General features: G+C 45.7%; 1 protein-coding gene across 1 annotated transcript; it reads right to left on the bottom strand.

Annotated features, from left to right (window-relative positions):
* Nucleotides 1–13,532: 13,532 nt before the first annotated feature.
* On the bottom strand, nt 13,533–59,302 carry DSTN (destrin, actin depolymerizing factor). Its single transcript, XM_068279578.1, has 4 exons — nt 59,085–59,302; nt 32,256–32,527; nt 27,270–27,346; nt 13,533–13,866 (listed from the first exon to the last, which is right to left on the bottom strand). The coding sequence occupies exons 1-4, from the start codon at nt 59,085–59,087 to the stop codon at nt 13,757–13,759; spliced, it is 462 nt and encodes a 153-aa protein (XP_068135679.1). The 5' UTR covers nt 59,088–59,302; the 3' UTR covers nt 13,533–13,756.
* Between the last annotated feature and the right edge of the window lie 12,787 nt (nt 59,303–72,089).

Here is a 72,089-nt window from a genome sequence, read left to right as displayed (position 1 = left end):
GGAGGAGGACAGCGAAGAGCATGTAGCAGGAGGAGAGGAGGTGGCAGGAGGCCTGCCTGCAAGCCGTGGAGGTGTCACAATTTGGTCCGCTGCGCCCTGCTTGCCATCGTTCACCACCAGGTTGACCCAATGGGCTGTGTACGTAATGTAGCGGCCCTGCCCGTGCTTGGCAGACCAGGCATCCGTGGTCAGGTGTACCCTTGACCCAACGCTCTTCGCAAGAGATGACACCACTTGCCTCTCAACTTCACGGTGCAGTTGGGGTATGGCCTTTCTCGAAAAATAAGTGCGGCCTGGCATCTTCCACTGCGGTTTTCCGATGGCCACAAATTTACGGAAGGCCTCAGAGTCCACCAGCCGGTATGGTAACAGCTGGCGAGCTAACAGTTCCGCCACGCCAGCTGTCAGACGCCGGGCAAGGGGGTGACTGGCCGAAATTGGCTTCTTCCGCTCAAACATTTCCTTCACGGACACCTGACTGCTGCTGTGGGCAGAGGAGCAGGAAGCGCTCAAGGGCAGAGGCGGAGTGGAGGAGGGTGCCTGTGAAGGTGGAAGGGAGAAAGCGGCAGAAGCAGATGATGCACCTGAAGGAGGAAGAGGAGAAGGAGGGTGACTTTTCTTTTGTGTGCTGCTGCTGCTTTTGCTCAGGTGGCCATCCCATTGCTGTTTGTGCCTTTTCTCCAGGTGCCTTCGTAAGGCACTTGTCCCTACGTGAGTGTTGGCCTTTCCACGGCTCAATTTTTGTTGGCAGAGCGAACAGATGGCTTTGCTCCGATCTGAGGCACACACATTAAAAAATTTCCACACCGCTGAGCCACCCTGGGATGTGGGCACTATGGGGACCTCAGCAGCTGATGCTGAAGGGCAAGTTGGCTGGCTGTACATAGGTGGCGATACATGGTGCCGGACACTGCCACCAGCTGTTTCTGACGAAGAGCTGCCCCAGCTTCTTTCAGCAACTTCTCTCCTCCTACTACTCTCTGACTCCCCCTCTGAACTGTCCCCCTCTTCATCTCCTCTATTGGGAACATACAGAGGATCCCTATCATCGTCATCATCGTAATCATCCTGCCCAGCTTCGCTTGCCTCAGACAAATCCAAACATGCACCATCAGTAGGTCCTTCATCCTCCTTACACGTTACATCCATAGTGTTGCCGCGTAACGCAGACATATGAGCTGGTGAAAATTCATCTGGCTGTAACAACAATGGCTGTGCATCAGTGATTTCAACACTAAATAATTCTTACGAAGTGTCAAATGCAGCGGAAGTGGTGCTAGTAGTAGCGCTGGTGGCTGAGCAAGATGAGGTGTTCTGTGTCGCTAAATACTCAACCACGTCCTGACAATCTTGGGAGGTGATGGGACGTGCCTTCTTCCGAGCACTGTACTGTGGGCCAGGTCCACACGAAATTACATTTACACGACCTCTCGCAGACCTGCCGGGTGGCCTTCCTCTGGCTCTGGCACTACCTCTTCCTCTACCTGTTTTGTCCATATCGGGTATGCACGGAGTGGTATATCACACTGCGTGCACTCACATAGGTAGGTGGGTTCACTTAACTGCACAGGTATGCGCACTGATGCGGTGGGTTCACTGAACAGAACAGGTATACAGTGGCGGGTTCACAGAACAGGTATGCAGTGGCAGGTTCACTGAACAGAACAGGTATGCAGTGGCGGGTTCACTGAACAGTACAGGTATACAGTGGCGGGTTCACTGAACACAACAGGTATGCAGTGGCGGGTTCACTGAACACAACAGGTATGCAGTGGCGGGTTCACTGAACACAACAGGTATACAGTGGCGGGTTCACTGAACACAACAGGTATACAGTGGCGGGTTCACTGAACAGGTATGCAGTGGTGGGTTCACTGAACAGGTATGCAGTGGTGGGTTCACTGAACAGTACAGGTATACAGTGGCAGGTTCACTGAACAGAACAGGTATGCAGTGGCGGGTTCACTGAACAGAACAGGTATGCAGTGGCGGGTTCACTGAACACAACAGGTATGCAGTGGCGGGTTCACTGAACAGGTATGCAGTGGCGGGTTCACTGAACAGTACAGGTATACAGTGGCGGGTTCACAGAACAGGTATGCAGTGGCAGGTTCACTGAACACAACAGGTATGCAGTGGCGGGTTCACTAAACAGGTATACAGTGGCGGGTCCACTGAACAGAACAGGTATGCAGTGGCGGGTTCACTGAACACAACAGGTATGCAGTGGCGGGTTCACTGAACAGTACAGGTATACAGTGGCAGGTTCACTGAACAGAACAGGTATGCAGTGGCGGGTTCACTGAACAGAACAGGTATGCAGTGGCGGGTTCACTGAACACAACAGGTATGCAGTGGCGGGTTCACTGAACAGGTATGCAGTGGCGGGTTCACTGAACAGTACAGGTATACAGTGGCGGGTTCACAGAACAGGTATGCAGTGGTGGGTTCACTGAACACAACAGGTATGCAGTGGCGGGTTCACTAAACAGGTATACAGTGGCGGGTCCACTGAACAGAACAGGTATGCAGTGGCGGGTTCACTGAACACAACAGGTATGCAGTGGCGGGTTCACTGAACAGTACAGGTATACAGTGGCGGGTTCACTGAACACAACAGGTATGCAGTGGCGGGTTCACTGAACACAACAGGTATGCAGTGGCGGGTTCACTGAACACAACAGGTATACAGTGGCGGGTTCACTGAACACAACAGGTATGCAGTGGCGGGTTCACTGAACACAACAGGTATGCAGTGACGGGTTCACTGAACACAACAGGTATACAGTGGCGGGTTCACTGAACAGAACAGGTATGCAGTGGCGGGTTCACTGAACAGGTATGCAGTGGTGGGTTCACTGAACAGGTATGCAGTGGTGGGTTCACTGAACAGTACAGGTATACAGTGGCGGGTTCACAGAACAGGTATGCAGTGGCAGGTTCACTGAACACAACAGGTATGCAGTGGCGGGTTCACTAAACAGGTATACAGTGGCGGGTCCACTGAACAGAACAGGTATGCAGTGGCAGGTTCACTGAACACAACAGGTATGCAGTGGTGGGTTCGCTAAACAGGTATACAGTGGCGGGTCCACTGAACAGAACAGGTATGCAGTGGCGGGTTCACTGAACACAACAGGTATGCAGTGGCGGGTTCACTGAACACAACAGGTATTCAGTGGCGGGTTCACTGAACACAACAGCTATGCAGTGGAGGGTTCACTGAACACAACAGGTATGCAGTGGCGGGTTCACTGAACAGAACAGGTATGCAGTGGCGGGTTCACTGAACAGGTATGCAGTGGTGGGTTCACTGAACAGGTATGCAGTGGTGGGTTCACTGAACAGGTATGCAGTGGTGGGTTCACAAAACAGTACAGGTATACAGTGGCAGGTTCACTGAACAGAACAGGTATGCAGTGGCGGGTTCACTGAACAGAACAGGTATGCAGTGGCGGGTTCACTGAACAGTACAGGTATACAGTGGCGGGTTCACTGAACACAACAGGTATGCAGTGGCAGGTTCACTGAACACAACAGGTATGCAGTGGCGGGTTCACTGAACACAACAGGTATGCAGTGGCGGGTTCACTGAACAGGTATGCAGTGGTGGGTTCACTGAACAGGTATGCAGTGGTGGGTTCACAACACAGGTATGCAGTGGCAGGTTCACAGAACAGGTATGCAGTGATGGGTTCACAGCACAGGTATGCAGTGGCAGGTTCACTGAACAGGTATGCAGTGATGGGTTCACAGCACAGGTATGCAGTGGTGGGTTCACAGAACAGGTATGCAGTGGTGGGTTCACAGCACAGGTATGCAGTGGCAGGTTCACTGAACAGGTATGCAGTGATGGGTTCACAGAACAGGTATGCAGTGATGGGTTCATAGCACAGGTATGCAGTGGCAGGTTCACTGAACAGGTATGCAGTGATGGGTTCACAGAACAGGTATGCAGTGGTGGGTTCACAGCACAGGTATGCAGTGGCAGGTTCACTGAACAGGTATGCAGTGATGGGTTCACAGAACAGGTATGCAGTGGTGGGTTCACAGTACAGGTATGCAGTGGTGGGTTCACAGAACAGGTATGCAGTGGTGGGTTCACTGAACAGGTATGCAGTGGTGGGTTCACAGCACAGGTATGCAGTGGTGGGTTCACAGAACAGGTATGCAGCCAGCCAGGAACAAGTTAAGCCTAACTAATCTTTCCCTGAGAGACAGTCTGCAGCAGCTCGCCCTACTCTCACTAACGCAGGCAGCACACGAGTGACCGTAATGGCCGCCGCTGCCTGCCTTATATAAGGGGGGGTGGGGCTCCAGGGGCTAGTGTAGCCTAATTGGCTACACTGTGCCAGCTGACTGTGATGTAGAGGGTCAAAGTTGACCCTCAAGGTGCATTATGGGGCGAACCGAACTTCCGCAAAGGTTCGCCAGCGGGACGCGAACGCGAACCACCGAAGTTCGCGTGGAACCGTTCGCCGGCGAACCGTTCGGCCCATCTCTACTTATACTTCACTTTTATATGGTAAGTGCATAAATGTTCTCATTGTGTATTATAATATGATTTGTCACAAACTTTCAATGGTGTCTCATGCATGACTCCAATAAACCTTGCATGACACTCTATGGATGAGAAGGCTCACCATGGCCTCGATTCATCAAGACTTATCGAATCAATTACCGACAGCTCTGTAAAATACCGAACTCGATAAGTTGATTTCAGGATTCATCAAAGTTATCTACAGCTGTTAGCGAACATTCGGTATTCATTCGGTAATGATGCGATAAAACGGTGCAATTCATGTAAATGAAAGTGGGCGTGGTTTAGCGTTACATTTAGGATTAGTTATCTCCTTCACTGCTGTGTCTTTATTCCTATCAGATCATTGCTGACAGAGATGATGGAGCCATTTGAAGTGGTTATGTATCAGCTGAAAGTGATTCAAAGGTGCAGAAGGGCAAGAATAAGGTCTAGAACTACATCAATTTGCAAGAGAATAGATTTATTTGCTATAACAGGACATCTGCATTTCTCTTGAATCATCTTGTAAGAGAACACAGGCAGTGCCAGGGTTAACTAATTTGCTAGCTGCACTATATTTTTTTTTTAGAAAAGGCTCCTATCAAGCTGAAGCTGGCGAAATTGTGGGATTGTTGCAAGCCACTTCCAGAATCCTGGTCCAGGTGTTAAGCCCTATTCAGAATGTTGCTAGTAGTGTTCAAAGGACTGCCTTTTACCCACAATTCCATGGGAATCTTAAGGCCTTGTGTTAAATTACCGCTGTAAAATAGAAATATCGACATGTTACTGAATGGTTACCGAATTGTTATCGATATTTTATCGAATTCACACCGAATGCAGAAAAACCTTGATTAATACAGCTAGAAATCGATAAACTTCGGATTCGGTAATTCAACAAACTGGAAAAAGTTATCTCAAAGACAATGATGGAACAAGGCCCATGCCAGCAGTAAAGGCTGTGTTTGCCACACCCCTCCTTCTCATTGCCACACCCATGCCAGTTTTGCCTCCTCCACACCTTCCACATCAGCCACACCCTTTTCCAAACTCATGTGATCTAAAGCTCCTTACACAAGGTAGATGAAACTATTCAGAGGCTGACAATAATCACCACCTCTGCCGAGAATTTATTGTGTGAGTGTACGGAAGCCACCCACCCCTCTAGACTGCTTAGCCAGCGATCAAGGAGTGGAGCAAGAGGCAAAGGCATTGTTCTCCGAACCCCATGTACTTGTGTCCAGGGCTTTCTGCTCTCTACCCTGCCCAATTACTGAGGCCTGGCAGCTGTTATGTGAGGAGTGGAAGAGGTATAGAGTAATTGAGCTATAGTAAGATTCTTATCTGTTTTTGGGCACTGACAGCAGATGAAAGCCCCGTACAGACGGTAGATGAAACTCAGATGAAGTAGTCTATAATGCTCGACTCTGCTGAGAACTAAGCAGTAGCCCCCAACCCCTCTGTCCGCTCAGCCAGCAATTCTCCTGGCAGATTGCTTTGGCTGACTAATGGCCAAGAGCATTGTTCTCTCTGCCGCCCATACTGCCCCCCCCCCCCCCCTTCGCATAGGTACAGAACATGTTGTTATCCTGTAGGCAAGAGACGCATCTGTCAGCCTTGGCCCATCCTTGTTGCCTGAGGGATCAGGTGCCGATCCCCGATGGGCGACATGCCTTGTACGTGTGTATAAGGCTTAACTTTTAGGCCCGGTTCACATTAGCGGTTGTTTGCCAAACGGACCGGATCCGGATCGGAACCGTACGGTTCTGATCCGGATCCGATCCGGATCCGGTCAGGTTGCATCAGGTGGCAATCAGGATGCGATCCGGATCCGTTTGGCAAAATATACGTAAAAAAAAAAAAAAATGTTGGGGTCTGGGAGGTCAGCAGAAGGGGGACCTGTGGAATCAGGCCCTCTGCTGTTTAGCACTCACCTCCACCTCCGACATGCTGCCAACATCCTGCCAACACCTCCAGCTCGTGCTGCTCCACTCCAAAATGCTTGCCCATGTGTCCCCAGCCAATATCGCCGCAAAAATCCGCATAGGAAGTGGGGTAGAAGATCCGGATTTCTCAGCCAGTGTGTTGTGCGGCCTCCGGTTCCCATTTGTTTGTATTGGCCGGATGGTGCAGTCCGGCTCCGCCCCGGATACGGCTGCCGGAGGGGCCGGATGAAAAAATAGCGCATGTTGGAACGGAGGCCGGAGTCCGGATCCGGCCCGGATCCGGTCCGGCTCCGGTTCTGCAGAACGGACCCATGTGAACGGACGCATAGGCTTTAATTGCTATGCCGTGCGTCCGTTCCGTCCGTTCTGCAGGCGGTGCGGCTCCGGCACGGCGATTCCGGAGGGCCACCGCAAGTGTGAACCGGGCCTAAGACTTGTAAGAAGCAGATGCTAATTGATATTACTGAGCTAAGAAGATGTGCTTGTGAGGGCAAAATAAGCATTGTTTAACTTTAATTACACACATGTATAAATATAAAGAGCATATACAGTATATGAACGCTGTGAGGCCCCTGCAGCTTGGAGTCTCAAGCAAGTGGAAAAAGCACCTATCCAGTATGAGGCGATCCCCACCTGCACCAGATAACAGAGACTCTAATATGCTTTGAAGGTTTATTGAAAACAAGATTTCTGCTCCTGAATGCACCGTGTAATCTTGAAGTGAGATAAAGTGACTTGTTTAATATTTTCCCAGGTTTAGATAAGCAGCTTCTTCCCTTTGATATTGTTTGACGAGATATTGTTTGATGGTATTAAAGTTCATCCACCTCCATCTGACAAATATGATAAACTAAAAGATAAATACACTCAAAAACAAGTTCCCTGATAACATTGTCTCAGACTGCCTGGAAAAAACTTAAGGTGGCCATTACAGGGCGATTTTTAGCGAACAAGCACATTTTCTATAAGATCATTTGGCTCAAAAGAAAAGATTGAATGTAATCGACCCACAGCGTTAAAGAAGTCAACCTGTATCCTCAACATTCCACAACAATTGAAACCTCCGTCTCTACATGTGCTTGCAAAAGTTTACTTTATTAGTGGCATACAAAAATATCCCCAGCAATTGCAATATATCAACCTTGCCCTCTAAAACCATAAAAACACTGGTCAAGGACAGAGTGAGCACATAATTTCTTCCCACTGTCACTGCGAGGGTAACATCCACCACCGATCACCCGGCGCACGCCTATGCAAATCGGGTTGGACAATCAATCGCAATCTGACATGTATGTGGGCCCACCACCGGCGCACACCGCAAGGCCTCCACACACACACTTGACTTAATATATGGCCATATGCTACTGTTAGTGCAGTTCAAAACTGCTTCGTTCTTAGATCACAGACCACTGATACACACTGCAGTGATGGATCTTCATGCACAACTTCCCGCAGACTGCATGGGACATGTGTGACTAATCCAGTGTCCCTTGGACGTTATATTGGGTGATACATCAACAATTTTTAGGCGTATTAGTCCACCTTATTTGGCCCATTCGCTATAGTACTGTAACCATAATCAACAGTCACCCAGCTGAAATTCACCAAACAGTAGTATATGATAGTCTCACCAACCACCTGATTTATTTTGGTAGCTGTATTCTGAACAGTTGTGATCACTCAGATTCACCAATTTCTCTTTTTGTACAATAAGACCAGATTAATCCCATGGAAAGTATGATCATTTACTAAATATTGTACTATAAATGGATACCTTTAGTTATAGCCCCGAGCACCAAGCAGCATTTTCTCCAGATCCACACTGAGGAATCCTTCACCTGGCAGTTGACAGAAATGTGTCCACTGACTATCAACTGCTCCACTGGATTTGTTGGGCATTCAGCATGGCTGGTGTGTTGGCATCTCTTCCCTGCCTGAACATCTGAATATGAAGTATTTGGCCACTAGATGTCAGATGGTGATTGTTTTCAGGTAGATCTGTGCCTGAATTATGTGGCAAAGTCAAGTTGCTCCTTTTATTGCCTGATGAAGTGGGTGAAAGCCTACAAAACGCATTGCCTGTTTGGAGCTTTTTTGGATAAAATTCTGATTTATGCTGAATCTTAAGTTTCGGAGTCTATATTGTGGGAGGTAAGACCACCGCTACTTCCTATTTTTAGACAGTTTTTAGCATATTTCATATTATTTTGGCGCCATTGTTTCCAACTTAAGGGAATTAGCCCTTAAAGAGACACTGAAGCGAAAAAAAAATTATGATATAATGCATTGGTTGTGTAGTACGGATAATTACTAGAACATTAGTAGCAATGAAAATATTCTCATACTTTTATTTTCAGTTACATAGTATATATTACATATAATATATATATATATATATATATATATATATATATATATATATATATATATATATATATATTATAACATTGCATCATTCTCTAATATTTGCAGTTTACACACTACTCAGCATTCTAAATAATCTTGCAGAGCAGCAGTGAACTTTTGAACTCCTTCTCAGCAAAAAAAAATTAAATACTTTGACAGACAGTTGAGATAACAAGCCTTAAAATACAGGGATCTCTGCAACTTTCAAAGTGGTGGAGCTCAATTGGTTTTCTGCATAGATAACAACTGAAGTCTCTTAACTCTTCCTGTACTGGAAACAACATTAGACTTATGTCTTTGCTCCTAATGTTTTATTTCTTAGCTGTACTACACATACAAATCATTATATCATAATTTTTTTTTCCGCTTCAGTGTCTCTTTAAGTATCTACAGCACATCACAGCTCCTATCACATCGTGATCTCAGAAATTGGTGCATAGGAATGTACTATGTACACATGATGGTGGGGTGTTTGTTGTGATCATTCACAGGAAATGGTTTAACCCGACAAGCCTTTCAATTTTTCTGATATGCTGCCACTGCACAGCTTCCTCTGCACTAATCCCTTGGCAGACTTTATAAGTGAACTGGAGAAATGAGGAAGTCTAAAGTAGGAGACTTATTAGGCTAAATGTTTTATAATGACAGTGTGAGTGTAGTGTTAAGTAAATTTAGAGAATTGTCATTGTGAGAAGGATATGGAGGTCTACATATCAATGTCAGCTTCTGGCTGTCCTGCTGATCCTCTGCCTCTAATACTTTTAGCCATAGACCCTGAACAAGCATTCTGATCAGATGTTTCTGACAAAAATCTGACAACGTAAGCTACATGCTTTTTTTCAGGTGTTTGATTCAGACTCTACTGAGGCTTCAAACTGGTACGGTTTAAAAGGAAAAAAATATGGCAGCCTCCATATACCTCTCACTTTAAGTTCACTTTAAATCCAAAATGGAAATGGTTACATCTGTTGTTCAGTGCAAATACAGGTGATGCGTGTTACTTTTGATAGATTTACTTAGAAGATTGACGGGACTTCCAGCACCTGGAACTCAGAGGAGGTGAGTGTCTGACTTTCACAATGCTGCTGGGGGGTGGGGTGTTGTTAGGGGCACATCTGACTACTATTAGGGATGACCCGAACAGTTCGACGGTGAGCAGCATTCTGCGAGCATCGGCTGTTCACACTCACGGCGAACAGCAAACATTTAGCGTGTTCGATTCGCCCCCCATACATCATTATTGAGCTAAACTTTGACCCCTTACCTCACAGTCAGCAGACACATGGCAGCCAATCAGCTAGCACACCCTCCTGGACCCCCACCCCCCTATTAAAAAGCAGTTGCGGTGGCCATATTTGATCAATTCTCTGCTGGCTGCTGGCTGTTAGTGAGAGCAGGGTCAGATTTGCTGCAGATACAGGTAAGGAAAGTATTAACTAGGCCTGTGTTCTTGTTCCTTACTTGCTGTGAAAGCACTCCAAGCAGCCCTTTTGAGGGCTAGCACATCTGTCTCCTGTGTTTTTTTCTGTGTGCTACACTCCACAGCCCATTGAAACCCAGAGCTGTGTGCACACTACTGCTGTTGCCTCATTAAGTTGCAGGCACAGAACCACTCCAATGCATTATTATTTCACTGTACTCTGACAGTACTATTGTAATTCTCTGTGTGAGACACTCCACTACCCACTGACACCCAGAGCTGTGCATAATGTGATTTCTGACGATTAGGGTTAAACCCAACTTTGCATCAACTCCATAATATTTGGTGAGACTTTTGGCATGGATACCCCTCTGGCATGCCCCTATCCAGGTGTTAGACCCCTTGAAACAACTTTTTCATCAGTTTTGTGGCCAGAAACAGTCTTTGTAATTTTTAAAATCGCCTGCCCATTGAAGTCTATGGCAGTTTGCCAGATTTGCCCGATCGCGAACATTTTGTGGAAGTTTCCGTTTGCCTTTTGCGAACAGAAAATTTGTGACATCTCTAACTACTATACTAGGGGGGTGGTGGATGAGCAGCACGGTAGCTCAGGTTACATTTGCCCCAGGGCCCCATTGTAGCTCGAACCGGCCCTGATCTAGTGCCCAGAATCTATTCCAGGAATCTTCATGATCAAATGCACAAGCCACCAGTGAGTATGTAACCTTGCAGGATGATTACAGCAGCCCCTTCAGCATAATCAGTATTTGTTATAAAGGAGAGACGACACTTTGAGGTTTTTTTCAGGCCCAATATTTATAAATAAATGATAACTAGCACATTTTTTTTCAAAGCTTCACATCTACACAGAGACTTTGAGAGCCGATGTCCGATTTCCAAGTCTATTCCCTGTAACGTGGTCACATGGTTATGTCGCTACATCACAAATAAGCGTTTGCATCATTTACTGCACATTACGATAAGCATTACATTTTAAAATATTGTTTAATACATATCACTAAGTGTTGCAATATATATAAAAACCTGTATTGTAGTAAAATATTTGAAGCCAGTGGAACTCAACCTCCAAAAATAAACCATATTGTAAGTCCCAGTGAAAAAGACGTGTACTAAAATAAGCCAGTGGTACAGAAATTTCATGTATTTAAAAATATTACTACTCTCTTTTCTTTCCCAGGGTTCTCGAATCTTGTAAACTAACAGTACTGCTTAAAGTGGACCTGAACTCTTGCACAGGACACAAGGAAAACAGAGAGAAATGCACCCTGTGTGTATTTAGAGAGAAGAGCCTCTCTAATTCCCCCTAATCTGTAAGTAATCATAAGTGTAATTTGATCTCTCAGCTTTGTCAGCACAGAAACTCGTCAGTCCTTGGCAGACACAGCTTCTTACATGACAGCAGGAAGTAACTACACTGCAGATGTATTGAAGGAGTTATGTTAGCTGTAACAAAGGAATGTTTTTCTTTAAAGTTTGACATGCTGTTGCTTATCTTTCAGAGCAGAGAGAAAGTTCTGAGATTGCAGCATGCACTAGATATACAGGTAAGCCTTACTGAAATTACTGTAGAGTACATGCACTTCAGCAGCATTGGCTGATTTTCAAACACAGAGCCATAACAGGTTTTCTGAACCCAGGAAAAATGGTTGCCAGTCCAGTGTCACAGCACCTCCCGCCACATCGTCAGGCGGTATCTTTGCTTGCTGGTCAATGTAGTTCAGGCACAGATCACATGCTGGTGTTGCTAAAAGATCAGCAGGACTTTACGTTGGCATCATAATTTTAATGTACAACCAAAACTCAAGGCATGATGGGTGCCCCAGCAGGGAGATGGCAAGTGGCATACAATGCCGTATTTAAGCTGGAGAACATTAGGGATGAAGCATATCTGTGTTGGATTTTATAGCACTCTGCGCTCATTCAGTCACACAATCACTTCACTCAATCAGGTGGTGAATTTGCAACCATCATCTGGGTCATATTGGATCAATCAGATTTCTCTGGTAAAAAACCCTGGAAAGAATTTAACCCTGTTTGGCTACCTTAAAGGATACCCGTAGTGACATGCGACATAATGAGATAGACATGTGTATGTACAGTGCCTAGCTCACAAATAACTATGCTGTTCCTTTTTTTCTTTCTCTGTCTGAAAGAGTTAAATATCAGGTATGTAAGTGGCTGACTCAGACAGGAAGTGACTACAGTGTGACCCTCACTGATAAAAAAATTCCCCTTTTTATCTCTTTCTTGCTCTCAGAAGCCATTCTCTGCTAGGAAAGTGTTCTATAGTTGGAATTTCTTATCAGTGAGGGTCACACTGTATTCACTTCCTGTCTGAGTCAGGACTGAGTCAGCTACTTACATACCTGATATTTAACTCTTTCAGACACAGGAAGAAAAAAGGAACACAACATAGTTATTTGTGTGCTAGGCACTGTACATGCACATGTCTATCTCATCATGTCACATGTCAGTTCAGGTATCCTTTAAGAGAGAAGTTCTCACTGCCAGTGGTGTACGTGACGTCAAGCAGAGAGCCAATACTTTAACGTCCTTAGCAGTAATCCCGAGTCATGCTCGAGATGGAAATCTGCAGCTCAGCTTTTAGGGCCTAAAAGCTTGTGTGGCTTTTTGACCCTAAATCTTGAAGTAATCATAACGCCAGGGAGGTTAATAATCTTTCACCAACCCCATAAAGGATTATTTTAATAATTTTAACATAACTTATATGACTAGGAGTAGGCGGGATAGGTTAATTTTAAAGCAAATGCTTATTTGTTCTAATAGAAGAACTTTACTCTTATGGTGGCCATACATGGTACAATTTTTCAATTAGATAATTTAGTTCGATTATTCCGTTAGATCGAATATAAAGATTTTTCCAGCATGTCCGATAATTTTTCCAGAAAAAACGGGATAATCGTTCGAATTTCTTGATCGAAAAAAAAATTATTTTCAACTTGTATTCAATTCGATCATTTAGATCGAATAAACGGGAAAATCGAACGTTTTTATTGTACCGTTTATGGCCAAGTGGCCATACACGGTACAATAAAAACGTTCGATTTTCCCGTTTATTCGATCTAAATGATCGAATTGAATGAAAGTAGAAAATATTTTTTTTTCGATCAAGAAATTCGAACGATTATCCCGTTTTTTCGGGAAAAATTATCGGACATGCTGGAAAAATCTTTATATTCAATCTAACGGAATAATCGAACTAAATTATCTAATTGAAAAATTGTACCATGTATGGCCACCTTTAGGGGGATGAATTTGTACAATCGTTAAATGGTTTGATAACTGCTAATATGATGTGGAAGGTCGTACAAATGTAGCCTCCTTCATATTATCACAATATTGTTCATTTTGGGGGTTCAGCTCCACCTGAAATAGCGCTGCTTAGCTTGCAAGCCATCTATGTAACTGGCACTTAATGACTGTCTACAACATATGTCCTTCCAAGGATCGAATTTTGCCACTTGAGAGCTTTTGTGCCAGCTGATCAACAGTGAGGTCATCTTGACTGTGAAGTTCCCACTGTTTCATGACTCCTAGATAGAGAGAGAAGTTGTTATTAGGATGGGCATTAATAGAGTCTGCTAATTTACAACAGAGCAGTGAATTCATCTATCCCAACCATCCAAAGACAAAATCTACACAGGGGTTTCCCAGCCCAATAGTGACTTGAATCACTAAGTCCATAAGCACCCGTGGGTAGTGTGTGGATTCACACAACAGAAACCAGATCCTTAAACAATGTTCCCTAGATTTTATGCCATGCTATAAATGACATGTAAAAAAACACCCTGGGGACATCAAGTAAACGAAACCGGTTGGTAGGGGGAGCAGACAACATATACGATGCATAATTATAGGAACAATTTTCTATTAAGATCCTTTGGATGGATCCATTGATGTAATTGTCTATACTAATTTCTGAATTGTATTGTGGTTCTTGAACATATAATTTGTTTCAATATTTTTATTGATTTCATATACAAACAAGGAACTATTCAAACAATTGTACATAGTTAGGATAACTATGAGTGCGACCCACACAGGGGGGCACTCAGATAAACTGAACCATGGTTGAGGGACGACCCGGCAGCACGCGGCATCATATACCGGGAGGTCCCAACCAGGATAGTGAGCATGTACATATTAAACATAAAAACCAAAAACACAAATGTTTAACCCTGGGAAGTTTCTCGACGACCAGAGCCGAGAACCAATGATTTACAGAGAGGCTATCAAGGAGAGAGAAGGAAATTCTTTCCATCCTCTCCCTATAAGCCCCCACCTCTTACCTGTAGGAGGGATAGACTGGAGAAAGCAGAGAGGAGCAAAGAAAGCAGAGTGAAGGAGAGATAAGTCAGAGGGGAAAGGGGGGGAAGGAGAGAGAGAAGGGGAGGAGTCCTATGGGGTACACATGAGATCAACAGGTAGTGTACAGATCAGGATCTAAACGCGGGAATTCGGTGTCAATCCAAGGTTGCCATATGCAGAGTATTTCGGAGAACACCCTGATCATATAATTTATGGATAGGAATCATGAGGATCTTTTAAGGAGTAGGAATTTGTAGTTGATATGCATAGGTGTAGGATGGAATGAAGGCCCCCCAGAAGATCTTGGCATCTATTTTATATATCTCTGTAGTCAGTGGCGGACAAAGCCAATGGTGGGCCCCTGTGCAGAAAAAACGTAGGGGGCCCCATGCAAGTGGGTGTGGTCATAACAGATCATGGGTTAATCCATAAATTGTAAATACTGTACCATAAAAGTATATGAACCTAGGTTGTATTCTGTAGGCACTGTATTAGCCGGTTCAAACTGACAATAAAAATGGTCCGTTTAGCGGAACAAATGGTGCCCATACATGGTACACTAAAACATTCAATTTTACCGTTTATTTGACCAAAATGAATTTTTTTTTAGGCCAATTTTTTAATTCCGTTTTTATTTTCCGACGTGTTGTAAACCAACTTTTTCTTCATATTCGATCGTTTTTCTCAGATTTATGTAAGGTACCTTGAAAATAATAATAATAATAAAAAGATTCAACCAAACCGAATAATTGATCGAATTTCTCTGATCAAACAAAAAATGAAAAGATTGTACCGTGTATGGTCACTATTACAGAGGTGAACGGATTCTATGTTAATCCATTGGATTTGTTCACATTGCTCCGCTAGAATGGCCCTAAGAAAAATATGAAAACTAAACTAAAAACTCTACCATATATTATTTTTATTATTCATTATCTACAGTATATTGAACTGATTTCTTCCATAGTGCTTATTACAGAGTACAGTCATGTTACTGACTGTCCTCACAGGAATTTGCAATCTAATCCATAGTCTAAAGTCTCTCTTCCTTATTGCCATCTTCTGCAACACTTCACAAAGTAATGAATCGAATGAAAGACAGACAGATGGGGGAAAATTACATAGAGCCAAACTCTGGCCCGCGAGCCAAATCTGGGCCTCATAGCCATTTGGCCTCCAAGTGGTTTCCCTATGCATTATGTTTGGGTCATTCTGGACCATCAGGGAAGCTATATTGGAGGTGAAGCCCTAACCTAGAACACAAGGAAAGCCATGTGGGGGAGGGGAAAAGCACTACACATTAGGGAACTGTACAGGGGAGGGTGGGGGCCACTAGAGACCAGGGAACTGTACAGGGGAGGGAGGACCACTTGACACCAGGAAACTGTATAGGAGAGGGAGGGGAGCCATTAGACACCAGACAACTTTATTAAGCAGAAAGGTGGCCAGTAGACATTAAGGTTGGCCCCCGACTAAGTTCCAGTGTTCAATTTCGGCCCACTTTGTGTTTGAGTTTGACACCCCTGACATAGAGGGAAAGACAACTACATGGGAGGGAGTGACACAGGGCAGGAGAGTAAGCTTCTGCCAACACATACATGAATCTAGAGCAGTGATGGCTAACTTTGGCACTCCAGCTGTGGTGGAACTACAAGTCCCATGAGGCATTGCAATACTCTGACAGCTCTAAGCATAACTCAGGGAGGAAGAGGCATGATGGGATTTGTAGTTTTGTCACAGCTGGAGTGCCAAGGTTAGCCATCACTGGTCTAGAGGATAATCTGGCCCTTACTGTGGTGCAGCTATATGGGCCCCAGAGGACATGGGGCCCATGTGCAGTTGTACAGCCTGCACAGGCCCATGTCTGCCACTGTGTGTAGTCACTGGGACTTCACAGCACTGATTGGCCAGAACAAATAGTGAAACAGAAGCAAACTCAAAGAGTAACAGCATCCAGCCAAGGCCACATTTACACTTTTCCCGCCCCAGGCCAACTTTCTTGCAACTTTCCTTTTCATGTGCAGCACCCCCTCCTGTTCCTTGTGCAGCACCTTCTTTCATGTCTAACATTCATGTACAGCAGCCTCCTTCAGTTCTATACAGGCCCCTTGGGCAGCAGCTCCCAGGGCCGTGCAGAGGATTCTCAAGGAAGTGGTGCTCAGATTTGAAAAAGGGTCCCTAATCAATCAATCAGTCGTGCTAAATTGTGTATGTAATACCCCCTCTCCAGAAAGTAGTATTAGGCAGTCTTAGCCCCCCCCCCCCCCTTCCTTTACAGCAGTATCAGGCAAACTTTGAGGCTCCTTTCAACTAAGTATTTTGGCTCCACCACCCTCAAATCAGTAGTGATAGTTGCCCAATTTTAAATTGGGCACAGTAGAACCTTATGCAGGCATGGACTCACCTATCATTACTGGGACCTCTGTCTCTCTTGATCAGCACCCAAGCTCTTTGTAGGCAAAGAAGAAGTGGTTGCCAATATACAGTGGTTGCTAAACATTAGTAGGTGCAAGACTGCAGTAAGTGCCAAGGTGCAGTGGGTGCCCAGATGCAGTGGGTGGTAAGATGCAAAGGTCCAGTTTGGACTAACTTGCAGTGGGTTCTGAGGTGCCGAAGTACAGTCTGTGACAAGCTTCAGTAGGTATCAAGGTCCAGTTTGTATTGGGTGTTTATTTGCATTGGGTGCAAAGCAGTATTGGGTGCTGAATATGTAGCAGATGGTGATAAACAATAGTGGGTGCCATGTGAGTGCTGGGTACAGGCCAAGAGTGGGTACTGGGTGCATGTAGGTGCAGTGGACAGCACATGTGGGGTCTGGATGTGATGGTCATGGGAGAGTATTGGATGTCATATGGGTTCAGATCATGGGTGGGTACTGGGTGCTATTTGGGTGCCGGCCATGAAAGCGTACTAAGTGCATATAATGACTTGTTAACTTGGTGCCGTGTGGATGTTGATTATGGGGGGTATAGGGTGTCATGTGGGTCCTAGGTGCAAGTACTGGGTGCCAAATGGGTACTGGGAGTGAATACATGGTTCCATATGACTTATGGGTGCTGGCTAGTGGGGTATTGGTTGTCATGATGGTACTGGGTGTCATGTAAATTATGAGTACTAGAACAGGGTGTCATGTGGGTTCTGGCTATGGGTCGGTATTAAGCAACATGTGGGTGTTGATTGCAAGTACTCAGAGCCTTGTGAGTTCTGGGTGCGTGTACTAGATGTCATCTGAATGCTTGGTTTGGGTACTGGGTGCCAAGTTGGGGCTTGGTGCAGCTGAAACATGTAGGTGTAGGTACTGGATGTCACATGGGTGCAAATACTTGGTGCCATGCCTGCACTGGTTGCTGGCCATGGGTAGACATTGTATGTCGTGTGGGTTCTGAGTGCAGGTACTTCGGGTGCAGGCTGGTTATATGGATCCAAATAGTGGTGCCATGTGGAGGCTGTGTGCAGGTGTGAGTACTGGGTGCCATGTCAGGGCTGGGTGCAGGTACTGTACCATGAGGGTGTAAGTACTGGGTGCCAGCTATAGGGGAAAATAGGTGCAGATGCAGGGTTAAATGTGGCTATTTGATGTGAGTACTAAGCAGGAATGCTCGGATGTGCCTCATCCACGAATTCGGAAATCCGCGTGGTTGCAAAAAAAAATCCGCATTCGGCCCCGCCGCATGCGGATTTTCGTCCGCGTCCACGCAACCACGCGGATTTTTTCCCGTGAATGGCGTAATCACGCGCGGATTCACGCCCGGAGGCGGATTTTCTTTTAACGTTAATAACAAAGCCCCCATACATGCTACAGTCCCCCAAATAGCATGGATTATCGAGGTGATAAGGGGCAACATAACTTCAACATAAAAAATTCCCCCCAAAAATTTTTTTCTAGAGAAAATGGATTTTAAAGTGAAATCAACACTTTAAATGGGGCTATTAATTGGTAATAAGTGGTTTTAAAAAGGGATATACGCGTTAAGCATTTAAAGAGGTGAAGGCGAGTTCCAATGGCACTTGGCGGCGAAGGTACCGCTGGAGGAGGATGAGTGGCTGACGGCAAAAAGGCTCCAGAGAGGTTTTTGTAATTTTTTTTTTTTTTTTGCAGCAATTAGCAATGACATCGCAGCAGAGTTGTCAGTGGACACGGGCAGTGTGAACGCAGAGTGCAGTGGTGGTAGCGACTGAGTCAGGAGAAGGACTATGCGGGCGGTCAGTTCAACAGCACAGAAGGACCACGGCAACATACTGGTGGTAGTAGTAGCAGCACAGCGTCATAGTGCTGGCCAAAAAATTAAATGCACCCGGTGACCCGGGCAGTGTGAACGCAGAGTGTAGTAGCGACTGAGTCAGGAGGACAAAGCGGGCGGTCAGTTCAGCAGCAGCAGCACAGTAGTAGTAGCACAGCGTCATAGTGCTGGCCAAAAAATTAAATGCACCCGGCGACCCGGGCAGTGTGAACGCAGAGTGTAGTAGCGACTGAGTCAGGAGGACAAAGCGGGCGGTCAGTTCAGCAGCAGCAGCACAGTAGTAGTAGCACAGCGTCATAGTGCTGGCCAAAAAATTAAATGCACCCGGCGACCCGGGCAGTGTGAACGCAGAGTGTAGTAGCGACTGAGTCAGGAGGACAAAGCGGGCGGTCAGTTCAGCAGCAGCAGCACAGTAGTAGTAGCACAGCGTCATAGTGCTGGCCAAAAAATTAAATGCACCCGGCGACCCGGGCAGTGTGAACGCAGAGTGTAGTAGCGACTGAGTCAGGAGGACAAAGCGGGCGGTCAGTTCAGCAGCAGCAGCACAGTAGTAGTAGCACAGCGTCATAGTGCTGGCCAAAAAATTAAATGCACCCGGTGACCCGGGCAGTGTGAACGCAGAGTGTAGTAGCGACTGAGTCAGGAGGACAAAGCGGGCGGTCAGTTCAGCAGCTCAGAAGGAGGACCATGGCAACTTACTGGTAGTAGTACCATAACACCAAAAAATTAACCAAGGTAGGCACTAGGCAGGTAGTAAATGTCTTTATAAAGGCAGGCATAGTTAACAACAGCACATGCAGCAGCCACTTCATGTCCCCCTGTGTCCGACAATAGGGGCCAGGAACTCACCTTTCACCCAAGCCTGGTTGATTTTCAGGAAGGTGAGTTTGTCCACAGAGGCGTGGGAGAGCCGAGAGCGCTTCTCTGTGACCACGCCACCGGCCGCACTAAAGCATCTCTCTGAGAGGACACTGGAAGGAGGGCAGGATAGGAGTTCCAGGGCGTACTGGGAAAGCTCGCTCCAGATGTCCAGTCTCTTGACCCAGTACTCCAAGGGGTCCACGGGGCTGTCGGTGTCATTGAGCCCGCTGGATGACCCCATATAGTCAGACACCATGGTGGTCAGTCGTTGCTTGTGCTGGTTGGTGGTGGATGCTGTGGCGGGCACCTCTGTTCTGAGCTGCTGCACTGCATACAGGCTCTTGCTTAGGCTCTTCAGGTCCCTGGGGCGCCAGTTGCTGCTGCTGCTGCTGGTGGTTGTTGTTGTGCTGCTAGTGGCAATGGCAGGCACCTCTTGCTGGCTTGGCAGAGCAGTTACAGTGGGGGTGGAATGCTGGGGGAATGCTTCCAGTAGTCTGCGCACAAGGGCCTCCTTCAACTCCCTTGTGCGTTGCTCGGTGGTGGATGGCGTCATTAAGTCTCCCAGCTTCCCCTTCAGACGGGGATCAAGCATCAAGGTAATCCAGATGTCCTCCCTTGAACGCATCTGGATCACCCGGGGGTCCCTGCGAAGGCAGCGCAACATGTGCACAGCCATGGGAAACAAGTGGGCCCTGCCAGCAAGATCTTCCTCGTCCTCGCCATTGTCCCATAACGCATGCCTGTCCTCTTCCTGTGCCATGTCGTTGTCCTCCTTAGGCTGCTTACACACCAAGACGTTACAGGCGCACGTTAGTGCGCCTGTAACGCTCCTCCAACGCACAGCAATGTAACACAAGTGGGATGTTCACACAGCCCACGTTGCGTTACATGTAATGCTGCACGTTTGGTGCAAAGTGCAGCATGCTACGGCGTTGGAGCGGCTATAGCCGCGTTAGACTGTTTGCACATGCGCAGTGGGGGGCGGAGAGGAGGCGGGGAGAGCCAGCTACAGTAGCCGCGCACATGGCTACTTAATATTCACTGCACTGGCGGCAGCTGATTGGCCGGCGGGACCACGTGATGCGGAGTGTCTCGCTCCGCATCACGTGGTCCCGCTGGCCAATCAGCACCACTCTGGGAGACATTATAGGAATCGAGCCGCCGAACGCGGCTCACTCTACCGTCGGCTTTTGCAGCACCATACGTTGTGTTAGGTGCACGTTATGCGACCTTAACGTGGCACCTAACACAACGTCTTGGTGTGCAAGAAGCCTCAAACCGCCATCCACGTACAACGCCTGCTGCACTCTGCTCCTCCTCCTCCTCCTCATTCAGGTTAGGGACCTCCAACTCTTCCACTACCTGCTGTGAGCCCTCCTCTGAGCTGGACTGTGCTGCCATCTGCTCCTGTTCTTCCAACTGCCTCAGGGCTTCATCCCCACGCTCAATTAAATTGTCCATTGCCTGCTCCAGTAGACAAACCAAGGGCACCCACTGGCACACAGAGGCCCGCTCCTCACTGACCATCTTGGTTGCCTCCAGGAAGGGACTCAGCACCAGGCATACTTGCTGCATCAGTGTCCACTGAGTGGCAGTAATCATGGGGACTTGCTGGTTGCTGGGGACACTTGGGTCTAGCATGTAGGCCCTAAGAGCCAGCCTGTGCTGACACAGCCGCTCCAACATGGCCAGAGTCGAATTCCAGCGAACTGGCATGTCGATGATCATCCGGTGTTGTGGCCTTCCATACTGCTGCTGTAAGGTGGACAAGAGTGCAGAGGCAGTGGCTGACAGGCGGAAAAAGCGTACCACCGCCCGGGCATCCTGCAGCAGCTCGCTCATCCCCTGGTAGGTGCGCAAGAAGCGCTGCACCACAAGATTGAGCACGTGGGCCAAGCAGGGGATGTGCTGGAGGTTTCCCTGCTGCACTGCTGCCACCAGGTTGGCCCCGTTATCGGCTGCCACATACCCCACTTCCAGGCCTCTGGGAGTCAGCCACCTCCGCTCCTGCTTCCTGAGGGCGGCCAGGACGTTGGTGGCCGTAAGCCTCTCCTTCCCCAGGGTCACCAATTTTAAAAGGGCTTGGCAGTGCCGAGGCTTGGCGCTGCTGCTGCCGAGGCGGGCTTGCTTTCCGGGTGCTGAGGGAGTGTCGTGACAGGACCCTTCTGCATCCCCCCTGATCCCGCGTGGTGGCACCACTAGCTGGGCTGATGCGCTCTTGTCCTCCCTCCCTTCCATCAGTGTCACCCAGTGGGCCGTAAAGGACAGATAGCGACCTGTCCCAAATCTGCTACTCCACGAGTCCATGGTCACGTGGACCCGCTTGCCCACAGAGTAGTCTAGGGAACGGGCCACGTTTTCCACCGCAAACTTGTGGAGTGCTGGGATCGCGCTCCTGCTGAAATAGTGGCGACTGGGGACTTGCCACTCGGGGATGCCAAATTGGAGCAGCGTCCGCATGGCGCTCCCCTCCTGCACCAGGGAGTAGGGAAGCAGCTGTGATGCCATGGCCCGGGCCAGCAAGCCATTTAGTTTGCGGATCCGCCTGTGGCTTGGAGGCAGAGGCTTGGTCAGACCCTGAAAGGTGTCGCTCAGCAGGGTCTGATGACGCTGGGATGCAGGGGAGACAGAGGAGAGAGACGAACACTGGCTGCCAGCCTCAATGTCTGTGTCCTGAGTAGCCGAGGTGGAAGAGCGCTTGCGTGCTACTACTGCTGCTGCTGTGGGGGATTCACGACCCTGAGGGAGGGAGGATGCTGCTGCGCTGGTGGGCCTTCTGCTCTCAGGAACCCCTGCCAGCAGTGCCTGCTTCCTCTTAAAGTCCGCATACTCGCGGCAGTGGCGGCTTCTCAGGTGGCCCTGGAGGGATGAGGTACCCATCTTGCTCAGACTTTTCCCATGGCTCAATCTTTTGCTGCATAACCTGCACACCGCATACCTTTTGTCATCAGTACATTCCTCAAAGCAATCCCACACTGGTGACTTTAATTTACTGCGGCCCCCACTAGCAGAGGGTGCAGCGGAGTAATGTGTGGTAGTAGTTGCCGGGGGTTGCATGGTGGTGGTGCCGGCTGAAGCAGTGTCCTGTCTACTTCCTCCACGCCCACTGCTGCCGATGCCCCTGCCCCTGCCTGACATATGGCGATATCCTTGCCTAGGCCGAGGTGACTCGTCATCCTGCTCTGACCATTCTTCCACAGACTCAGCAGGCTGCACATAGGGTCCACAACGTCATCATCAGCAGCATCATCATAATCCAGCTCTTCCTCTGACTCCCCCGCCTCCTCTTCTGTCCCTACATCCCCAGACACAGACCCCTCTTCTTCATCACCAGAACTCAACAACGCTTGTGATTGTGGCCCGATCTCAATCTCTGCCACATCAGTCCCCAGTAAGTCCTGTGCTTCTTGCATCAGCAGGTTCCCAGATGCCGGACTGAGGGACAGAACGCTGTCATCCTGGGAGGGCTGCTGACCAGTGGGTGCTGGGGTGGATGTCACAACAAGCGTGGGATGTTGGCTGCTGCTGCTACTGCTTGGAGTGGTGCTCACAGTAGAGGTCTGGGAGGAAGTCATGATGTCCATGAGTACGTCAGGTTCCATTTGCTCAACCACCACACGGGGACCAGAAACTTTAAAATATTTGGACAATGGCGTCCGCTGACTCGGCCCAGGCTTTGCTGCCCCCTTTTCTGCTGCATCACGACCACGTACAGCTGGGCGTCCTCTCCCTGGACGTGGAGCAGTCCCAGAAGTGGCTGAGGCAATTGAACTCCCTTTCCTCTCACCCCGCGAAACCCTGCCAGACATGTTGCTAGTAATGAATCACTGGATGCAGTGGGCACAGTACAAGGTCACTGAAGGATGCAGTGGGCACAGCACAAGGTCACTGAAGGATGCAGTGGCCACAGTACAAGGTCACTGAAGGATGCAGTGGGCACAGCAGTGGGCACTGGATATACAACTAGGTCACTGAAGGATGCAGTGGCCACAGTACAAGGTCACTGAAGGATGCAGTGGGCACAGCAGTGGGCACTGGATATACAACTAGGTCACTGAAGGATGCAGTGGCCACAGTACAAGGTCACTGAAGGATGCAGTGGGCACAGTACAAGGTCACTGAAGGATGCAGTGGCCACAGTACAAGGTCACTGAAGGATGCAGTGGGCACTGGATATACAACTAGGTCACTGAAGGATGCAGTGGCCACAGTACAAGGTCACTGAAGGATGCAGTGGGCACAGCAGTGGGCACTGGATATACAACTAGGTCACTGAAGGATGCAGTGGGCACAGTACAAGGTCACTGAAGGATGCAGTGGGCACAGTACAAGGTCACTGAAGGATGCAGTGGCCACAGTACAAGGTCACTGAAGGATGCAGTGGGCACAGTACAAGGTCACTGAAGGATGCAGTGGCCACAGTACAAGGTCACTAAAGGATGCAGTGGGCACAGCAGTGGGCACTGGATATACAACTAGGTCACTGAAGGATGCAGTGGCCACAGTACAAGGTCACTGAAGGATGCAGTGGGCACAGCAGTGGGCACTGGATATACAACTAGGTCACTGAAGGATGCAGTGGGCACAGTACAAGGTCACTGAAGGATGCAGTGGGCACAGTACAAGGTCACTGAAGGATGCAGTGGGCACAGTACAAGGTCACTGAAGGATGCAGTGGGCACAGCAGTGGGCACTGGATATACAACTAGGTAACTGAAGGATGCAGTGGCCACAGTACAAGGTCACTGAAGGATGCAGTGGGCACAGCAGTGGGCACTGGATATACAACTAGGTCACTGAAGGATGCAGTGGGCACAGTACAAAGTCACTGAAGGATGCATTGGGCACAGTACAAGGTCACTGAAGGATGCAGTGGGCACAGTACAAGGTCACTGAAGGATGCAGTGGGCACAGCAGTGGGCACTGGATATACAACTAGGTCACTGAAGGATGCAGTGGCCACAGTACAAGGTCACTGAAGGATGCAGTGGGCACAGCAGTGGGCAATGGATATACAACTAGGTCACTGAAGGATGCAGTGGGCACAGTACAAGGTCACCGAAGGATGCAGTGGGCACAGTACAAGGTCACTGAAGGATGCAGTGGGCACAGTACAAGGTCACTGAAGGATGCAGTGGGCACAGCAGTGGGCACTGGATATACAACTAGGTCACTGAAGGATGCAGTGGCCACAGTACAAGGTCACTGAAGGATGCAGTGGGCACAGCAGTGGACACTGGATATACAACTAGGTCACTGAAGGATGCAGTGGCCACAGTACAAGGTCACTGAAGGATGCAGTGGGCACAGCAGTGGGCACTGGATATACAACTAGGTCACTGAAGGATGCAGTGGGCACACAAGGATGTCACACTGTGTAATTAGATGCTCATATGCCAGCGAGCGAGCGAGCAGTGGGCACTGGGCACGGCACAAGGTCACTGACAGAATGAATGAACAGCGCTGGCAGAGAGTGGCGGCGCCGGCGGTGTGACTGGCTGCCTGCAAATAGTACAAGTGTATAACTGTCACTAGAATATACAAGTGAACACTGCAGCTGCACTAACCTGCCTGCACTCTACACACAGATAATCCCCACTCCCACTACACTGCAGCACTGAACCTGCCTGCACAGCACTACACACAGTTAAATAATCACTAGACTCCCACACTCCCACTACACTACACTGACTACAACTAACTACAGCAATCACTCACTGACTAGCTAACTGTGTACAGTATAAGAGCAGTGTTAGCAAAAAAAACACTTTGTTTTTAACACAATAAATGCACTTGCTCAAACAACAATGGCCTGGAGATAATCCTCTCAGCACCACAGTCTAGTAGCAAGGACAGAGCTTTTCCATCATGGCCGCCGCTTTATATTCAGGAGGGGAGGGCATAGCTCCCCTCCTGTGATTGGTTGCTAGGGCCTGGCTGGGGCACTCTGATTGGCCTGCAATGTGTCACTTCCGCATAGTTTGACGCATTTCTGCAAACCACGACTTCAGCCCCGGGTTTCACGAGCGTGAATGCGGATTTCTGTCCGCATTCACGCGAAGCCGAAGTAGATTTTCGTGGTTGAAAATCTATTCACGGATTTTCGTGTCCGAGGCGGAATGCGTCAAAATGGTCGTGAATCCACGCGTAAGCGTGATCACGACCTGGCGGTGTGCACCATTGGTACTAAGTGCTATATGGAGGCCGGATGTGAGTGTGTGGGTACAGGGGGGTGGGAAGTCACTGTGGGTGCTTCTGTGGATGGTAGAAGTGCTGCTAGGGGAAGGAGAGGTCACTGTGGGTTCTGGGGGAAGGGTATGTGTCAGTGTAGGTGCTGGGGGAAGGGTAGGTCACTGCAGGTGCTGAGGGAGGGAGAGGTTACTAGGGGTGTTGGAGTAGGTAGAGGTCAGTGTGGGTGCTGGGGGAGGTAGAGGTCAGTGTGGGTGCTGGAAAGGGAGGTCACTTTGGGTGCTGGGGAGGGAGAGGTCACTGTGGATGCTCGGTGTTGGGAGAGATCATTCTGGGTACTGGCGATGGGAGAAGTCACTGTAGGTGCTGCCTTTAGGATGAGAGGTCCATGTGGGTGCTGCTTGGAACAGGAGGGGTGTCACTGGGATAGGGAAAGGTCAGTGTGGGTGCTGGGGGAGGGATAGGTCAGTGTGGGTGCTGGGGGAGGTCACTTTGGTTTGCTGGGGTGGTGGTCAGTGTGTGTACTCAGTAGGCAGGATCACTTTTATTGCTGGGGAGCGAGAGGTGTCACTGTGGGTGCTGGGGGAGGGAGAAGTCACTGTGGATGCTGGCTGGGTGTTGGGAGATGTCACTGTGGGTGCTGCTGGGGAGGGGGGGGGGGTCTGCTGGGGACAGGAGGGGTAAGGCTGGGGGAGGGAAAGGCCACTGTGAGTGCTGGGGGAGGCAAATTCACTGCTAACGCTGGGGAGGGAGAGGTCACTGTGGTTGCTAGGTGGAAGGAGAGGTCACTGTGGTGCTGGGGGAGGGGGAGGTCACAGGGAGACACCATTTTATTTTCTCCCACACAGCTGACGCAATGGCCACACTAGGATTCCTGTCCAGAGCCTTTTCAGTCTAAAGCTTCCTGAGGGGTGGGCTGAACTTATCACATGCTTATCGCATTCTGAGGCAGAGATTATTTTGCGCTGTCAAAAGGGGCTTTTTGTTGAGAATTTTAAAAGGGGGGGTGGTGCCTGGGCACACAAAGCCCCCCACTGCACATGCTTGGCAACTCCCTATTTCCATGTGTTGTTCCTTATTTGCAACCTTTGTATTCCATATGCAGCAATCCCTCTTCCATGTCCAGCTGCTCCTTGGCCAGCGTCCACCTGAGGCCTGGGCCTTGGTGGCCTTTTTTGGAAATCCGGCCCTGCTTCCAGCACTGCTGCACTTTTGCTCTTATGACACGTTTGTCTATTTGCATCTATTAAACACCTTAGAAATATAGAGAAAAGCGGCCGAGTGGAAATATTGTCAGAGTATTTGGTACAGTGTGCCATGTGACCCACAACCCATACCTGAAAATGCTTGTTTTAAGTAGGGTTTTGAGCTTGCAAATAAGAGCTTCTCTTTGATAGGAGCATCTTCAGGAGCCCTGCAGATAAACAACAAATTATCATTGAACTATAATCACCAAAACATTGTGATAAAATAAGCAGCACAGAATTTTACCCAATGTCTAACCCAGTGCTTAGAACTTTCCATAGACATAGACAGTGACCTATACATAAGGAAATTCTGTTGACTAAATGAAAGCACAAAAACACACCTTCTCATATATTATCCATTATAGCTAGGAAAGCCTCAGGCCCGGACGGCGTGTCCCCCTAGTCTGCCTTAAAACCTGTTCTTTGCAACTCGCTCCTATTCTCTCCACCATCTTCACCAAGTCACTGGAGGAAGGCAAAGTCCCTGCATGTTTCAAGAGGTCCACCATCATACGTGTCCTCAAGAAACAGGTAATCACTGACCACAACAACTTTAGGCAGTTGGCCCTGAGCTTGGTCATCATGAAGACTCTGGAGAGAGCAGTGATATCCATCCTTCTGGACCCCTTCCAGTTCGCTTACAGGCAAACAGGTGATCACCTTGACAGACCAGACACGTATGCTAGAATACTACTCCTGGACTTTAGTTCGGCATTTAACACCATCTGCCCACGCATCCTTCAGGTAGATCTGTCCACACTAGTGGTCCATCCCACCCTAAGCCTATGGATCATGGACTTTCTCACCAACAGGTCCTAAGTCGTCAAACTGGGAGATATTTACTGACGAGAAAGGACCACCAACACAGGTGCACCCCAGGGCTGCGTTCTGTACTTAATGCTCTTCTCCCTGTACACAAACAACTGCAGATCCACAGCAGACTCTGTAAAGATTGTCACGTTTGCTGAAGACACTATTGTCAGCCTTGTCACCAAGGATAACATCCAGGCATCCTGTTAGCATGTAGAGAGAATATGCCACTTGTGCAAAGAGAACAGTCTGGTGCTCAGCACTGCCAAAACTGTTGGGCTGATCATTGACTTAGAAGGACTGCTCCAACCCCACCTCCTTTGTTTACTGATGGCACTGAGGTGGCTAGAGTACCCTGCACCCACCTCCTGGGCACCCCCATCTCCAGTGACCTTAGCTGGAAGCCCAACATCACTGCCATCCAGCGGAAAGCCCAGCAGAGACTCTTCCTCCTCCGTCAATTGAGAAAGATAGGCATGACCCAAGAGATTCTAACAAGTTTCTATTCTGCCACCATTGAATCGGTCCTCTGCTCTTCCATCCTGGTCTGGTATGCTGGTGCCACTTCTAGTGACAGGCACAAACTACAGAGGGTCATCAGGTCGGCGGAGAGAATCATTTGAAGACCGCTTACCTCACTTGTCCTCCTGGACGACTCTAGGCTGTGTTCTAGAGTGCTGTGGATCGCCAGTGGTCCCTCACACCCAGGCCACTGCTTCTTCAGCCTACTCCCATTGGGCAGGAGGCTTCGGGCCATCTGCACCAGGACCACTAGACACAGGAACTCATTCTTCCCCTCAGCTGTCAGCCTCCTGAACTCGCTCCACATTCTCCCAACCTCCATCAGTGACTAGGGTCTTGTCTCTTGTCTCTCTCTGATAACCGGTCAACAGGCCCCAATGACTAACTGCTTAGAGTCTCTACAACATATCTGAAAGTGTTCGCATGAGTATACTGCTGTCTATTAAGTTGTTTACTAAGTTTTCTTCTTTTGCATCTGTTATCTACCCATCTCTCTCCACTATGTATTTGTGCCAAACCCAATTCCCGGCATGACCCAGTCATGCTTGGCGAAATAAATGATTCTGTTTAGGCTTGACTTATTGGTGAGTGTTAAATGCCCTAAAGTTCCATTCTTATTTCAGCATACAGACACAGTGATCTTTGTCCCTCCATCCAGACATAATGGATCCTTGCTGCCTGTGTGAGTTAATTTGCCTTCAGGTTAGATAGTCTGCAGTAAGCTAGTGAGGATGTTTCCTATCTGTCCACTACACTAGATGGCAGAGGCCATTCATTGAATAAATGGAGCTCTTAGACGCATTCGTGTAATTAAGGCGCCAATAAATTTGCGTGCACTGCAGGGTAAGCTGAAAAACATCTCACCCCATTCCTGCAAAAGTCCCAACAGCGTTAATTACTACTCCTCCTCCAGGCTGCTCCAGGCGCAACTGACCACTGTGAACGGCTTCCAACCAAAATTCCTATTTTACTTCCTCCAGAAGTTCACTATATCTATAAGGCTAGGTTCACAGTGCTCAGTTGCGTTGCTGAATAATTCTGCATGTCAACTCACTGCCAATACATTTCTATGGGCCAGTTCACAGCACTGAGTTGTAACTGATCGCATAATTCTTACTCGCTGCATGCAGGCTTTTTATTAAAGTCTATGTCCAGTCTCCATTGTAGTAAAACACACATTGCAACGTGTGCATTGCGCAAATGACCACTGTGGACCTAGAATCATGCAATTAAAAAACAAACAAACAAAAACTTAGGTAGAGAGTTGGGACAATTAAATTAGTAATAAAACTAGAAACAATCTCTGCAGGAGAAAATACAAACAAATAAATTTGTCTTCTCAAAGCAGATTATTCAGGTTGGAGTGAGCCATGAATGTTGTGGTTTCTAAATTCTATTCTTGTCTTCTTCTGTTAGTCCACTAGATGTCCTCAGTGCTTCTGACTGTAGTACAATACTTTGCCATAGCTGTGGCCTATATGAATATTTTTTTTTTTAAATGTTATTTATGTGTGAGAAAAGGACCAAACCGACACCCCTGGGGCAGGTCTATAAAATGATATAAGACTTGATTTGAACTCTGTTCTAGAGTGACCTCATTTGAGATGATAACTCAACAAGAAACAACTATTTATTTCCTTAACTTTTCCCTGGTTTACCATTGTTTCATGAGGAGGTAAGTCTGGATGTACGTCTTAAAGGACTTCCGAGGCGAACACAACAATCTATTGGGGTTTCCTCCAGCCCCCAGCAGTCGTCTCAGTCCATCGCCGCAGCCCCGGCTCTCCTCACTGTTCCCTGCTGGCCACTCATAAAGATTGCAACCCCGCCGGTGGGGTTCGCTTATCCACGTCATCTGACACGTACTGTGACTGTGCACAACTACTGCGCAAGTGCAATACGCGCCAGATGACGTGGATGCGCAGGCAGTGCAGAGGAGCCAACCCTGTAGGCGGGTCGCGATCATTACAGGCGGTTAGCAGGGACACACCGAGCAGGACCGGAGCTGCGGCGACAGACTAAGTCGGCTGCTGGGGGCTGGAAGAAGCCCCAAGTGAATAAAAATAGTTTCAGCCTCCCTTGCCTCAGAAGTCCTTTAAGAACCTAAACACATAAGAAGTCCAGTGGAACTCCACCCCTCAATAAATGTCATTCCTCTGCTACAAATCTGGCAAACTGGACACATTTGTCCTTATACTTCTTGTTTTTTTTTATTCAAATGCATTATAATACAGAACATACACTGACGCACGTGAAAGATCTTAGCTGCTAAGCTCATATGTAAAAAACTTAAAGCTCACTAGGACATTTACCTTCTCCAGCTGAATAGCTGGGGGTCAGTGATCCATCTTTACACATAATTAGAATGAGTAGCATAGCTAGAGATTATGGTGCCCCATAGCAAAACTGGGGCCATCTGAAGTAGGCACTCTTGAGCAGTGCCACCTGCCCTAGCCTATGGGTTAGAGTTAATTGAGAACTTTCTCATGCAATTGACACTGCATATAGTCCTTGAAAACTGAGACAAAGGCCTCGATTCATAAAGCATTACCTCATGCGGTAATGCTGAAAACAGCAGACTTTCCCGACCACTTAGAAATGTGTCAATTCATAAAGGCTGTTACCGCATGAAAAGCTGACATTACGGACCAGGGAGATAAATTACCGACTTGGCTGTAGTTACCGCCAACACATGTCTGTAAATTGTCAGCAAATGTCAATTCATAAAGCCTGCCAAGCGGTAAGCCTGACGATAGTTACCGACATCTCTGGTGAGGCGTTAACAAGTTACCGACACCTCTGATGAATGCAAAGTGCAGAGAGCCGAAGTCTGTTTGAGTCATCTGTGGAGAGAGCCAGAGAGCCGTCTGTGTGAGTAATTTGAGCAGGCAGGGAAAGTCTGTGCGAGTCATCTTTCTGAGTCATCTGAGTGAGTCATTTGTGCAGGCAGGGAAAGTCTGTGCGAGTCATCTATCTGAGTCATTTGTGCAGGGCAAAAGAGAGAATCTACACTGCTCTACTCTAACGCTCAATGGGCTGCGGTAATTTACTGACCTTCAAAGGCAGCTGGGGAGATCTTTATGAATTAGCACCTAGACTGGGAGAATACCGAGTGCGGTATTTTCCCGACAAGATTTTTTTTATCGCACTGCTTTTTATGAATCGAGTCCAAAGTCAGAAGGTGGAGGAACACAAGAAGGTTAATAGTGAATACATCAAGTGCCACCTGGGTACCCTCTCCTCCAGGGCCCCATGGCTATTGCTACATCCCTTATTAAAATTAATTTAAATGTGTCAGCTTTATTTAAACATTGCAGACAACTGACACATTTATCCAGGGTTGTGAATGAGGGCTATTTCACAGTGCTCAGTTGCTTTGCATAATAATGCTGCGTGTCAACTCACTGACTATACAGTTCTATGGGGCTGTCCACAGTACTGTGTTGTAACGCATTGCATTAATCTAACTGGCTGCATGCAGGATTTGTATTACAGTCTTCATCTTCATTCTCGAAAGAGTGCTTCTCCATGACCCGACACATGTTATAACGTAATATGCTGCCAGGTCACTAAGAAGATGTGGCCAGCAGGACGAAGACTTGATCACACTGAGCCATGACGAGCGCACCAGCCGGGACAGGTGAGTCGCTACACTGGTGAAGATTTTGCAGGGGCCCAAGGACCACAATAAAGTTGGGGACAGTCCTGGGGGGTCCAGTGTTGGCCCTGTCCTTAGTAACTTACCACATTACAAAAACAAGGTCTTCCTTCTTTGATTCCCCAGTAACATAATGGATATCCAGCAATGCATAGCAGCATTTATTCTCAGGGAACAGCGCTTTCAGGCGTGGGAAAAAATTTGCACAGTCGTCGCTCAAGATTTCCTTCCCCTCCTGCACGATGATGTATTTCTCGTCACGGCTGAAGCCAAAGAATACGGCTTTCTTTCTAGACTTCTTTAGCTTCATTTCTTGGAACGCATGATTAACAGATTCATCAACCTGGACACCCGATGCCTGGATAAAGAACAACGCGTACAGTCACTGCTTGTCATCTGACAGTTCACTCACCGCAGAGTTGTTATGTAACTCTACAATAAAACAGGTTCACCTTTTTAACACCAGAACATAATGCTGTATCTCTATAAACTTTATTTCAATGGGACAAGAAAGCAAAGAGCAATGTGATAAGCACAGCAATCAGCTGCAACCAGTCATTACTCATCTTTCATTATTGTAAAGGTTGCTGCAACCAGTCTTTACTCATCTTCCATTATTGTAAAGGTGCCCATTAATGGTACAATTTTTTTTGCAATTTGAATGATCGATTTTGCTTAATAGGATAAAATCGATCCGAAAATTGGATTTTATGGTCGACTTTGAAGAAAAAATTAGTTCAGTAAATGTGAACAATCGATAATTACCTCCAGATTAGTTTTGATCATTCAAACCGCATCAAAAGATCGCATTGGGTGAAAAAATTGTACCATTAATGGGCATCTGAACAAATAAAAGCTAGTGAAAGTTGAAACATGATTGGTTGTTCTAAGTGCAGAAATTATGTATGCAGAAATCTCTGTGAGTGCTGGAAGGAATTGGGAGACTTATGTCATATGACTGCTGGCATACATTGAACCAGCCCGTTTCTAGGGCAGACGAGGCGGGTGTCCGCCCGGAGCGCAGTGAGGGAGGGGGGCCCAGTGCAGGAAAGGAAGTGCCCCCAGTATAAGTAGCCAGGTGAAAGCATCCCCAGTGTACGTAGCCAGGTATAGGTGCCCCTCCAACCCCGAAGAGCTTTGGCAGGCTGGGGGATTACAGTGCAGGAGAGGGGAGCAGCGGGCCAACTGGGAAACAGCCACAGGGAAGGGGGCGACTTCTTCCTCTCTCTCTCCTCGCGCACCCCCTCCATGCTCTTTCCTCTATTGCAGAGATTTAGCACAGTGGTAAGCGGCTGTAGTGAAAACTCACCTCTTTGGGGCTCCATGTGAGGTACATATGCCGATGGGCTTCTGTGTTTCTAGTGATTCTCACTACTTCCTGATTAGTGGAAGTAGAGTGAGCGGCGCTGAAGACAGAGAAGCCCGATGGCATGTAGACCTCTATCACATGGAGCCTGAAAGAGGTGAGTTTACATTACGACTGCTTCCCACTATGCTAAATCTCTGCAATGGAGGGGGGAGCACAGAAGGGGGTCCAAGGAAAAGGAGGGAGGAGTCGGCTTCCTTTTCTGCAGCTGTGTCCCAGTGTGCCCACTGCTCCCCCCTCCTGCACTCTGTAATCTCCCATTCTGCTAAAACATTTCAGGGATAGGGGGACTAACTATACTGGGGACAATTATACCTGGCTATCTATACTGGGGGCACTTATACCTGGCTACCTATACTGGGGGCACTTATACCTGGCTACCTATACTGGGGGCACTTATACCTGGCTACCTATACTAGGAGCACTTATACCTGGCTACCTATACTGGGGGCACCTATACCTGGCTACCTATACTGGGGACACTTATACCTGGCTACCTATAATGGGGGCACTTATACCTGGCTACCTATACTGGGGGCACTTATACCTGGCTACCTATACTGGGGGCACCTATACCTGGCTACCTATACTTGGGGCACTTATACCTGGCTACCTATAATGGGGGCACTTATACCTGGCTACCTATACTTGGGGCACTTCTACCTGGCTACCGATACTGTCTGGAAGCACTTATACCTGGTAAATACAGCATCGCAAATAGCGTTCTCAATCCCACGGGGGGAGAGCTTTTTTTACACTCTCCCCTCTCTCCCTGGGAGCAATTTAGTCTAGAAACTGCCCTGGTGTAAACAACGGGATTGCGATATAGACTGCACTGTAACAGCTGGGAAGGGGTACGCTCTCAGAGGAGTGCATGAGAGTGTTAATGTGACTGCAGTGTGAAGTTGGGGCTTATAAGACTAGTAGAAGTTCCCCTGATTGCTTAGGAAGTCCTTTGATGTCTGGTGGCCTCAGATGATTTCTGGAGTAGAGACATGTAATTGCTTCTGGTTACCTGTGTTTGCTGTGCTGGGGGTGGACTCCAGCGACTGTTGAGAAGTTGGGGTGTCCTTTGACAAATATGAGCTCTAATTAGGCTTGCAGTATTAGGAGACCTTAGAAAACACTAGTGGGCTTTTACTGAATACATAAACCATTCCGCTAACAGACTGAACCACCTTATGCATACGCTGTTCTCCCAGCGTTTTTTGACTAGATCCCCGCCATGGGAGACCAGGAGTCCGTGATCAAGCACCAGGCTGGTGCGAAACAATTGTAGGACGTGAGGGCTACTGTGTGTGGGCTACAAACTGGTGATGTGCAACGGTTTTTACTACCTAAATACAGGCTAATCCTTGCTGGTGCCCACGTGTTCTGTTGGACTTTTTTTTTTGTTATGGATTGCTAACCTATAACGTGGAAGCACTGCAACTTTTGCAAGCCGCAACAGTGGTAGTTGGTTCCCAGCAATCTTGGTGATTGCGGAGAGTACTTGGTTTGCACCTCTTCTTACAAGTAATCTAAACTGAACCACCTTGGTGGCAAATCACACCCCAAATTCTTCCATAAAGGCTATACAAGATTATTTATGTCATCTGCTGTATAGAGACATAGGGGCATGCTAGTTTGAATGTACTTTTACCATGCAATTACAATGTGCTATTACTGATGAGCAGGGCTTTTATTGGCTCTGTTATCTAACAGCTAGACAATCTCGTGTGCAAGTGATTAAACGAAATTCCGTAATAAAAAAGATCCACATTATTAATCCCTGGAGAGAGATTAACACTCAGAGTTGAGGTTACACCTACTACACGGAAACAGTAAATTCGGGCGCCTGAGGCTAGTGGACAAATCGGGCGCCGCCATTCACTCCTATAATAAATATCGTTTAATGGGCGCCCGATAGGAAAAAAGGGCGCCGGTGAAAAATAACGTTTTAAAAGCGGCGCCCGGAGACTTAATGTTTTATTACTGCTTCTCATGATTACACATTATTTAATGATTTATACATTTTTAAATATTATTTTTAAACGAAAAACAGTACAATATTTTTTTTCAAACATTATTTTTAAACGAAAAACAGTACATTTTTTTTTACATTATTTTTAAACGAAAAAACCAACAGGGGGGTCTTAGGTTTAGGCACCAACAGGGGGGTCTTAGGTTTAGGCACCAACAGGGGGGTCTTAGGTTTAGGCACCAAAAGGGGGGTCTTAGGTTTAGGCACCAACAGGGGGGTCTTAGGTTTAGGCACCAACAGGGGGGTCTTAGGTTTAGGCACCAACAGGGGGGTCTTAGGTTTAGGCACCAACAGGGGGGTCTTAGGTTTAGGCACCAACAGGGGGGTCTTAGGTTTAGGCACTAACAGGGGGGTCTAGGGGTTAGGGGTAGGTACAGGGAGGGTTACTTAGGCACCAACAGGGGGGGTCTTAGGTTTAGGCATCAACAGGGGGGTCTAGGGGTTAGGGGTAGGTACAGGGAGGGTTACTTAGTAATTTTTTTTTTTTTAACGTTATTATACGTTTCAGTATTTAAACGAAAGATTAACGTTTTTACAATTGCCGATTTAATGCACATTATTTAATGATTTATAACTTTAAAAAACATTAATTTTAAACGAAATACAGTACAATACATTTTTAAACGTTATCCATGCTTATCGTTAAAAACCCGGCGCCCTTTTTTCCCAGCGCCCCTTTTTAACGTACGCCTACTACACACCCTATTAAGGAGCATATTCAAGGATACAGTAGATGCAGGAATCCTGCTTTCAGGATACATCCTTAGACAGAGGTGCTCAGGCTGCTAATCCCTTTGGCACTTTATTGGCCTGAGGAAGTGGGCTCAGACCCACGAAATGCGTTGCCTGTGCTAATACATTTTATTCAGTCATATCGACAGTCGTTATTGAGGTAAACCACCGTCCCCTTTTCAATTTTAGTGTTTGTAATCTAATTGTATACTTGCCTGGGACCCTTTTTTTCCACCTACTACACACCCCATCAAGGAGCATGCAAGTACAGGTCCTTCTCTTCAGATCCTTTCTCTGTAGCTGAAAAAGCTCTCAGCTGTTCTCCTGCGATCTGTGAGAAAGCAGTGTGTGTGTGTGTGTGTGTGTGTGTGTGTGTGTGTGTGTGTGTGTGTGTGTGTGTGTGTGTGAGCAGGGCACTAGGGCAGAAACAAACAAACAGTAAATCATTCCTTTGTGAATAGTGAAAGAGAAATTGAACCTATCTACATAGTACTGTCATACTCACCGGCCTGGCTCCCTCCAGCGTCCTTACACGTGCGCGCGCGGGCACGCTGGGATTTGTAGTCCCTGTAAACTGTCATGGCGCGCACAGCACCACACGATGCGCACACAAGTCTGCGCGCTTGCGCAGTGCGTGCATCGGGTTGCACGCATCGGGATGCGCGCATTTTGGCGCGCATCGGGTTGCGCGCATTTTGGCGCATGCGCACCTGCGCTGGGTGCTGCGCGCATGCGCAGGCGCTAATTTTGGTGCCCTTTGCTCTATTTAAACAGGCCTGCCCTTTAGTCCAGTGATGTTTGTTCATACAGCGTGCGCCCAGTGAACCTGTTATAGTATTGATTGTTTTCCTGGTATTGACCCTTAGCTTGTGACCCTGACTACTCCTGTCTGCTGCCCGTCTCGACCCCTGGCTTGTATCTCCGCTATTGACCGTCTGCTGCCTGCCTCAACCTCCATCCTGTCCCCGACCATTCTGATCTCCGCCTGCCCTGACCTTGGCTTGTCTTCGACCTCGAGTCTGCCTGTACCTGGCTCTCCACACTGAGATGTCACCTGTTCTCCAACCCACTGTGGGATTATCCTAGGCACAACCTGGTGGGCACTAGGCAGCGAAGTTCCACTCCCCCCTCCTGGGGTTGTGGTCCTGTTTCCCCCTCAAGGGGTCGTGGGTGAAGACCCGTGGTCACTTAGATTCTGCGCTTGGGTGGTCCGTATCATAGTGGGGTGGTCAACAGCTCCTCCCGCAACCTTAACAAGTACAGCTCTGGCTCCAATGCCAACTTTGTTACAAAAAACTGATACACAAGATTTTTTTTCCACACAGGCTGCGATCAGAGACATCTGAAAAGCTTTCTATTGTTACTGGCTAAAAGCTCTATAGGTATGTGGGGTTTACAGAATTACAGTTCCTTTAATAGTTCCTGTTTAACCCATTCAGGTTCCGTGGTTTTCACGGGAGAAATGTTCACCTCCCATTCATTAGCCTATAACTACTTATCACAATGAACTGATCTATATCTTGTTTTTTCTGCCACCAATTAGGCTTTCTTTGGGGGGTACATTTTGCTAAGAGCCACTTTACTGTAAACGCATTTTAACAGGAAGAATAAGAAAAAAATGGAAAAATTCATTATTTATCAGTTTTCAGCCATTATAGTTAGAAAATAATACATGCCTCCATAATTAAAACTCACGTATTGTATTTGCCCATATGTCCCGGTTATTACATCGTTAAAATTATGTCCCTATCACAATGTATGGCGATAATATTTTATTTGGAAATAAAGGTGCATTTTTTCCATTTTGCATCTATCACTATTAACAAGTTTAAAATAAAAAAAAAATATAGAAATATTTCATCTTTACATTGATATTTAAAAAGTTTAGACCCTTAGGTAAATATTTACATGTTTGTTTGTTTTTTTATTGTAATGTTGTTGTTTTTTTTTATAGTAAACATTTTGTTTTGGTAGTTTTGGGAGGGTGGGAGGTAAACAATAGATTTATAATGTAAATGTGTGTTAATTTTAATTTATTTTTATTTTCAGTTGTAGTATTACTTTTTGGCCACAAGATAGCGGCCATGAGTTTGTTTACATGACGTCACTCTAAGCGTACCACGCGCTTAGAGTGACGCATCGGGGAGGGAACGGCCAGAAAAGGCGCAGCTTCCGAGAGAAGCTGTCGCTTTTTCAGCGGGGGAGAGGAATCAGTGATCGGGCACCATAGCCCGATACATGGATTCCCTGGCTACCGAATCCGTGGCCGGGAGTGCGCGTGCACGTGCGCGATCGGCCGCGGGAGCGCGCGGTAGCACGCATGGTTTCTGGACGTAGTTTCTACATCCAGGAACCAAAATAGGTTAAGGTATTAGAAATATTTGGAATGCATGGGGGATTTGTTAATGTAGATAAGTTTAGCTTGTAATCTCGCAAAGGCAGGGCTCTCTCACCATTTTGTGTCTTGGAATTTATTACACGTTTATTCATATTAATTTTTTCACTGTAATTACCAATTCTGTATTTTGTATATTGGTGTATATTGTATTATGTACCCCATGTTTGTTTCTTACTTTTTCCAGTGCCACGGAACATGTTGGAGCTTTATAAATCAATAATAAGTATTTCTTCTTGCCCCATAGCTAACTTGATACATCCTTCCTCAATGCCCCACCTAATAAAGTTGTTTTTTAGGGCTCTTTCACATTAGGGCAGATTTTCTGCGTTTCAACGCAAAGGGTAAAGTTTGCGTTACCCAAGGTGAAATGAAAGTCCATAGACTTTCATTTTAGCTTTCACCTATAACGCAGCCTTTTTGTGCGTTGCTTTACACTGCATCCAGGCGCAGTTTTTCGGCCGACGCTAGCTTTATGCGTTACAATGTTAGTCAATGTAAAACGCACACCATGCGCGTTTTTAATCCGTTAACGCAGGCAATCAGTCCCAGAATGCAACAGAGGAACAATGTAGAAAGTTGAAAACTAAAAGAAAAAAAAATTACCTGCGTTTTTCTATGTGCTGTAACGCACACTCACTGCAGTGCAACACATATCAAAACGCATTAAAACGCATACAACAAAACGTATGCTTTGAGCGTTCTCCAACGCAAGCTCTGATGTGAAAGAGCCCTTAGAGTAACAAGGCAGGAAAGGATTTCTCTGCCTTAAAGCACACCAGAAGTGAGAGTAATATGGATGCTGACATATTTATTTCCATTGAAACAATGCAGATTGCCTGGCTGTCCAGCTGATCCTTTGCCTCTAATACTATTATCCATAGATCCTGAACAAGCATGCAAATCAGACGTTTCTGACAGCAGTCAGACTGGATTAGGCCCATGCTTGTTTCAGGTGTGGGATTCAGACACTAGAGATCAGCAGGATCAGCAGGTTGCATTTGCAACTCAAATGCAGGTGGGAGAAACTTAGAAAGTGAGACATTTTTGCATCAAAGATTACTTTTCAATGGTATATGCTACACGGAGTGCCGGACATTGATTTTAGACACAGTATGCTTAAAGTGAACCGAGCATCATTTTTAACACCCAGGGCAGCTCTGTAGCAAATAAAAATGCATTCTAAAAATGTGGTTTATTATTAAAAAAAACTTTCATTTTACCTCATTTTTTAACATCTAAGGGTTAAAATAGCCACTTTGTCTGTCCGTAAAGGACCTGGGGACCCTGAGCAGGAGATGGTGGAAAACAGATAAGAAATCACCTCATTAGACTTAATTGACCACAAACAAACCCCGATTGTACTTCAAAAAGAAAATTCAGTTACAGTTGAAGAATTTCACACCTAGCCTGGATAATGGCAGTGGTAAAACAGCAGGGGATTGAGCTTCTGAACATCGGCAGCCCTTGCAGCTATTTGAAGCAGGGAGCTGCTTAGATCCCTTTAAAGTGAACATGAACTCAGAACTTCCTCTCTGCTCTTAAAGATACACAACAGCATAATAACCTTTAAAGAAAAACATTTCTTTGTTACAGCTGATATAAATCCTAAAATTAATCTCCAGTGTTTGTACTTCCTGCTTTTATGGAACCAGACATTGTTAGCATCCTGTGCTTTCAAATGAGCTTATCTGCTGTGGCAGTCAGGTTGTGCTTAGTCACAGATGAGGGGGAATTATACAGGCTAAACTCTCTAAATACCTACAGGGTAAATTTCTCTCTGTTTTCCTTCTGTCCTGTGCAAGAGTTCAGGTCCACTTTAATGACTGTATAAAGGAGTATTAAGTAACTCTCTTTGAAAATAAGATATTGCTAACCCAGACCAACTCAATATAAAATGTAATTGCTTAAAGTGAATGGGAAATGCATTTAAAAAAATGAGACAGATACTTACCCAAGGAGAGGGAAAGCTCTGGGTCCTATAGAGCCTTCCGACTCCTCTCCTGGTCCCCTCGTTCCAGTGCTGGCTCGCCCGGTAGCAGTATTTGACTAAATTAGTCAAATACTGCTTTATCCGCCCGAAGGAGGCTTCAGAAGTCTTCAGGGATACCGAGTGCTCCTGAAGAAGGGCGGCCCTGTACTGCACCTGCGCAAGCACACTCTCTTGCACGCTCACGCCTGTGCAGTATGGAGCCGCAAGTCTTCGGGAGGACACGGCTCCCGAAGGCTTCCAAATACCCTTTCGCCGGGCCTTGAAATGGGGGGGGGGGGGGGGAGCCAGCACTGGATAGAGAGCACCGAGAGAGGAGACGGAAGGCTCTATACGACCCAGAGCCTTCCCTCTCCTTAGGTAAGTATTTGCTTCATTTTTTTTTAAAATGCGGTTCCCATTCACTTTAAAGCTTTACCATTATTGAAGAAATTTAGGAGTTTAACTCTGATCCATTTAAAAACAGATGCATCTGAATCTCTACTTTGTGATGCTTCATCAGACAACTAAACACTCAAACCTATCTATGCTACATATTACTATGTACAGCGCTACAGAACAAGTTCATTTGAATAAAAAAATAATAATAATAAAAACAGTCTCTCCCAAAACTTTGGATTTCAGGTCAGCTCAAATACAGCTATATTGCATAATTTAATTTTAAGTTGTCTTATAATAACTACCGGAACATTCACCACTGTAGTTAGATAAAATATATGAAATCAAGATTGTATTTCCTAGAATTCATAATACCATGGTCTAGTAGCAACACCACTGCTTTAGAATACTTATTTGTATTGTATTAATCTAAGTACCATACATTTGGGATATAATATTTCTGTATGTAGTAAAAGGTCCTTTTTCTAGAATTTGGTAGAATTTGCTGTCTGTCTGCTATGAGGGTTAATTACTTAGGGACACTTCTGAACAGCAAAGAATTCACTCAAAGAATGTATAGGGTGCATGCAGTGAAAGGAATTTTGGAGGTTGAATTTGTATAAAAAACAAACAAAAACACATTTTGGAGGCTGAATTTATTTAAAAAAAAATTCTGTACAATGCTACAGAAGATGTTGGCGCTCTATAAATAAAGAATTGTAATAATAAATAATAAGCAAGCAGCTATGAAGCCACTATAATCAGAACATATGTTTAGTTCTTGGTTAGTGACTCAGGAAGTATTAGGTGGGTGCAGAGGATCAGAACAACAGGCAGCCAAGTTTCAATGTATATAAAGGAGGCTTCAAAAGCAGCCTCCAAATTTCTCACTTTTAGATCTTATCTAAAATACAACTTGCTGTAACAGGTATGGATTAATGATGAATAAGCGATTAGTAATCTTAAGGCCCCGTTCAGACTGCAGAACGCAGACCGCAACGCATGCGGACCGCAACGCGTACGAACGCACGCCATCCGCGTTCGTATGCGTTGCGTGGCTGATCCCATCACTGAAAAGTGAATGGGACAGCCATGCGTTTTTACAAAAAATGCGTGCAGCATGCGTTTCCGGACCGCACAGGTCCGGAACGCATGCAGTGTGAACATCAGACATTGCACTCTATGCAATGTCTGATGTCGTGCGTGTCGGCCACCTGCACGCGTTTCCAAAACGCGGCTGGAAACGCGTGCAGTGTGAACGGGGCCTTACTTGCAGTGCCAGGCTGGGTCAGTGGTCAGCATACTATCTGCATGAAGGTTGCATGTTCTCCCTGTGTTTGTGTGAGTTTTCTCTGGACACTCCAGTTTCCTCCCACATCTCAAAAACATTCTGCTAAGTTAATTGGCTACCCTCAACTGTCTCTACTACCTAGACCAGGGGGGTGGGCAAACTTTTTGACTTGTGGGTCATAATGGGTTCTTAAATGTGACAGAAGGGTTTGACCAAGAGAAGATGGATGGACTGCCTATTAGGTAGCCTAGTATAGATAGCCAGATGTACCCTGAGTATTAGGTAGCCCCCTCCACAGTATAGATAGCCAGATATGCCACCGGTATTAGGTAGCCTCCCAATCTAGTATAGATAGCTAGATGAGCCCCAGTATTATATAGTCCCCCCCCCCCCCCCTCCACCAAGGGAAGAGGTATCACACGGTGCCAGCAGGTCATACAAGCACGCTCTGCATAGCCTTGGTGAAGCGTCACCTGGGAGGGCAAAGGCCAGCCCCAGGGCTCTGTGCTCAGAGGCTAGTGCATCTTCGGAGGCTGGATTACAAAAATAAACAGGTTGGATATGACCCACAGGCTATTGTTTTCCCATGCCTGCTCCAATACTGTTGTGGCAGAGACATTACAATATGACTATGACAGCCAGGGATGTGGATTATTCAGTGTGGCCTCTAATGTGCAGTAGAAAATGTCATATATACTCACCAGATTGGGGACACTTTGGCGCAGTTGGTGAGCTTAAGCGTGTTAAAGCGTAACCAAGAGCCCCTGTCACTGTTTTCCTGTTGTGTGCTGCAGTCCCTCTGTAATTATATATTTCTTATGGAGTTTGGGGACCTCCTGTGCTGCGTGCATGCTTTGCATAGAATTGCATAAAAATTTGGTTTGTGCTGCTTACCCCTCGGTATTTATGTATAATTTTCCCCTGTGAGCCTGCATAACCACGCCCACCTCTAGCACAGTTAAGCATATAAATGAGTGCATTGCACATGTTCAGAGAGTTCATTCGGTAGCTAGTGAAAGGTAAGGTGTTTTTAATTTCCTTATTCCCCATTTAGTTGACTCTTGGGTTTTTGGTTTAGTTCCCACTAGACTGCTTATAAAAACTGGCATTTTGCATGGTAGAGTAGGACTCACCAAATTGGGGACACTTTGGCGCAGTTGGTGAGCTTAAGCGCGTTAAAGCGTAACCAAGAGCCCCTGTCAGTTTTCCTGTTGTGTGCTGCAGCCCCTCTGTAAATATATATATATATATATATATATATATATATATATATATATATATATATATATACGTATAATTACAATAATTTAATAAGCCAGTTTTATTTAGCTTTGAATGAAGAACCAGCAGCTGGTAACTATATAGTCAGAACTGTATACATTTGGCAATGGATCAAAAACATTCCGCATAACAAAACAACTGCCCTGTTCTATTGCCAATCAAAACAAATAAAGCCGCATTCTGAAAAGGTGATCTAAGCTCTGAGCCTATCACTTTATAAGGCACAGAACAATGTGTAAAAACTACATCAGCTACTAAAGAAATGGTGTCATTGTTCTGAGGGCTCTAAACTAAAGGTAACATGATTCCTCACTACTGAGAGCTACTGCACACTGTACTTATCACACATCTTCTGATAAGCTTACAAACTGCTAATTTCTGCAAATATAACCTACAATAAATCTTATAAGCTGTAAATTACTGTTACTATTATGTTAACCTTGAAGGTATTTTTTTGTGGCGTTAAATAAACCCAAGATAGCTCGGAAGAGAAGGAGACAGAGAAGCCCATTCACAACAGGACAGTAATCTAAAACCAGTTGACTGAGCCATTCTTCTTGAAAAGGCTGAATAGTTTCCCAGACTGCGGCCCAATGTTTTACTTGAACAGTATCCCGGTCAATGCATGTGAAAGCTCGGTTACAAACACAGCACTAAGCCTGAATTCAGGCAGAAGGTTCTGAGAACCATGAGCATTGAGCTACCTGCCTGCTCTGAGTTAAGAGACAGGGTCTCCTGCAGGTGTAGCCATGCAGAACATGTGACCACAATATACGCATACAGTATACTGAATGAAACAGGAAGACACTTTACTTTTTTGTTAAAGCCCAAATCAAAGCAAAACTTGTCTTTTAGTTTTGGATAAAGTGAAAAATGTTAGAAACTCTATATTGCTTTTTGTATTATGCGGGGTTCACACTTACTAAACTTCTCATGTGTTTTGCGAATGAGCAACAGTCAGGTATTGAAATGTGGCATTTATTTATTTTTACACTATATTAAGGATCTTATTTTTCTTCTGATTTATATCTCAAGTGCCTATAGCATAGGTTCCCAACCTGTGTGTTGTGGCAGCTCCCGGTATGTGTCACCGGATTTCAGCAAGTCCACAGGCAGGAGGAGGGTGAGGGCCTGTTTCCACTGGTGCGGTTTCCGCGCTGAATCCGCAGAGTGTCCCGGCAGGCAAATCACGCGGGGAAACTCTGCCATAGGGTACAATGGCACCGCCGGCCGAATCGCTTGCGCTAGCAAATCGGCCAACATTTCCATCCGAAATGATGCAGAATGATGCGAATCCCATAGCCGTGCATGGCACTGCTGATGGGATTCGTCTGCATACCCGCACACCCAAGTGACACAGCACGTCTGGAAGACGTGTGCGTCACAAGTGGAAACGGCCCTTAAAAGAAAGAACTGCAAGCTTCAGTGTCCTCGTCTCCGCCTCCTGGAGTGTCTTCCTCTCTATGCCTTGTAGCTTCCTTCCCTGCCTTCACTTAGTAAGCCCGCCTCCCTTTCAGTGATTGCACACTAGCTCAGGGAGGCGGGGCTGGAAGACGGCACACAGCAGACAATGTAACAAGTTCCTGTTGTCGGATGAGTGATTTTGAAAGCTCGGCATCTATCACACTGTGCTGCCTCATTGTTTTGCCCCACCTGCTTCTCCCAAACCAGCTAATAAACTCAGCCAGCCACGCTACACCTTCACCTGCCTTTCCCCAGGCAGCACCCTGACCTGACTTTCCTCAGCCAGCACCCTGACCTAACTCTCCTCAGCCAGCACCCTGACCTGCTTCTCCTCAGCCAGCACCCTGACTTAACTCTCATCACCCAGCACCCTTATCTGCCTCACGCCGGCCAGCACCCTGACCTGACTCTCCTCAGCCAGCACCTTGACCTCCTTCTCCTCAGTCAGCATCCTAATCTAATGCTCCTTACCTAGGACCCTCATCTGCCTCACGCCAGCCAGCACTCTGACCTAACTCTCCTCACCCAGCACCCTTATCTGCCTCACGCCAGCCAGCACTCTGACCTGACAATCCGCACCCTGACCTGACTCTCTTAACCCAGCACCCTCATTTGCTTCACGCCACCCAGCACATTTAAACTAGTTGAGGTTGCAGTGAATCTAGCTCATTTAGAGTTACACACATGCCAGCCTCCTCTGTTCCACTTCCTATAAATGGTAATATAAAAAAAAGCAAGTTACTCTTCACAATTCTGTGTGATTCCTAGTAAAAACTTAACTGAGAGGCAAGAGAGAAGAGAATAGGCAGACCACAGCAGCAATGGGAGGAGCCGAGGATCGCTCTATTTAGTCACCATATTGGTCCATTAGACTTAAAAGCTGTGGGACAAATAAGCAAGCTTAAATTTCACTGTTGATGTATGAATTTAGAACATTATTCCAAATTCACCTGAACACCACACTTTAGCACCATTTAACACTGAACCTGCGGACAAGGTCAGGGGGCGTTCACTTACTTGGGCTTCATGGCGTGTTTCATGGGACTCCGATACTTCCTCCTTTTAGCTTTGGAAGGAGGAAGTATTGAGTACCATTAAATGCACCATTAAACCTGCCATAAAGCGCAAATAACTCAACTCTCCCTGACCCTGTCCACAGGCTCAGTACTGAATGATGCTGAAGTGTGGGGTTCGGGTGAATTTGGAACAATTACTGTAGGTTGATTCATCAATCTATATCACGATGTGCAGCATGAGGCATATTGATGATGACGGGGTAAATGTTACACGTGCAACATAAGCGCGCTACTGGCAGCATAGTGTGCGTTCTTAAAGTGAACCTCCGAACTAAAAATCTACTCAGCAGAACTGAAAAGGCTTGGTGTTTCTTTAACAGTTTCACAGCATCAGAACTTTGTTTTTCTTACCAAAGCATCATTTTTAGCTGCACTTTTAGCTAAGCTCCACCCATCAAAGAAAACTGCCCGGGCTTTTTTCCCCTGATGCTGTGCAAAGCATGATGGGATTTCCTATGTTGTTATTCACGTTGCCTAGCAACTGGGAGGGGTGATCAGCACACAGGACAGTTGGAACTGATGAAATCAAACATTTGCCTGTTCTTTTAAAACAGAGTGGGTAAGAGATTATATTACCTACTGTATCTATTTTAATTAACATAACTAATGTAACTTAATGGCAGTATGTTTGTTTAGGCTGAAGTTCCTCTTTAAGGTGAGCGTGCTCCTTGTCAATTACGCATGCTAGTGAAGCACCACTACCTCGCGGTCATCAATTTACCATGCACTGCATAGTACAATATAGATTAATGAATCAACCTGATAGTTCTGAACTCGAAAACCAACACTAAAATCTTGTAACGTCTAAAGAAAAGTCATTAATGTCAGTTCTCATATTTAGAACATCATAAGCTCTTCTTAAAGGATGGGTTATGAGAGAAATAACTAGGAACGGACAGATTTTTGTTAAAGCGGAAATGTGGAAGTAATTCAGAACACATGCTTCCAATGGGGGGGAGATGATGTTAGGGGGATATTACGTGATTTAAAGGACAATTAAAGTGAGAAGAATATGGAGGATGCCATATTTATTTCCTGTTAAACAATACCAGTTGCCTGGCAGTCCTGCTTATCTATGTGGCTGCAGTAGTGTCTGAATCAAACCAAAAACAAGCATGCAGCTAATCTTGTCCAATCTGACAATAATGTCAGAAACATCTGATCTGCATATGCTTGTTTAGGGTCTATGGCTAAATGTATTAGAGGCAGAGGATCAGGATAATCAGTCAACTGGTATTTCTTAACTACTTAAGCCTTTTGGACATTTCTACTACGTCCAAAAGGCTGCTGCTGCAGGGCTGCATGCTCCCGTGCCGCTGCCCGTTAGCCCGGAGATCAATGAAAGGGAACATAGTTCCCAATCACTGATCTAAGTCCCCGGTAGAAAGACAGACGGCTTCTTTGAGAAGCCACAATCTTTATGAAGAAAATAAAAGTTTCCTGTCTTCCATATACTTCCTGGAAGCGAGTGTGCTCGCTTCCAGGACTAAAAAAAAAATTTGACTGTGGCCATCTTGTGGCCAAATAGTAAAACTACATCTACATATATTTTTTAATTAAATAAACAAAATTACAATGAAAAACTAAACAGAAATAGTTACCTAAGGGTCTGAGCTTTTTAATATGCATGTGAAGAGGGTATATTAATAATATTTTTTTAAATTATAAGCTTGTAAATAGTGATGGATGCAAAACTTTAAAAAAAATGCACCTTTATTTCTAAATAAAATATTGGCGCCATACATTGTGATAGGCACATAATTTAAATGGTGTAATAACCGGGACCCATGGGCAAATAAAATACACAGGTTTTAATTATGGTAGCATGCATTATTTTAAAGCTATAATGGCCTAAAACTAAGAAATAATGATTTTTTTCAATTTTTTCTTAATATTCCCATTTAAAATGCATTTAGAAAAAATAATTCTTAGCAAAATGTACCACCCAAAGAAAGCCTAATTGATGGCAGAAAAAACAAGATATAGATCAATTTATTGTGATAAGTAGTGATAAAGTTATTGGCGAATGAATGGGAGGTGAAAATTGCTCGAATGCATAAGGTGACAAACGACTAAAGGCTGAGGCGGTTAAAAGGAAATAAATATGGCAGCCTCCATACCCCTCTCACTTTAATTGTCCTTTAAAGAGAACCCGAGGTGTGTTTAAAGAATGTTATCTGCATGCAGAGGCTATATCTGCCTATACAGCCCAGCCTCTGTTGCTATCCCAAACCCCACTAAGGTCCCACTGCACTCTGCAATCCCTCATAAATCACAGCCGTGCTGTGAGGCTGTGTTTACATCTGTAGTGTCAGTCTCAGCTGCTCCCCCGCCTCCTGCATAGCTCCGGTCCCTGCCCCCGTCCCATCCCTCCAATCAGCAGGGAGGGAAGGGATGCAGACGGGGACTGGAGTTCTGCAGGAGGCGGGGAGAGCAGCAGACTGACACTATAGAGATAAACACAGCCAGCTCTGACAAGCTGTTTGTCAGCAGCTTGGCTGTGATTTATGAGGGATTGCAGAGTGCAGGGGGACCTTAGGGGGGTTTGGGACAGCAACAGAGGATGGGCTGTATAGGCAGATCCAGCCTCTGTATGCAGATAATATTCTTCAAACCCACCTCGGGTTCTCTTTAAGGGATGAAGTTGTAATAACACTGAAGGTGCTTGGCATAAGCCTATATATATATATATATATATATGTATATATATATAGTGCTGCCAATAATTATACCCCTGGCAAATTTTGACATAAAGTTACTTTTATTCAATCAGCAAGTCATTTTTTGACAGGAAATGACATAGGTGTCACTTTTGGCTTCCGACCACGTCATCTGAGAGTTTCCACAGTGTGGAACATCTTGTATTTTTTAATAATACTTTGCACTGCAGCCACTGGAACTTGAAAACATTCAGAAACGGACTTGTAGCCCTTTCCTGACTTGTGAGCAGCCACATAGCGCAGCCACAGGCCCTCAATGAGCTCCTTTGTCTTAGCCATGACTGTCCACAAACCAACTGCAGAAAGCTGCTGTCTTTCACCCGTTGAGTTGATTAAAACAGCTGTTCCCAATTAATCAGGGTAATTAAGATTCTTAAAGTAGTTATCAGGGAAAATCTACAAAATGAGCCACGTACCAACGTGGGCTTGATTGACAGCGGTGGTTCGAGCAGGTGCAGTGAGGATGACCTCGGGGTCGGCCTCCACACCGTGTACGGAGACCGGAATAGCGGCGCAGAGCGGAGCAGTCGGCGTGGGACATTCGGCTGCAAGGGGCTGGAGAAAGTCCCAGGTGAGTAAAGCTCAATTTGTAGATTTTCCCTGATAACTACTTTAAGAACAGCTTGGACTATTTGGAGTGATATAGAGCTTTGGAATTTTACCACAGACTGTGACAGTTTGTGAAGGTTATAAATAATTTTGGACTGGACACTTTTTGCTCAAATGGAAATAAAAGCTGAGATTTTTTTTTCCACAATAATGCCTCTTGTACATCGTCTTATTGTCTTTTGGGAGACACCTATATCATTTCCCGTAAAAAAAATTGCTTGCTTATTGAATAAAAGTAACTTTAAAGGAGTTATCCGGGCATTCTAAAGAAAATAAAGGCTACTTACCGGGGGCTTCCTCCAGCCCCAAACTCCCAGGACCTCCCTCGCCGCACCTCTGCGCGCAGCCGTTCGCCGTAGCTCCGTTCCGGTCCCCGGCGATGACGTCAGAGCGACCTCCAGGTCGCTCTGTACTGCGCCTGCGCGAGCGGCGCTGTCAATCACCGCCACGTGGGCCAAAGCGGACTGCGCAGGCGCAGTAGTTCTGTGCCTGCGCAGTCCGCTCCGGCCCACGCGGCGGTGATTGAGGTCGCTCTGACGTCATCGCCGGGGACCGGGATGGAGCTACGGCGAACGGCTGCGCGCAGAGGTGCGGCGAGGGAGGTCCTGGGAGCTTGGGGCTGGAGGAAGCCCCCGGTAAGTAGCCTTTATTTTCTTTAGAATGCCCGGATAACTCATTTAAGTCAAAATTTGCCAGGGGTATGAATGATTATTGGCAGCACTGTATATATATATATATATATATATATATATATATATATATATATATATATATATATACTTTTGAGCCTATGGCTTTACGGGCCAGTGTGACCCAAATAGCACAGTCTTGGGGCAGCAATCGTTCCACTGCTTGGAATAACTGGTTGAGGGTGTGCACTGCAGGTTTGTTGCACTTAGCACACTAACAACTCCACACACTGTATCAGAGCTCTCTGTTTTGCTTGTCTCTCTGTTGATGTTGTGAAATAATTTGTAATGAAAACAAATGCAAAAGGTAAGATAATATTTGGGTATAGCTTGTTGTCTCAGAAAGAAGAAATAGATCAATGAGGAGTAAATATCAATGCATTTGGTGCAAACCTTACCTATTGTTTACTCTTCATACTAAGGAAAAACTATGGCAGAAATAAACACCTCTTCTTCAAAGTAATAACTTGCCTGCCCAGTAAACATTTCATCAGCAAGACATTAAATGGAAAATAATTGCAGTTATATTAGGCCTAAAATCAGATAAAAGCAGGACAAACCCCCCAAATGAAGAAAACATTTGATTGGAAAATATTTTTGGGGTAAGCAATGAGGTCAGCTAGTAAGGCTACCTATTTTCACCCAGATTGACTATGTGGATCACATTCCTGATTCAGTAATCTTTTGTTTTCACAGGAGACATTTTTGTACCCTATGAATTAAATACATTTACAGTCACCACCAGCAAGCAAAAAACAATAATTACGGTAAGGAGGGGGTTGTGCCAGGGGCGTAGCAATAGGGGGTGCAGAGGTAGCGACCGCATCGGGGCCCTTCGGCCAGAGGGGCCCCGAAGGGCCCTCCCTCAACTACAGTATTAGCTCTCTATTGGTCCTGTGCTCATAATTATCACTTCTATAGATACTGTGAATGGTGGTAATCACTAACAAACTGCTCCCCATCCCCTTCTTGCACCTCTGACACTGTAGTTGCCATTGGCAGGTTTTGGTGCGCTGTGGCAATTGTTATGTATAGAGTGCTTGGGGGGCCCCACTGTAAAACTTGCATCAGGGCCCACAGCACCTTAGCTACGCCACTGGGTTGTGCTTTGCAATGAGGTGGGTAGAGGAGGATATGCTAAATACTGAACGAGGGTGGGGTGGGGGTCAGGATTGTATTTTACACCAATTGGGGTTATTTTTATTATTTGTTTTAGGGTGGGGATGTATGTGTGAATATTACACACATCTCCAGGGAATATTATACCCGGGGTGGGGGGAGCGGATGTAGTTTCTCGCCCCAGGTGGAGTTCAGCAACTAGGTTTTGTTTTTTAATTTTTGGTTCTTTTAAGATTTGTTTGCAATGGACTTCTTTAGTTTAGTCTTAGCTCTAACTTTAGACTATCATTTCCACACTCCTCATCGGTTAAGTCACTGGCTTCAAGTTACCCAGAGCTTCCCTATCCCTGTGTCCCAATGTTATGCAAACCATGTAAACAGACATTACCACAGCAATAAGAAAAACATCCATTACACATTATTACCTCTGCACACAGGACATAAGCTGTATGAACAGACGAGCTGTAAATGATTACTGCTATCACTTGTACTTTATTATGTTGGGAGATTTAGAAAGCTAATTATTTTATTTATTATGTAGATCCACTCCCTGTAAGTTTCTATTGAGCACCTGTTGGTCTAATAAATTATTTACAGCACCCCAGCACCCCCCCCCCCCCTTCACATCTATGCTGTCAGGCTGCTCCATAACTTCTAACAGTGACATCACTGCTTCATGGGGAATGAATAACAGCATTCACCTCAATCCAAACTGCTTCTCAGCCTGGGTGCAGAGAGTAATCCCAGCTCAATTGCTATGCTATTTATGGCTAATTTCTGTGACTATTGTTTGGGGTGGAGTAACTTTACAGACTTATTTATGCAGTTCTAGGGATAATTTGAAAGCCTTTTTATTTTATTTAAGGCAGAAATGCCTAAAGCTGGCCATACACTGGCCCGATTTGCCGCCGTTTCGACAACAGATTCGATCACTGGGATCGAATCTGCTGCCAATCGTTCACGCTACACGCCGAATTTTGATCCATTTCGTCCGACCCCGTCGATCGCTCCGTGCAAAAAAATTACAGTCGATCGCCCGCGGGTAGGGAGCGCGTCGCTAGTGGCGTTCGAGTGCCCGACGACCGACGCAATAGAGAGGCAATAATACATTACCTGCTCCGCCGGCGCGACTGCCCCCGCTGTCACCGCTGCTCCGTGTCCGAGCTGGTCTCCAGCATGCTTCAGTTCCTCCTGCACGGGAGGAAGTTTAAACAGTAGAGGGCGCTCTACTGTTTAAACTTCCTTCCGGGCAGGAAGAAGTAAAGCATGCCGGACCTGGAGACCAGAGCGGAGACAGAGCAGCAGAGACCTGGGGACTGGAGTCGCGCCGGCGGAGCAGGTAATGTATGCGGGCGGGGGGAGCGGCGGCAGCACCACCACCACAACAGATTGTGAACGGTTTCAGGCTAAAATCGGTTCACAATCTGTTTGCAGTAAAGGTAGACATACGATCCCTCTCTGATCAGAGAGGGATCTATCTGTTGGTCGAATCTGATTGCAAATCGACCAGTGTATGGCTACCTTTAAGGTGGCCATACACTCGTTAGATTAGCAGCAGATAGATCATCAGATAGATTTCTGATCTATCTGATGTGTTTAGGAAATTTTCTTACTAGGAACAGATTTCCAATAGATTTCAGTATGAAATCTATTGAAAATCGATTTGATGGCAGTTTTTTTCCATCAGATTTCCATTAGGTCCAATGCAAAATGATAAGCAATCTCAACAGATCGACCTAGATTTTACAGCATGTCAGATCGATTGAAATCGATCGAAATTGATCGAAATCAGCCGCAAATCAACCGGCCGGTCAATCGATTTGCAATCGATCGATTGATTTCGATCGATCAATCAGCCGCTAATCGGCTCAGTGTATGGGACCCTTTAAGCAGATTTTCAGGTTCTGTTGTTAGACTCCTCCCCTACCCCTCTCTTTCTACCCCCCGCCCCCAGGTATTTAAAAAATATCTGAAAGCTCTTTAATATATATCCCAACTGTTTCTCCTTTGTAAGGACAGTCTCTCTTCTTGAGACAGATCACTCTGTCCCACTTTATGGCCCATACTCACGGGCAACTTTTTGGCCTGTCGCCAGCACACGTGAGCGTGTGCGCGACAGGCCGGCGACAGCTCGTCGCCAGGTCCCTCCGCATACACACGGAGGGACCTGGCAACTGATGCGGCGGAAGCTGTCGCTGTTGCTCCTCCCCCCGCCAGAAGCCCAATGCATTTCTTATCTTGTTGCTCACGCGGACTAGCGACAGTTCCGGCGGAGTTGCGGCGGCGACTGTCGCCAGGCGATTGAGCGGTTCAATTGCCCGGCGACATCAGCGACGAGCGACGGTTCGGGGTGCGCGCCCGTGCAACGCCGCATACTCACTAGCGACCTGTCGCTGCAACACGCGCGCGCCGACATTTGTAGCCCGTGAGTATGGGCCATTACTCCTCAGATGTTCCTCTTTCCATCTTTTAGGCAGGGGCAGCATTTACATAGGGGCAAACTGGTCAATAGTCCCAGAGACTCGGGCCAGCTGTCAGGCCCGCCAGGTCTTCCTACAACTTTATAGAAGTCCTCGGCAAAGTTTTGCTAGAGTAGTGATTACCTGTCCTAGCGGGTGCACTCCTCCATTAGTCTGTGGTCAAGCTCCCTTGCAAGGATGAAGATGAAAACACACCAAGCCACGGACTAATGAAGGAGCGCCTCAGCCAGGACAGGTGAGTTTCCACACTGCCGAAAACTCTTCAAGGGCTCCGGGGACCATAATAACGTTGGGGGGAGACCTGGGGGGAGTCCAGCAGCCCACTTGCGGGCCTTGGGAGTTGGTAAGGGAATTAGCAAGAAACAAAGGGGCCCCTAATGCTGCTGTAGGAACCTGTCGGGGGGACCATATGTTAATTTTTTTTAAAACCAGCTTTGCTTTGTTAGTTTATTAGGTTTAAGGGGAGCCTTCTCTGGTTTTAAAATAAAAAATCAGATACTTACCTTAGGAGAGGGAAGGCTCTGTGTCCTATAGAGTCTTCCTGTTCCTCTCCCGGTTGGTCCCCTCATTCCAGTGCTGGCTCCTCCATTCAAAACTCCTACCGCGTGAGGCTTCAGACGTCCTTGGGAGCCTGCGTGCTCCAGAAGACGGATGGCTCCGTGTTGTGTTGAGAGCTGTCTCTGACCCATCAGTCAGAGACTGCTAACGGGGGAGCCTGCGGTGGAATGTGGGGACCAGGAGAGGAACGGGGAGGCTCTGTAGGACCCAGAGTATTCCCTCTCCTTAAGAGACTCTGAAGCGAGAATAAATCTCGTTTCAGACCTCATAGATAGCAGGGGCATGTGTGCCCCTGCTAAACCGCCGCTATCGCGACGCTAAACGGGGGTCCCTTCACCCCCAAACCCCCTCCTGCAACACTTGGTCGCAGACTTGGTCGCTCCTGGAGGCAGGGCTAACGGCTGCAGCCCTGCCTCCAGTCGCGTCTATCAGCGACGCAGCGCCGCCTCTCCCCCGCCCCTCTCAGTGAAGGAAGACTGAGAGGGGCGGGGGAGAGGTGGAGATACGCGCTGACAGACGCGCGTGGGGCAGGGCTGCGGCGGTTAGCCCTGCCCCAACCAGGAAGCGCTCCCCCGCTGCACCGAGGGGATTTGGGGGTGAAGGGACCCCCGTTTAGCGGCGCGATAGCGGCAGTTTAGCAGGGGCACACATGCCCCTGCTATCTATGAGGTCTGAAGCGAGATTTATTCTCGCTTCAGACTCTCTTTAAGTAAGTATATATATTTTTTTATTTTTCACATCAGACTCACTTTAACAAACACAAAGTTTTACAATAATCCATTAATTTACAAAATAGAATCACCCAGCCAATCATCCCAAGATCCCAGGTGGTCAGTGGCGTAGCTAAGCAGCTGTGGGCCCCGATGCAAGTCTTACAATGGGGCCCCCTAAACACTCTATACATAACAATTGATACAGCGCACCACAACCTGCCAAGGACAACCACAGTGTCAGAAGTGCAAGAAGGGGATGGGGAGCAGTTTGTTAATGATCACTACTATTCAAAGTATCTATAGAAGTGATTATTATGAGCACAGGACCAATAGAGAGCTAGTACTGCAGTTGAGGGAAGGCCCCTCTGGCCCAAGGGCCCTGATGCGGTCGCAATCTCTGCAACCCCTATTGCTGCGCCCCTGCAGGTGGTTATACACATCAGTGTTTCCAGTCAACATCCGGCTGATTCGATCGCTCTGACTGAATGTGCTAGAAATTGAAGCCCCAAATGATGCCCGTTTGATTGACTTCCAGGGAAAATATGATTAAATAGGTTGATTATCACAGATGGAAAATATTGCTTGATTGGTGGTGGGTTGGGAGTGCGAAGGTAGCGGCGTTTGATCACAGGATGACCAAGATGTAGAATTGGCAGCAGAGCTTATACTCCCCTATCCACTGGCACATGTCCTTTCTCCATCCCCACCAGGCGCTCCTCGCTCCTGGGTCACATGACAAATGCTAGAAGCTGAACACTAGAGATATCTAATGGTCATGTAAGGTACATACCATGGGGCCTCTAGTGTTCGGCGCTAGCATTTATCACATGACACAGGCACCCTGGGAGAGAAGACACAGGAAGAAGCACCAGGCGATAGAGAAAAGACATGTGCCATCGGATAGGTGGCTCAGCTGCCTACAATCTGCGCAGCCCAGGGTGGGAAACCCAACACAGACATGGAGAGACCTGGAGGGCCTGGCAGGCAGTGTGCTACTTTACAGATATTTAATAGATTTCATGGTGAAATCAGTTGAAAATCTGTACCCAATGTGTGAAAGGATTTGATCCTTCTCAGATCAGATTTCATCTGAGAAAGATCTATGTGATGGTTGTGTCCATCTAATAGTGCATTGCCACCTATAGAAGTAAAATAAAAACGGAGCAGAGCGGAATATCATCAAGGGACCAGGAGGACTTCAGGGGGCTGGAAGAAGCCCCAGGTATATAACTGCCTACATTTTTGTTTTACTTACAATTTTAAATTACGCTTTAGATTAAACTATGGAATGTTCACACAGATTGACATTATGTTGCTTTAACACTTCTTATTTCAAATGGCAACATCTGAACATTCGTGTTTGTTCACAGTAGAAGCTTGAAGGCCCTCTACAAGTAGGATAGAATAAAATAAGTAGCTCAGTTCCTACAGAGCTGAATATTTTGCTGCCTTGATGGGATCATATTTTATTCAGTAAAGTGCACAAAAGGGTAATTACACTTTAATCTATGTGCACATGATCAAGGCTAGCAACAATAGTGGGAAGGTTCACATTACAGCTTTAGCACCTTCACAGCACTAATATTTTAGCAAAACCGGTTCAACTGAACTTCAGCAGGTCAGCAAATTTAGAGTAAAATCTAACTGGGAACCAGAGCCGGGACAAGGTCCTCCAGCACCCAAGGCTGAGACACCAAAGTGCGCCCCTCCATCCCTCCCACCCCAGCCGTCACACACTGATTGCTATTAGACTAAGAGGCGCCACAGGGCCCACAACCTCCCCAACACCTTAATATCTAGTTATCTGGCTTGCAGTCACTGCCATGTATCCCCTTTTCTTATTTCTTTCTGCTTCAAACACAATTAGGAATGATAGCTGAATGAATTCTGCGCCCCCTTCTACACTGCACCCTGAGGCTGGAGCCTCTCCAGCCTATGCCTCGGCCCGGCCCTGCTGGGAACCATGCCCCTGAGCGCAAACACATATGCAAATTAACTTTTCCTCCTGAGTTTTCTCCGTCTTCACCCTTGTCAATAAAATTTATTTTGAACCACAAGCAGCAAGCAATTAAATACTTAAAATAGCTTTGAGAGTTCTTTTCCACCAACTTTTTGGTCTTTTTCAATTGAAAAGTGCTAAAAAGTTATTCTAAATAGAAGTTGAAAAATTACCTCCTAGGAGAAAACTCAGGATCACATGTGAATTGCATATGGGCCAAGGGCATCATTAGTATAGGCACATATGCACTGTTGGACTTTACATAATTCAGAGTTCATGGATAATGGTGACATCATGGAACCCTAAGGAGATGAAAGTGAACCTGAAGTGAATATAAATGAATTGTATGTGTATGTATATATATATATATATATATATATATATATATATATATATATAAAATTTTAAGACTGTGTCTGACAGCTGCAGTTTAGAATGCACACTTTGGGCTTGATTCACAAGACAGTGATGACTGATTTATCACGCCTAACAGCTTTGCACGTGTAAACGTGTGTGTGTGCAAGCCATCTTGCGTGCGCGTTTCGCGTGCAAAGTTTTAGCGCTCGCGCCTTAACTTTTACTCGCATACGGCATTTCGCTGTACTTTGATAAGTCTGCTTTGCGCGTGAAAACTACGGCGCTTCGCGTGCTAACCTATTAGAGTGTATGCTCAGCACGCCCGTGATAAGCTGGTTTGCACGTGATGTAATGCACGCAAAGTCATTCGTTTTCACGTGTAAAGCTTTACGTGCATGATATCACGTGCAAACCAGCTTTGCACAGGCGTGCTAAGTGTTAGCACTCTTTTGTGAATCAAGCCCTTTGTCTTTTACGCTGAAAACGATACAGACGTAATGATCCTTTGAACTTTCCTGCAGTGAAACCTTATTATCTCCCTTCTTCCTGAAAGATATCAGCCTTTTAGCTTCTATTTGCTTTTCAGGAAAATGGACTGAATTGGACAAGGTGTGACAAGCCCTTTTGCATAGATAGCAACACGTTTTTAACTCGACACTGGAAAAAAGGAATGGACTTGAGATATTTTCTTAGTAGGGATAGTACTATATGTGTATATGTTTATCTCATCATGTCACATTTCACTTCAGGCTTTAATTTTACCAAATTAATAGCTCAGTGGAGATGATGAGACTGCATAGTGTGTAACACCACCAGTTCACTGTCCGGGAATCCAATGCAGGTGCACTTTTATGTTAAACTATATTATGGAGACATAATAGGAGGCGTGCCCCCTTTTCAGCCAAAGAAATGAGACTCCAAAGTGGACACGACACAAAGCTGAGAATGATGCAAGAGATAACATTTATGCCAGATGTAAAAAAGCCTAACCTAAGGGAGACTCCACCCAGCAAGCTACACCCATAATGAAACCTTTACTGATTGACAAACAAATTTTTTTTATTACATTACACAGAGCTATAATTCCAGAGAACATGGAGAGGATCGCAACAGTGAGAGAGCACAATGCTAATTTACAATGGATGCACGCATAGTGCTTACTATAGCTTCTATAGTGCTTACCATAGATCTGACAATAGCTGAATGTTCTGCATTGTCATTAGGTTTATCTAGAATACATCCTTATGTGTCCTTTCTGTTACTCATCCCTGACTTTCTCCCCAAGTACACAACTTCTTGATAGTATAGAATGGGAACGGTAAATATAAGCTGAACAGAACTAGTTAAATAAAACAAGAAACTAAAATAAGGTTATTACAATGTAAAGCATTAATGTTAACCGATTCCAAACCCTAATGAATGTTAATATGGAGTCATACCCTGCATAGGAATATTGTTATCCTGTACGTTTGTATGAGAAATACAGAGACACTATATAGACTCTGCTGACTTCTATATCATATAACTCAGACCAATGTAATTTTTTTTTCAATTAAATCAACTGTTTCAAGTAAATATACAATTGGGCATGAAATGCATCCTATACACAAAATAATACTTTTTAAAACTTATCACCATGCAAATATGAAATATTGACATTTTCCAGGTGACTTACCATTCCTGGTGGTGCACTTGGCTTGCTGAGTTAGCAGTGAGGCTGGGATGAAGTTCTCGGTAACAGGAGAAGCAGGGCTGGCTTTGTTGTGTGCACCTGCTGGAGCTCAGCTGTGCTGTGTGTGTGCCGTGCACTCTCCCAGGTACTCTGCACAGTCACAGAATAGCACTGATGACAGCCTATCCTTGTGTCAGCTCCTAGTCATGCAGCGGTGGCACTGGCTTACAGGCTATTCAAAACAATAGAGGAGGAGCAGAGTGGGAACACAATTGGTTATGAGGTATATGTCTGCTGTATGTGTGCGCGCACATATATAATTGTTATTTCTTATTGTTATTATTATATGTATACTTCCATGGCTGACCTATGCATTGTTATTCTCTGCAGGCACATACCTTCTGAGACAGTGCTTTCTAATAAAGTCTCCTCTCTTGTACTTAGAGAGAGGGGGAGAGGCATTTCTGGTACTCTACACAGCCTGTCAAGACACCTTGAAAAGAAAGCACAGAGACAATGGGAGCCCAAATAGCACAATACACCACGGATGAAGGAATACAAGGGCCCATATGCAATTAACTTTTTCTCCTGAGTTTTCTCCTTGGTGATATTTTCAGACTTGCCAATACAATGCCCTTCAAACCACCAGCAAGCAAGAAAATACTCCAAATAATTTTGATAGTACTTTCTCACCTCCTTTTTTGTACTTTTTCAGTTGCAAAGTGCTAAAAAGTTATTTTAACCACTTAAGGACCAGGGGAATTTTGGCTGATTTGTGCTGCGTGGGCTCTTACGCCCTCCCTGGTTTTCCCTCCCTCCCCTCCTTTCCCTGCACCGGCACTGACAGGCTTCAGAGGCCGGGGCTCGCCGATCTCCTTTACGGCGATGCTGCGCAGCAGCGCCATATTGATGTAAACACCAGGGATTTCTTCCCCGCGTGTTTACAATTATCCTGCGAGCCGTGATCGGAGGCTCGCAGGCTGTTCACGGAGACACCCTCCGTGAACTGGCATGGAAAGGCCGCTCGAACGAGCTAAACCACTAATGACCTGCCGACGCCTATCGGTTAGGTGGTCGTTAATATAGAAGATTAAAAAATGTATCCAGGGAGAAAACTCAAGAGAAAAAGATTGCATATTGGCCTTGCTGTGAAAGAGACTCACAAATGTTCATGAGGGCCCCATTACATCTTAATCCATCTCTGCAAGCCACTCATCCTCCCTCCGCCGCCTTCCATACACTGAGTGTGTGTATTTGGACAGGAATGGCATGGAAGGAAAGGGAAACACAGGTTGTTTTGCTTGAGGCACCAAATAGGTAAGAAATGGTCCTGCTTGAAAGGTAAGATCAAACAACCATAATGTCAGGTCAGTATATTGGTGTGCATGAAAAAGGGTGCCAGGAAAAAAGGGCTGGATAACGAAATGGCACCAGTGGATAACGAAATCTCAATAACAATAACGATTGTTAACGAAAATTGGTTAATGATACATACAGTTTTAAAACGGGAGTTAATAACGAAAATATATTAGCGTTAAAAATCGTAACGTAATCCAACAATACAGCTTAACCCAACCCTAATCGCACACAGAGTCCTCCCCTGATGGTGCCTAAAACTAACCCCTAACCCCCCCAGTGGTGCCTAATCTATCCCCCCGGTGTTGCCTAACACTAACCGCCCCTGGGTGGTGCCTAACCCTAACCACTCCCCCTTGTATACATAAAAAAGATAATATAATTTGATAATGTAAAATCTGTACATGCTAATGCAATAATATGACAAAAACTATAACGTTGCAAGCTTCTAAAACGATAACATACTTCAAAAACTTTAACGTTCTAATGTTAACGATATTTACTAGGCACCCTTTTTCTGCTTTTTTTTTTTTTTATTTGCCATATTAGCAATACATAGTTACATAGTTATTTGGGTTGACAAAAAGACATGTCCATCTAGTTCAACCAGAAAATAAAGTACAACACCAGCCTGCTCCCTGACATATCCCTGTTGATCCAGAGGAAGGCGAAAAACCCTTACAAGGCATGGTCCAATTAGCCCCAAAAGGGGAAAAAATTCCTTCCAGACTCCAGATGGCAATCAGATAAAATTCCTGGATCAACACCACTGGGCATTACCTAGTCATTATAGCCGTGAATGTCTTTCAATGCAAGGAAAGCATCTAAGCCTCCTTTGAAGTCATTTGCTTTAGAGTCTATGGCTGCGCCCTTTTTCGTCCACTACCCGCCGGCACCCTTTTTTGCTGGCAGCTCAGGCTGGAAATCTCCCTCAGGGCAACACTTGCTTGTACCCAGCACTTCACATGAGAGATGCTGATCTGTTTTGTTATTTACACATTCTGCTTGGCTGTACTTTTAACATGACTGTTTAAAGGAGAACTCTGTTAAGTGTCATTAGACTAGGAATGTCTCCCCAGCAGACGGAATGGAAATATGGCCACAGCAACCCTGCCAAGGAGCTGCGTCTTCCAAGTTCCCTACTAGATAAGTTGGGTAGGACAATATGTGCAGGAGGAGCTCATTAGCTTTGTCTTTAATTCAAACTCCTTATTTGGGAGAAGTTGGCCATAAGTAGGGATGGGCATTTGATAATTCTAGATAAGGATGAGCAAACACAGTTTTGTGAGAAGTAAAACTGTCCTCGAGCATGTTCAAGAAAAGAGCAGCTGCAGAAAGGATTAAGTTGGCTCCATGACTGCCTTTTACTTCATCATGCTGTGCTTCATCTTCCCGATACTTCCTTCTTCACTGCCAGAACTTCCACTGTAAAGGAGGAAGTGGCAGAAGGATAGAGCGCAGCATGAATAACTGCAGAAGAGGCGGTCATAACTTAACTCTCTGCTGCAGTTCCCTCTTCAAACATGTGCTCACTCATCCCTACTCCTGGAAACCATACTTTAGCCAATCAGGGAGTGCCTGGTAGATAATCCTGGAGCTTGCTGGACATTGCTGCATTGTTATTAGTTAAATAATTCTCCCATATAGTATTGTTACAGAGAGTATGTCAGCATGCTGGCAGTATTGTGATGAAGGGGCTGTCCAATGACTCTGCTGCAATCAGTAACACTTATGATGGATATTGCATTGTGCAATCCTGACATGTCCGGAGGATGGATGAAATGCATAGGGTGGAGCCAGTGTATATGACATCATTGCTCAAGCACAAACTGGTTTGAAGGATCATAGGATCGCAGGAGTGTGATAGTTGGAGTGGGAAAGAGCAACAGCAGAAGGAAGAAGTTGCAACTAGCAAGTGAGACGCCGCAGACTACGCAGCCTGAGTGCCCGTGGACACCGCCAATCACTGTGTTGCATTTCATAAAACCCCATAAGTGTGCAGCCAAGCACACATTGGGGCTTCTTATTGATAGTTTTAGGCTATGTTTGGTTTTATTATATCTTCCGGAGTTTAACACCAGGATTAAAGACAATGACGTTTTGAAGAGTTGAATCCTGGTCTGGAATATAATTAAACGTTAGAGCCACCTGGCTTTGGAGTTGGCCAGAATCTGGTGGTGAGCTCCTAGGAATAGGGGAGTGCTGTGTGCGGCAAAGAGTGATAGCACCATGAGCAAGCACCCGGTGGAATGCCTGTATGCTAACATTTGCAGTATTACTCTGTGACGTTCATGTGAGTATAGAGTGGAGAGCGTGTATAAAGTGCGTGAATAGTGATGCGTAAAAAAATTATTCTGAGCATATTTCCACTAGGATAAGAACAGAAAGAGTCTATGAAAGGCCGCAGCTGCTCATAAAATAACTAACAGATGTGTGATTAACCAACAGGCACAGGCTGTGAATGGCTGGACTTCCTCCTGGGTCAGAGGAGATTTGCATGTTAGGACAATGTTTTGCTCCTCCAAATCCAAATTGAATTAAAGTACAGCTATATAGTATATGACTTCTGGTTAAATCTATTTTTATTAATGATTTTCAAAATAAATGTACATACAAATTAGCACATTTTTAACTAGTTACAGCTGAGTAAAAAAAAACAGCTAAAATTCCTGGGTGATCATTAGTTTTAACGATCAGTGTAACATATAACAAAAAAGTGATTGAAAGCACACCAACATTGGAAAGAACAAAACAGCTGTGAAATGAATACCAATTAGATTGAGAAATAATGGAAATTATGAATGATGTAGATGTTGCAATTGTTATTGGTGTAAAGATAGTGATGGCCACACTTCTAAGATGGGCCCCCAGGCCATAAATGTCACCAAGGGGAGACAAGGCAAGGGACTGTGAACATTCGAGGGGCCCTATCAAAGTTGTGCTGGGGGGCCACATGATTTGTAGTTACGCCACTGGCGGCCAGCCAGCCAGAAATAATACACATCCTGCCCATGGCTGTACTTGAAACTTATGTTTATTTAAAGAGGAACCGTAATAGTAGAATGTAGTAAATTATTCAAGACTAGTAAAAAAGGCCCGCCCCTTAAAAAACAGGCGCTAGACAATGGCCGCTACAATCCTCCCCTCCCGCAACACGCTTAGACACGTCCCGCTTACCCATCTTCCACAGATGTCCAAAGCATATGCACACAGGGAGATGTTGTTTGGCAGTTGGAAAAAGCTGTTATTTCTCACAATGCAATTCACAGACAGCAAACTGTCAGGTCTGGAAGCAGGGACACAGGAACACAGGTGGATGCAGAGACACAGGGGTTTTATTATATAGGATACCCACTTTTCCATTACATATCCTGGGTTCAGCATCAGAAACACTTCCTATAGCTGTATATTGGTATGTAGCCTCACCCGGAATCAGCTGAAAAGGGCGCCTGAGCCATATTTATTAAAAGGCCGCCTCCAGATCCGTGGGTTGGCCTGGAACCAGTTTAGGGATTTTATGGATATGTTATCGCTTTGTATGTACAATGTTTTGATGGTCTATTATGAGATCAACTGTTACAATACTGTACTTAATATGACACTTGTCTTAAGGCTTTCTACAATGATGATATCTGTTAATAACCCTGTTGTTAACAACTTGTATGTTATACTTTTGTATACTTGTTATTGTTGTTTTATACTTGTTAATAAAACCCTTTTGCATACTAAAAGGCCGCCTCCATAGACTTCAATGTTATTCCTGCAAATCTCGGCTACAAGGTGGAGAAAAGGGCGCCAGAGTTTTCGTTTCGGCTACAAGGTTTCTGATTCTGCTACAAAACAGTGCCACTTTGTAGCCGAGATTTTTGATTCGGCTAAAAGATTTTTGATTCTGCTACAAAGGGCGCCCTTTTATGGCCAATATATTTGATTTGGTGGTGCAAGGGGGGGGGGGGGGTTAGGATTAGGTACCACAAGCGGGAGAGGGGGGGGGGGGTTAGGCACCACCAGGGGAGGGTTCTGTGTGAGTAGGGAGATGTTAAAGAGGAACTCCAGTGAAAATAATGTCATAAAAAAGTGCTTAGTTTTTACAATAATTATGTATAAATGATTTGGTCACTGTTTGCCCATTGTAAAATCTTTCCTCTCCCTGATTTACATTCAGACATTTATCACATGGTGACATTTTTACTGCTGGCAGGTGATGCCACTGGAAGGAAATGCTGCTTGCTTTTTTGGCAGTTAGAAATAGCTGTTATTTCCCACCATGCAACAAGGCTCCCACAGTGTGATGTCAGGACCTCAGAGCTGTGAGGCGCTGACATCACACTGTGGGAGGGGTTTCACCATAAAATCAGCCATACATTGCCCCCCGATGATCCGTTTGTGAAAAGGAAAAGATTTCTCATGGGAAAGGGGGTATCAGCTACTGATTGGGATGAAGTTCAATTCTTGGTTACGGTTTCTCTTTACAGTGAACCTCCAGACTAAAAATCTACTAAGTAGCACTGAAAAGGCTTGGTGTTTCTTTAATAGTTTCACAGCATCAGAACTTTGTTTTTCTTACCCAAGCCTCATTTTTATCTGCACGGAAGCTAAGCTCCGCCACATCAAAGAAATCTGCCCAAGCATTTTCCCCCTGATGCTGTGCAAAGCATGATGGGATTTCTGATGTTGTTGTTCTCTTTCTGCTGTTTTGGCGCCATTTTTTTTTCTTTTACTTTTGAATTTGAGATTTGAAGCCAATCGTGTCCAGCTGGGAAGGGTGATCAGTACAGTTGGAACTGTGTCTCATGCTCCCTGTCACCTTCTTTCAACCAAAAAGATGGCTGCCCCCATGAAATCACAAACATTTGCCTGTTCTTTTAAAACAAGGGCCTTGATTCACTAACCGACACTAAGCCGGTTAGTGTGCCTTATCACTTAGTGGGCACAAACTACAGCACTAACCTTATCTGAGGTTAGTGTGCCTTATCTGAGGACAGTGTGCCTTATCTGAACTTAGTGCCCTTTATGTAGCTTTGTGCACACTAAAAGATGCACAAAGCTACATCGCACACTGCAACACGCACAACATAATGCGTTGATCTTTGCGCGCAGTGCGACGATAACGTCGCACCCGCTATACTGTGAAGGATGCGACCATAAGGTCGCATAGGGTGTGATGATAACGGTGCACTGATGTGCCGTTTAGGTCGCATCATGTACAGTATAGCGGGTGCGATGTTGTGCCGTGCGCGATGTAGCTTTGTGCATCTTTTAGTGTGCACAAAGCTACTTAAGGGCCACTAAGTTCAGATAAGGCACACTAACCTCAGATAAGGCACACTAACTCAGATAAGGCACACTAACCTCAGATAAGGCGCACTAACTGAGGTTAGTGTGCCTTATCTGAGTTAGTGTGCCTTATCTAAGGTTAGTGTGCCTTGTCTGAGTTAGTGTGCCTTATCTGAGGTTAGTGTGCCTTATCTGAACTTACCGTTATCGCCGCATCCTATGCAACCTTATGGTCGCATCAAATACAGTATACCGGGTGCGAAGTTATCGTCGCACCGCATGCAAAGATTGACGCATTACGCTCTGCGAGGTGCAGTGCGTGATGTAGCTTTGTGCATCTTTTAGTGTGCACAAAGCTACTTAAGGGGCACTAAGTTCAGATAAGGCACACACTAACCTCAGATAAGGCACACTAACCTCAGATATGGCAAACTAACTTCAGATAAGGTTAGCGCTGTAGTTTGTGCCCACTAAGTGATAAGGCGCACTAACCAGCTTAGTGCCGGTTAGTGAATCAAGGCCAATATTACCTATCTACTTTAATTAACATAACTAATGTAACTTAATGACAGTATGTTTGTTTAGGCTGAAGTTCCTCTTTCAAGAGACACTGAAGCGAGAGAAAAAAATATGATATTATGATTTGTATGTGTAGTACAGCTAAGAAATAAGACATTAAGATCAGATACATCAGTCTAATTGTTTCCAGTACAGGAAGAGTTGAGAAACTCCAGTTGTTATCTCTATGCAAACAAGCCATTAAGCTCTCCGACTAAGTTAGTCATGGAGAGGGCTGTTATCTGACTTTTATTATCTCAACTGTAAGTGAACTGTTTACTTTTTCTCTGCTAGAGGAGAGGTCATTACTTCACAGACTGCTCTGAAAGACTCATTTTGAATGCTGAGTGTTGTGTAATCTGCACATATTATAGAATGATGCAATGTTAGAAAAAACACTATATACCTGAAAATAAAAGTATGAGAATATTTTCTATGCTGCTAATCTTCTAGTAATTATTCATAGTATACAACCAATTCACTATATCATATTTATTTTTTCGCTTCAGTGTCTCTTTAAGTCAGAGTAATCACCACGGGGGGTCTTAGGGTTAGTCACCACCAGGGGGTCTTAGGGTTAGGCACCACCGGGGGGTTAGGGTTAGGCACCAGCAGGGGGCTCTAATGCTGGGAATACACGGTTCGTTTTACCGCTAGATTACGAATGGAAAAAGATAAGAAAAATGAGCGGATGATAAGAGAATCGAGCGGCAAAATCAAGTATCAGAAACGCATCGTGTATTCCCACCATTAGGGTTAGGCACCAGCGAGGGGGGGGGGGGGGGGGATTTATGCACCACCAAGAGAGGGTTCTGTGTGAGAGTAGGGATAAGTTAGGTCATAGTAATCACTTTTCTCTGCTATATCACTTTCTAGGCTATATCCAGAGCCCTTTTATAGCCCAACAAATTTTGCCTATCACAGCATCCTTTTTATAAACTAAAACTATAAACTAAACTATAACTTTTTATAAACTAAAACTAGATTTTTGGCTACACCGGGAGCCCTTTGTAGCCAAATTTGGCATTTTGCCTACACCAGGAGCCCTGTGTAGCCCAATTTGACACTTCGCCTACACCAGGTGCCCTTTGCAGCCGATTTTGGCATTTTGGCTACACCAGGCTTTCTTTGTAGCTGAATTTGACATTTCACCTACACCAGGCGCTCTTTGTAGCCAAATTTGGCATTTCGGCTACACCAGGCACCCTTTGTACCCGAATCTGGCTTTTTTCAGCTATTTCAGGCACCCTTCTTTCCAGGCACCCTTTTTAAATGTGTGCGCCTCACCCTCCCACTGAAGCTTTGCCCAGGCTGTTTATTATGCAGATTTTTCTGCCAGAACCTTCTGGGAGACCAGAGATCTTTTCTACTGGCTTTAGAACTCTTAGTAAATGAACATTCCGCAGAGATCACCTGCCAGTACTAAAGATGATGTTGCTTGTGAAAAGTTTCAGAATGTAAATTAGGAAAAGGAAACATTTTATAGTGGGCCAACACTGACTAAAAAAAGTGTAAATGAATATTGTAGATTATGGGTAAAGTAGTGGTTATGACATATAATGCGAGGGGTCTGGGAAAAGATCCCAGATCTTATATAATGCACACAAACAGCATGTGTCGATTTTGATCATACAGTAAACTCATTTTAGAGGCGGGAGGATTCCCTTGGCTCATTCGGATCTTTACCCAAAGTGGTTTCATTGTACTAACCCTGAAAGTAAATCAAGAGGAGTCTCAATCAGTTTCCATAGAACGTTCCAGTTCGATTTAATCGATAGTATAGTAGATAATACTGGGAGATATATCTTCTTGAAAATTAAACATTTGTCCCAAATCTTTACCATTGGAGGAATTTACTCGCCCAATAAACAACAGGGGAAAAAAAACTGTTGGGGTACCTGACCTGTCTGTACTTCGAGGGTTTATGGAGGGCTTTATAGTTGCAGGGGCGGATTTGAATTTCTCTGGAAACGAAGTGGGACTCCTAGTCTGGTAAATGTACAACTCCACACAATATTCTACGTAAGATCAAACATAGGCTTCAGGATCGCAGGCTGGTGGATGGCTGCAGGGTTATGAATCCATCCGACAGAGATGATACTTTTTTTCTCCTTTACACAATTCATATAGCAGAGAAAGGAAATGGGGAGAGAAATGAGAAAACTCTGTGGAAGGACTGATGTGTTGATGATTTCCCTTTTTTCTTTTGGTATTAGTTTATTGGAGTGGTGGTTTCAGTGTAACTCTTTTTGTAAATTTGGTATTGTTTGTATTTTACGCTAACGTAATAAAAATTATGAGTATAAATTAATATTGTAAAAAAAAAATAAGCAATTTTATTAATTGTATTATTTTGACTACTGTTCCTTTTTAAGGATGTTTCATCTTTTTTGTTTAGTCTAGTGAATAAATATATCTGACTCTTGTGGGTAAACTATCTGTGTTACATTATTTTGCTTCTCATTTGCATCTAGGTTCTCTTCACTGTGTAACTGTAGAACTCTACCGGAAGTGACATGTGATATGATGAGATAAATATGTGTATGTGCAGTCTTCATCCTACATAGAAGTAAGCTGTGTTCCTTTTCTCTAACTGTGAGGGTTAAGAATTCAGGGCTTTACAATAGTTTCTTTGCAGTCTGGCCTGTAGTGGACTATAGTACAGGTTACAGTTAAGTCTGGCACCTTTAGAGTCTGGTCCATGCGCCCACCAATAAGACCCTGCTGCCCAGGCCATGCCCCTACCATAATGCATGACAGATGGTGTCACACGCTCCCTAGTGGCCAGACTGCACAATGCCTTCCAATGCAATCTGTGGTCACAATCGGTGCGCAGAAACCGCTGGAATTTTGGCAGCAGACAGGCCAGAAGGGAGCTTGTGAGTTACAGTAACACAAATTACACACTATTTCAGGGTATAACTGCCACCACTCCTATAGAAGGGTAGGAGACCTGTACACTGATACTAATACCTGCAAATAAAAGGTAAGAAGTGGGCAGACACAACACCTGGTCTCCCAGAGTGCACTGGTAGGAGAAGGCTTCATGACATCATAGCTTAGGCTAAACATCACTGGGAGGGTGGGGTTACTTACCAATACACAGCAATATGTATATATAGGAAGTTTTTTCTCATGCTGTAACCGGGATAATTCTTGTAAAAAATGGATATCCTGCATAATGCATTACATTCTACTATATGTCTGTATGGTGCCTCTTTAAGCACCTCTCACAAGTCCAACTCAACTATGAAAGTCGTCACTCAGAGAGAATATATCAGAGGATTGGGGTGGATTATTTAAAACCTGTTCTGTTGGTAAACTTTTGCCTACAGTTCATCTATAAAGAATGCAATGGCAGTCAAAGTCAACAATGCTATTATTGTATGCCTGTGCAACTAATAAGCGAACAAAAATGTGGACGAACTGTGCATCCTGGTTGCCCCGCCTCCCTATGACATGACACCAGTATACCCTGCTTGCTGTGTTGTGTTGCTTAAGCTACAGGTCTATTTGTATTCTTTGTCTCTAGGGATGACTTAGCTAACTACGTACATATGATGAATATTTGAAGAGTAATACTGAGTTCATTCTAGCCGATACAATGCATGATCGAGGGGTCTAGACACAAGAGAACGCTATGAAACAATACATACAAAGAAGATGTCTTACGGCTTCTGGGAAATAATGTATTAAATTGGCTGCAGCGTGTTCCTCACTAACCACTTACCTCTAATTTGTTTACATGTTTACTTAGTCATGCGACTAACATAGCCTTTTATACAAATCACCATTACATTTATAAATGAGAAAGGTTATCCATCGTCTTCTCACGGTGAGCAATAGCTTCACGATCAAACGTTTCTGAAAGAACTGTGCTACAGCGAGAGACTTCCTCTCAGACGGTCTTTCTGTACATGAAAGGAAGGAATTAACCGGTTGCCAAGTTGAAAGACGGGGCTGCTCAGACAGGTTTGATGATCATAGGGCACAGGCCTGGGATCAGTATTTGTAGACAGTGAATATGTGTGAAACACATTTTAATATTCAAAAGCACAGAGGATACCAATTTTTACGTTTATTTTGTTTCTGGTTTTAGCATCAGAAAAACTTCTTATTATTGTATTGCTGTGTACTGGTATGTAACCTCACCCTCCCAGTGACATTTACCTCAGGCTTGATCTCACACAGCCCCAGAGCACTCTAGTTCCCCAACCCTGTCCTCAAGGCCCACCAACAGTGCATGTATTGCAGAAAACCAGAAATATTCACAGGTGAGGTAATTAGTGTCTCAGCAGAGCTGATTAACTACCTTTGGATTTCCATAAAACATGCACTGTTGATGGGCCTTGAGGACAGGGTTGGGGAACACTGGAGATCAACTGAGGTTCCTGCTCACAAGAGAGGAGGAAAAAATCCCACAGTGATACACCTTGCCAGCAGTAAAGATGCCAGCACCACTGATAAATGTAAAGGGAACCTGAAGTGAGATGGAAGCTGACATATTTGTTAAAATTTAAACAGTATTAGTTGCCTGACTATTCTACTGAACATCTGCTTCTAATATTTTTAGCCATAGACCCTGAACAAGCATGCATCTCAAATGTTTCTGACAAAAATCTGACAAGATTATCTCATGCTTGTTTCAGGTGTTTGATTCAGACACAACTGTTGCCAGAATGATCAGCAGGAATGCCAGGCAACTTGCCGACCGCACACTCATAACGTGCGTCGGCAAAGTGGCAGCTGCAGGACCAGCGACGCAGTACTGCGTCGCCAGCTGCAGCCTAATTAATCAGGAAGCAGCCGCTCGTACGAGCGGCTGCTTCCTGTCAAATCACGGCGGGGGGCTCCGTGAATAGCCTGCGGGCCGCCGATGGCGGCTCGCAGGCTAGATGTAAACACAAGCGGAAATAATCCGCTTTGTTTACATTTGTACGGCGCTGCTGCGCAGCAGCGCCGTAAGGCAGATCGGCGATCCCCGGCCAATCAGCGGCCGGGGATCGCCGCCATGTGACAGGAGACAGCCTGTCACTGGCTGCACAGGACGGATAGCGTCCTGTGCAGCCCGGCTTACCAAAGGGGGCCAGGTAGGAGAGGGAGGGGGAGCATTTCGCCGCGGAGGGGGGCTTTGAGGTGCCCCCCCCGCCAGCCACTCGCAGGCAGCAGAGATCAGACCCCCCCAGCACATCATCCCCATAGGGGGGAAAAAAGGGGGGCAATCTGATCTCCCTGCCTGCACCCTGATCTGTGCTGGGGGCTGCAGAGCCCACCCAGCACAGATCAATCAAACTAGCGCTGGTCCTTAAGGGGGGGTAAAGGGTGGGTCCTCAAGTGGTTAAAAGGAAATAAATATGGCAGCCTCTATATACCTCTCCCTTCATGGTCCCTTTAAGAATGTAAATCAGGGTAAGGTAATATTTTACAATGGGCAAATATTGTTTGAATGTGTAAATTAATTTTGTAATGACATTTCTCTGAAATCACTATTGCCAAACATCTAATGTATTTCAGTGGCATCACATTTTATTTGCATTGGTATGAGAATTTATTTGATTTTTCTGCACTTAAAATTCAGAGCAGGTTCTGCTTATTTTTGTGTGTGATAGACAATTTGTGTTTTAATGCAAGTCAATGGGAACACAAAAAAATTGCATTTTGCACAATTTAATGAGATTGCATGTATGTGTTTTTTATGTAAATTAAAGGGGGTGGTGAGGGGCCGAGGCCTAGCACCCATTATTGTAACGGGCTTAAGGTCTAGTTACATCATAACATGCAACAAGGCTCACACAGTGTGATGTTAGGATCTAGGTC

This window comes from Hyperolius riggenbachi, chromosome 4, assembly GCF_040937935.1.
Source record: "Hyperolius riggenbachi isolate aHypRig1 chromosome 4, aHypRig1.pri, whole genome shotgun sequence".
NCBI lineage: Eukaryota > Metazoa > Chordata > Amphibia > Anura > Hyperoliidae > Hyperolius > Hyperolius riggenbachi.
The sequence above is the reverse complement of the archived record's forward strand: the minus strand, read 5'-3'. Positions and strand labels throughout refer to the sequence as shown.

Coding starts and splice junctions, on each gene's coding strand:
- DSTN (XM_068279578.1), bottom strand. Junction 27,347..32,255: donor GACCTTGTTTTTGTAATGTG/GTAAGTTACTAA, acceptor GTTTATCTGCAG/GGCTCCTGAAGATGCTCCTA. Junction 13,867..27,269: donor CTTAAAACAAGCATTTTCAG/GTATGGGTTGTG, acceptor CTCTCTATCTAG/GAGTCATGAAACAGTGGGAA.